Source organism: Castor canadensis, unplaced genomic scaffold (genome assembly GCF_047511655.1).
Source record: "Castor canadensis unplaced genomic scaffold, mCasCan1.hap1v2 HAP1_SCAFFOLD_102, whole genome shotgun sequence".
Classification (NCBI taxonomy): domain Eukaryota; kingdom Metazoa; phylum Chordata; class Mammalia; order Rodentia; family Castoridae; genus Castor; species Castor canadensis.
This window is the reverse complement of record NW_027395337.1, coordinates 131,223-203,311: the sequence shown is the minus strand read 5'-3', so window position 1 is coordinate 203,311 and position 72,089 is coordinate 131,223. Positions and strand designations below refer to the sequence as shown.

The window sequence follows — 72,089 nt, the reverse complement described above, 5'->3', positions numbered from 1 at the left end:
ACAGTGGCTCCTAACCTGCCTGGGAGATGCAGAACAACAGTACAGGGATAGTAACTGTACCAAGTGGAATGATGGTAAGACAGAAAAAGGATGGAAGCCCTTCTCCCCCTAATAATAAATTAGTATAGGAACCAGAAAGAAATGAAGAAAATGGAAACCCAGATTCAGACTCCATCAAAACAAGACAAACTATACCAAGGAACCCAACGAAGCCCACAAGAACACTCCGAAAGAAGAAATCCTGCAAGTAATCAATGAGAATTTCATAGAGATCATACTAGACATGGTCAACCAAAATGTACAGGAGGCACTCAAGAAATTCCAAGACAACAAAAATAAAGACTATGAGAAAACACAAAAACAAATAAAAGAAACCACAGAAGCCCTGAATAAACGCCAAAGTGAAACAAAGAACACCATAAATAGAGAGATAAATGAATTAAGGGCAAAAATTGACAATATTAAAGAGTAAGTGACCCATAATATGGAAAACTTCAGAAAAGAAAACAAAACAGAAATACAAAACACAATGGAAGGCCACTCTAGCAGACTACAACAAGCAGAAGACAGAATTTCAGAACTTGAAGATGAAATGGAAATTAAAAGAAAAACTGAAGAACTACTAGTCAGACAACTTAAGACCTATGAAAGGAATACATAAGAACTCACCAACTCCATCAAAAGACCAAACCTGAGAATTATGGGCATTGAAGAAGGAGAAGAAGTGCAAGCAAAAAAAAATGCATAATATATTCAATAAAATAATAACACAAAATTTCCCAAATCTAGAGAAAACTATGCCCATTCAGTTACAGGAAGCATCCAGGACACCAAACAGACTTGACCAAAATAGAACTACCCCATGACATACTATCATTAAAACAACAAGCACAGAGTATAGAGAAAGAATACTGAAGGCTTTAAGAGAGAAAAAACAAATAACATACAAAGGTAAACCCATCAAAATCACAACAGCTTTCTCAACAGAATCCTTAAAAGCAAGAAAAGCATGGAGTGAGGTCTTCTGGGCACTGAATGAAAATAACTTCAACCCTAGGATATTCTACTCAGCAAAACTATCATTCAAAATAGATGGAACAATAAATCTTTCATGATAAGCAGAAACTAAAACAATATGTGACCACAAAGCCACCACTACAAAAGATTCTTCAAGGGATTCTGCACACAGAAAATGAAAGCAAACAAAACCATGAAAGGGCAGGCAGTACCAAACCACAGAAAAAAAGGCAAAAATGTAGAGAGTAACATTGATTTAGCTGCATACAATCAAACTTTTAAACAACTAAGACAATAAAAGACAGGAATCACCACATACTTATCAATACTAACACTGAATGTTAATGGACTTAATTCCCCCATCAAAAGACACCGATTAGCAAATTGGATCAAAAAGGAAGATTCAACAAGCTGTTGCTTACAGGATATCCATCTCATTGACAGAAATAAGCACTGGCTTAGGGTAAAAGGCTGGAAGAAGATTTACCAAGCCAATGGTCCCCAAAAACAGGCAGGAGTAGCAATACTTATCTCGGACAAAGTAGACTTCAAATTTATATTGGTCAAATGAGATAAAGAAGGACATTCCATACTAATAAAATAGGAAATACACCAAAAGGAAATAACAATTATCAACCTATATGCACCCAATGTCAACGTATCCAATTTCATCAAACATATTCTGAAGGACCTAAAAACATATATAAACTCCAACACAGTCATAGTGGGAGACTTTAATACCCTCCCATCACCAATAGATAGATCATCCAAACAAAAAAATCAATAAAGAAATCCTAGATTTAAATCACACCACAGATCAAATGGACCTAGCCAATGTCTACAGAATATTTCATCCAACTTCTGTGCAATATACATTCTTCTCAGCAGCCCATGGAGCCTTCTTCAAAACAAATCATATCTTAGGGCACAAAGCAAGCCTCAGCAAATATAAGAAAACAGAAATAATCCCATACATTTTATCTGATCACAATGCATTAAAACTAGAAATCAACAACAAAAACAACAGCAGAAAATATGCAAACGGAAGCTCAACAACACATTGCTCAACGATCAATAGGTCATTGATGAAATAAAAGAGGAAATTAAAACATTTCTGGAAATTAATGAAAATGAAAACATGACCTACCAGAACCTATGGGACACAGCAAAGGCAGTCCTAAGAGGAAAGTTTATAGCCATGAGTGCATATATTAAAAGGACAGAAAGATCTCAAATCAATGACCTAACACTACAGCTCAAACTCCTAGAAAAACAAGAACAAGCAAATCCAAAATAAACAGAAGGAAAGAAATAATAAAAATAAGAGCCAAAATCAATGAAACAGAAGCAAATAAAACCATACAAAGAATTAATGAAACAAAAAGTTGGTTCTAAGAAAAAAATAAACAAAATTGACAGACCCCTGGCAAACCTGACTAAAATGAGGACAGAAAAAACCCATACCAGAAAAATCAGAAATGCAAAAGGGAAGATAACAACAAACACCACAGAAATCCAGGAAATCATCAGAGACTACTTTGAGAACCTATAGTCTAATAAATTTGAAAATCTTGAAGAAATAGACAAATTTCAAGATACATATGACCATCCAAAATTGAACCAAGAGTATATTAATCACCAAAATAGAGCTATAACACAAAATGAAATTGAAGCAGCAATCAAGAGTCTCCCCAAAAAGAAAAGTCCAGGACCTGACAGATTCTCTGCTGAATTCTATCAGACCTTTAAAGAAGAATTGATACCAACCCTCCTTAGACTCTTCCACAAAATAGAATGGGAAGGAAAACTGCCTAACGCATTTTATGAAGCCAGTATTACACTTATCCCAAAACCAGGCAAAGACACCTCCAAAAAGGAGAACTATAGGCCAATCTCCTTAATGAACATTGATGCAAAAATCCTCAACAAAATAATGGCAAACCGAATTTAACAACACATCAGAAAGATCATTCACCACGAACAAGTCCTCTTCATCCCAGGAATGCAGGGGGGGTTCAACATACGAAAATCAATAAATGTAATAAACCACATTAACAGAAGCAAAGACAAAAACCACTTGATCATCTCAATAGATGTAGAAAAAAACCTTTGATAAGATCCAACACCACTTCATAATAAGAGCTCTTTTTTTTCTTCTTCTTATTATTCATATGTGCATACAAGGCTTGGGTCATTTCTCCCCCCCTGCCCCCACCCCCTCCCTTACCACCCACTCTGCCCACTCCCTCTCCCCCCTACCCCCTCAATACCCAGCAGAAACTATTTTGCCCTTATTTCTAATTTTGCTGTAGAGAGAGTATAAGCAATAATAGGAAGGAACAAGGGTTTTTGCTGGTTGAGATAAGGATAGCTATACAGGGAGTTAACCCACATTAATTTCCTGTGCGTGTGTGTTACCTTCTAGGTTAATTCTTTTTGGTCTCACCTTTTCTCTAGTTCCCGGTCCCCTTTTCCTATTGGCCTCAGTTGCTTTTAAGGTATCTGCTTCAGTTTCTCTGCGTTAAGGGCAACAAATGTTAACTAATTTTTTAGGTGTCTTACCTATCCTCACCCCTCCTTTCTGTGCTCTTGCTTTTACATGATAAAAGCTCTAAGAAAACTAGGAATAGAAGGAAAGTACTTCAATATTATAAAAGCTATATATGACAAACCTACAGCCAACATCATACTTAATGGTGAAAAACTGAAAACATTTCCCCTAAAAACAGGAATGAGACAAGGATGCCCACTATCCCCACTCCTATTCAACATAGTACTGGAATTCCTAGCCAGAGCAATTAGGCAAGAAGAAGGAATAAAAGGAATACAAATAGGTAAAGAAACTGTTCAAATATCCCTATTTGCAGATGATATGATCCTATACCTTAAAGACCCAAAAAGTTCTACCCAAAAACTCCTAGACAACATCAACAGCTACAGCAAGGTGGCAGGATATAAAATCAACTTACAAAAATCATTAGCTTTTCTATACACTAATAACAAAAAAACTGAGAAAGAATATATAACAACAATTCCATTTACAATAGCCTCAAAAAAAATCAAATACATAGGAGTAAACTTAACAAAGGATGTGAATGACCTCTACAAGGAGAACTACAAACCCCTGAAGAAAAAGATTGAGGAAGACTACAGGAAGGTGGAGCAATCTCCCATGCTCATGGATTGGTAGAATGAACATAGTAAAAATGGCTATACTACCAAAAGTATTCTATATTTTTAATGCAATTCACATCAAAATCTCAATAACATTCAACACAGAGATTGAAAAATCTAACCTAAAATTCATTTGGAAACACAAGAGACTGCGAATAGCCAAGGCAATACTCAGAAAAAGAGCAATGCTGATGGTATCACAATACCCGACTTCAAACTATATTACAAAGCAATAGCAATAAAAACAGCATGGTACTGGCACAAAAACAGACATGAAGACCAGTGGAACAGAATAGAGGACCCGGATATGAATCCACACAACTATGCCCACCTTATTTTTGACAAAGGTGCTAAAAATATACGATGGAGAAAAGACGGCCTCTTCAACAATTGTTGTTGGGAAAAGTGGTTATCCGTCTGCAAAAAACTGAAACTAGATCCATGTTTATCACCCTGTACTATTATCAACTCAAAATGGATCAAAGACCTTAATATCAGACCCCAAACTCTAAAGTTGGTACAGGAAGGAGTAGGAAACACTTTGGAAGTAACAGGTACAGGCAAGGACTTCCTCAATAGAGCCCCAGCAGCTCAGCAACTAAGAGAAAGTATAGACAAATGGGACTTCATAAAACTAAAAAGCTTCTGCACAACAAAAGAAATGGTCTCTAAACCGAAGAGAACATCCACGGAGTGGGAGAAAATATTTGCCAGCTATACATCAGACAAAGGACTGATAACCAGAATACACATGGAACTCAAAAACTAAACTCTCCCAAAATTAATGAACCAATAAAGAAATGGGCAACTGAACTAAACAGAACTTTCTCAAAAGAAGAAATTCAAATGGCCAAAAAACACATGAAAAAATGCTCACCATCTCTGGCAGTAAAGAAAATGCAAATCAAAACCACACTAAGATTCCACCTCATCCCTGTTAGAATAGCCATCATTAGAAACACCACCACCAACAGGTGTTGGTGAGGATGTCGGGGAAAAGGAACCCTCGTAAACTGCTAGCGGGAATGCAAACTAGTGTAACCACTCTGGAAAAAAATTTGGAGGCTTCTTAAAAATCTAAACAAAGCTCTGCCATATGATCCAGCAATCCCACTCCTGGGGATATACCTAAAGGAATGTGACACAGGTTACTCCAAAGGCACCTGCACACCCACGTTTATTGCAGCACTATTCACAATAGCCAAGTTATGGAAACAGCCAAGATGTCCCACTACTGATGAATAGATTAAGGAAATGTGGTATTTATACACAATGGAATTTTATGTAGCCATGAAGAAAAATGAAATCTTATCATTCTCAAGTAAATGGATGGAACTGGAGGACATCATTCTGAGCGAGGTTAGCCAGGATCAGAAGACCAAAAATCATATGTTCTCCCTCATATACGGACTTTAGATCAAGGGCAAATGCAGCAATGTGATTGGACTTTGGTCACACGATAATGCAAGAGCACACACGGGAGGTATGGGAATAGGTAAGAAACCCAAACAACATGATAGTATTTGATGTCCTCAAAGCAGAGGAACTAATGCAGAAACTTTAAAGTGACAGAGGTCAATATGGGAAGGTGATCAGGAACTAGTGAAAAGGTCAGTTAGAGATGAATCAACTTAGAATGTAACACATTTGTACATGGAAGCAATGCTAGGAATCTCTCTCTATAGCTATCCTTACCTCAACTAGCAAAAACGCTTTGTCTTCTTATTATTGTTTATACTCTCTCTTCAACAAAATTAGAGATAAGGGCAGAACACTTTCTGCCTGGAAGGAGGGGGGTGGGGGGAGAAATGGCCCAAACATTATATGCACATATGAATAAATGAAAAAAATTGGACACAGGTTATTTCCATATCTTGGTTATTTTGAATAATGTTGCATGCGGGTGTGGATATCCCTTTAAGTTATTGACTTCATTTATTTTAGATATAAACCTATAAGCCAGGCTTCTGCATCATATAGTATATTGTTTTGAGGAACAGACATACATTTTTCCATAATGGCTATACCAATTTAAATTTCTAACAATAGTGTGAATTCTCCATGTCCTTGCCAATCTTTTGACTTTTTTTTTTTTTAGCAGTACTGGGGTTTGAACTGAGAGTTCTAACACTTGAGCCACTCTGCTAGCCCCTTTGGCTGCTTGATAATAGCCATCTTAACAGGTATGAAGTGATGATGTGTCAGATGTATCATTGATTTGCATTTCTCTAATGATTGATGTTGTTGAACATTCTTTTATATGCCTTTCAGGCATTTGTATGTCTTCTTGGAAAAATGTTTAATCCCTTTACCCAGTTTTTATTTGGCTTTCTAATTTTTCTATTGAGGACCATACAAGTTCTATGGCCATTTTGCAAGTGAATTACTTGTTTCCTTACTATTCAATTATTTGAATCCTTATGTATTTTGAGTGTTAATCCCTTATCAAATATTTTCTTCCATTTCTTTTCATTTTCTTGACTATTTCCTTTGCTCTGTAAAACCTTTCTAGTTTTAGTTTGATGTAAGTCAAACTTGTTTAGTTTTGCTTTCATTTTTGTTACCTTTATCAATCTTGTTTGATTTTTGAATGCTAAGACCACCTTGTATATTTTGCATAAATATCGATTGGTCATGGTGGATAATTATTTTTAAATATTGCTAAATGCCATTTACAAATATTTTAATAATTTCTGTGACTATTCATGAAGACTATTGATCCATAGCTTCCTTTGATTTTTTTTTTTTTTTTGGTACTGGGTTTGAACTCAGGGCCTACACTTTGAGTCACTCCACCAGCCCTTTTATTATGATGGGTTTTTTTCGAGATACGGTCTTGCAAACTATTTTCCCAGCCTGGCTTTGAACCACAAGCTTCCTGATCTCTGCCTCCTGAGTAGTTAGGATTACAGGCATGGGTCACTGGGGCCCGGCTCACATTATTTTCTTCTCACATTGCTTTAACTGATTTTTTAAAGCCTTTTCTGGAAGAGGGTAAATCTAACTAAGATAAGCACATATGTAAATATTACAATGTATCTCCCTGTACAGCTATTATATGCTAATGGGGTAAAATGAGTTTCATAAAATTAGTTGGGAAGTGTTATGTTATGTCTTTTTTTTTATGAGAATAAGGTTTTGAACTCAGGACTTTGTGCTTGCAAAGCAGGCGCTATACCTCTTCAGTCACACCTCCAGTCCATTTTGGTTTGGTTATTTTGGAGATGAGGTCTTGAGAACTATATGCCCAGGCTAGTCTCGAATGGTGATCCTCCCAATCTCAGCCTCCCAAGTAGGTAGAATTATAGGTGTGAGCCAAGACTCTAGACTCTTTTTTATTTTCTTGACAAGTTTGGTGGTAATGATTTTTTAAATGTTTGGTAGAATTCTGCAGTGAAAATATCTGGACCTGGAGATATTCTTGGAAACTTTAAAATATGAATTAAGTTCTTTAATAATTACAGAGACATTCAAATTATCTCTTACTGGGTTAGTTGTGGCAGATTTACACTTCTTGAGGTGTTGACCCTTTTCATCTAATTTGTTAAATTTATGTTATTGTGTTGTCCATGGTATTCCCTTGCTGTGTGTGTGTGTGTGTGTGTGTGTGTGTGTGTGTGTGTGTATTTGGGTTGAAGAATTAAACTAGGACATCATGCATGCTTGGCAAGCACCTTACCAATGAGCTGCATTCCCAGCCCTTATCATTTTCTGATATCTTCAGTCCCAGCATTCACTATTTAAGCTTACTCTCTTTTTTATTTGTTAATCATACATGAAATTTATTGGTTTTATTGATCTTTTTTAAGGAACCAATGCTTTATTTCATAGATCTCTTTCCAATGTTTGCTCTTCAATTCATTGATTCCTGCTCTTTATTATTTATTGCTTTGGTTTGCTTTGAATACTTTTGTCTTTTTGTAAGTTCTTAAGGGGGTAGATTAGATTATTGATTTGAAACTTTTTTGTACTGTTAAGATTTTCTTCCATGCGCTTAATTACATCCCTCAAATTTTTGTGTGTTGTATTTCATTTTAATATAGCAAAATATATTTCCTCTGAGACTTCCTTTTTTCACCCATAGATTTTTTTCCTATGTTTTGTAATTTCCAATATTTGTAGGTTTTCTGTTATTGTCTGCTACTGATTTCTAGTTTGATTTCATTTTAATCAAAGAAAATACTGTATGATTTCATTTTTTAAAAGATGTGTTGAGGTTGGCCAGACACCAGTGGCTCACACCTGTAATTCTAGCTACTTGGGAGGCTGAGATCAGGAAGATTGTGGTTCAAGGCTAGTCGAGCAAAAAATTTCACAAAATCCCCATCTTAGTGGAAAAAAAGCTGAGCATGGTGTCACATGTTTGTCATCCTAGCTACAGTGGGAAGTGTAAAATAGGAGGATCATGGTCTAGGTCAGCCTGGCTAAAAAGCAAGACCCTATCTCCAAAATAATCAGAGCAAAATGGGCTGGAGGTATAGCTCAAGTGGTAGAGCATCTGCTTTGCAAGTGTGAAGCCCTAAGTTCAAACCCCAGTCCCCTACAATTCATATGGAATTGCTGAGGACCCCAAACAGCCAAGCAATGTTGAAAACTAAGTATATAATTGAAGGACTCTCAATTCTTGATTTTAAAACTTAGTATACAGCTACAGTAATCAAATCAGTATAATACCAACATTATGGTAGACATATATTTCAATGTGATAAAATTAAGAATCCAAAAACAAACTCATAGATCTGTAGTCAATTGATTTTTATAGGGTGTCAAAACCATTAAATGATCAACAAATAGTTTTGGAATAACTAGATATGTACAAGAATGTAATGAAATTGGTCTCATGCCTCATACTTTATTCAAAGAATCACCCAAATTGGATCAAAGACCTAAATGTAAAAGGTAAAAGTATTTTTTTAATAAAACTTGGGTAAAGAGATAAGTTGTATTTCATCAAAATTAAGAGCCAGGCACCACTACTCAAGAGGCAGAGATCAGGAAGATCACAGTTTGAAGCCACTCTGGGCAAATAGTTTGCAAGACCCTATCTCAAAAAAAACTCAACACAAAACAGGACTGGTGGAGAGGCTCACATGGCAGAGGGCCTGCCTACCAAGGTTGAGACCCTGAGTTCAAACCCCAGTACCACCAAAAAGAAAAAAAAATTAACAATATTGTCAGGCACCAGTGGTTCATACCTGTAATCCTTACTATTTAGGAGGCTGAGATCAGGAGGATCGAGGCTTGAGGCCAGTCCCATAATTCACGCCTGTAATCTTAGCTATTTGTGAGGCTGAGATAAGGAGGACTGAAGTTTGAGGCCAGTCCAGGCAAATAGTTTGTGAAACCCCATCTCTAAGTATAATCAAAGCAAAATGGACTGAAGGCATGGCTCAGTGTGAAGCCCTGAGTTCAAATCCCATACCCACCCAAAAAAAGTAAGAATAAAAAGGCAACACACATAGTGGGAGAAATATTTGCAAATCCCATATCTGATAAAAGTCTAATATCTAGTAAGTATAATAAATTGTTACAATTCAAAAACTCAACAGGCAACTCAAAAGAGAACCAAATTTAAAAATTTATAAAGGACTTGAATAGCATTTCTCCAAAAAGGATATACTAATGGCCAAAACGCACATGAAAATGTGTTCAACACCATTAGTCACTAGGGAAATGGAAATCACAACTACAAAGACAACCACTTCCATGACATTTAGATGGCTATAATAAAAAGAAAAAAAGGAAAATAAGATGTTGGTAAGAATGTGGAAGGATTTGCATTCATGTGCATTACTGGTGGGTACATAAAATTTGCCTGTTATAGCAAACTTTTTAGCTGTTCCTCGATATGTTAACATAGTATTGTCATACGACTTAGCAATGCTATTCTGAGGTATTTACTTAGAATTGAAAACTGGGTGGGGCTGGGGGCATGGCTCAAGCTGAAGAGTGCTTACCTAGCTTGCATGAGGCTCTGGGTTCAATCCCCAGCAGTGAAAAAAGAAAGAAAGATGGATGTTCAAGTACATAGTTGTACACAAATGTTTATAGCAGTACTATTCACATATACAAGTAAAAAATCCTGTATATACATCAACTTATGAATGGAATATATATATATATATATATATATATATATATGCAATGGGACATTATTTGACAATTAAAAGGAATGATATAGTGATAGATATTGCAAGATGAATGAACTTCTACTATGTTATGCTAAGTACAAGAAGCCAGACACATGAAATATTCAGGATAGATCAAATCCACAGAGACAGAAAGTAAAGGAATGGTTGTCTGGAGATAGAGGCAAGGGGAAATGAAGACTGACTGCTTAATGGTTAAGAAAAATGCTCTAAAATTAGACAGTTGTGACAGCTCCACCACAATGTGAATGTTAAAGAAAACAACTAACTTGCAGACTTTAAAATGGTGAATTTTACCTGCACAAATACACTAAGCAATCCTGCAATTAGAAGAAATCTAGCTTGATCTTATTTAACTGACAGATCAAAAATTAAAATAAAGCACATAGGACATTTACAAAAATGGTGAAAGGCTTGAATAGACACTAATGGTCTTTCCAGAAACAAGGAAAGATAGAAAGTTTCACCAAAGAGTTACAAGATATAAAAGAAGAACAAAGTGGAAATTTTAGAACTGAAAAATTGGTAACTGGAAAAAACCCTCAGTGGGTGAAGTCAAAGCAGTATGGAGTAGACATGTTAAAGAATCAATGACCCTAAAGATTTAAAAATATCCAATCTGAACAACTGAGAAAAAAAGTAGATTTAAAAAAAAGAAAAGCACTGGGGGGGAGTTGGGGGGAGTGGCTCAAGTGGTGGAGTGCCTGCCAAGCACAAGGCCCTAAGTTCAAACCCCAGTACTGCCAAGTGCCAAGAAAGAAAGGAGGGAGAGAGAGAGAGGGAGAGAGGGAGAGGAGAGGAGAGGGGAGAGAGAGAGAGAGAGAAAGAGAGAGAGAGAGAGAGAGAGAGAGAGAGAGAGAAACAGGGTCTGAGGAATCTGTCAACATATATACCATTGGTGTCATAGAAAGGAAAATTGTGAACAGTTAAATAAGTATCTGAAGGAATAATGGATGAGATATCCCCAAACTTGGTAAATGAAAAAAAGCTTCACATTTAAAAAGCCAAATGAAGCCTAAATAAGATAAAACAAACAATAATTCATGCTGACTGCTGTGGTTTGAATATGCCTTCCAACGTTCATATCTAGGAAACTTAAATCTCAATGCAGCAGTGTTGAGAGGTGGCCAGTTCAAGGCCAACCCAGGCAAATAGTTTGAAAGGTCCCATCTCCAAAATAACCAGAGCAAAATGGGCTGGAGGTGTGGCTCAAACAGTAGAGTACCTGCTTTGCAAGTGCGAAGCCCTGAGTTCAAACTCCAGTTCCACCAAAAAACAAAACAAAACAAAAAACGCTTGTGCATAGTAAAGGAAACAATCAACAGAGTGAAAACATAGCCTTCAATAGGAGAAAATCTTTGTCAGCTAATTTGCCCAACAGGGCAATAATATCCAGAACATATAAAGAACTAAAAAAAAAAAAACCCAAAAGAACAAAGGACCCTATCAATAAATAGGCAAATGAACTGAACAGGTAATTTTCAAATGAAGAAGTATACATGGTCAATAAGTACATGAGGAAATGGTCAACATCTTTAGCCATTTGGTAAATGCAGGTCAAAATTACATTGAGATTCCATCTCACACCAGTCACAATATCATCAAGAAAATGAACAACAACAGATGCTGGCAAGGATGCAGGGGAAAAGGAACCCTTACACACTGTTGGTGGGAGTGTAGATTAGCACAGGCACTATGGAAATCAGTATGGAGGTTTCTCAAAAAACTAAAAATAGAAGTACTACCATCTGATCCTACTGTACCACTCCTGGTATACCCAAGAGAAAAAAAGTCGGCTTACTACAGAGATACCCAAATACCCATATTTTCAAGGTACTATTCACAAAGGCCAAGTTGTGGAATCAGCCTCAGTATCCATCGATGGATAAAGAAAATGTAGCATATATACACAAAGGAGTATATTCAGCCATAAAGAAGAATGAAGTCATTCTGGGCTTTTTTTTTTTTTTTTTTGCAGCTTTCAGGTAAAGTCCAACACTTCATTTATACAAAGCCTATTGGAAAAGGTCAGTAACCTTAAATTGTGACATCATCTGCTCAAATCCATGGCATAATCCTTCTCCAGTAAGAAAACAGCATGCTTGAAAATGCCACTGGAAATCTTCAGTACAAGTTAATGTTAAAACTGGAAGATTTTTGCTACAATCTTGTTTTTTTTTTTTTGAAGATACTGGGTTTTGAACTCAGTGCTTCACATTTGCAAGGCAGGCTCTCTACCACTTGAGCTACTTCACTAGCCCATTTTTGTGTTGAGTATTTTCAAGATAGAGTCTCGCTGGTTTTGGTCCTTGCTCCTCCTGAGTAGCCAGGATTGCAGGCGTGAGCCACAGGCACCTAGCAGTCTTGCATTCTTTAACATCTTGTTTATTAACAGAAATCAGTAATGCAGCTTTCCTTAGGTCCTCGTACACTAACGTTTTGTAGAGTCCTTCTTTAGTCACAGTCCGTATATGTACTATCCACAACAGATATTACAGCTTCTGTGTTAGTACTGTAAGTGCTCCAGGAAGAACAAAAGACTCTTGACCACCAACATCCCACATTAGGAAATGTGCATTATTAATCACTATCTCTTCTACATTGCTTCCTGTTGTAGGGGAAGTGTGTACAACTACATTCATGGAAAATTGGTAAAGGATGGGAGTTTTCTCTCCATTATCCAACCCACCAATGATAACTTTGAGTTCCTGGTGATTGAACAGCCTTCGTTCTCCTGCTGAAGAGAATTCTCCTTCTTGGGCAATGGACTCCCTCCAGCCCCCCCTTGGCTCCCTGGCCTCCCCTTGCCCAGGGTAAGGGGGAGAGACACGCTGGAGCCTCGGCCTCTTCTGTTGCTGTTCCTGTGCGGGCTTCCAGCTGCTTCCAGGGAAACAGAAGGAGGCCAACTTCCATGGTGCCATGCTCCCTTGCCGCACAAGGCCGGCTGGTACTACAGAACTCCTCTGGCTCCCAGCTAGGGGACTTTCTTGCTGTGCAGACTCAGATTCCTCCAGCTTCTCTCCAGTGACTGCAGTGATGGGGAAGGGGGTGCAGGGGCACCTTTTATCCAATTTGATTTTTTTCTTTTGGTGCTACTGGGATTTGAACTTAGGCCTTGCATTTGCTAGGCAAGAGCTCTATTGCTGGAGCCCTAGAATAGGGTTTCACTTTTATGCCTGGCCCACATCCTCCAATTTATGCTTCCTTCCTAGCTGGGATGACAGAAGAGCATCATTGCTCAGGGTTTCGTTTAGTTTTTTGGCAGTACTGGGGTTTGAACTCAGGGCCTCACACTTGCTAGGTAGACACTGCCCAGCATTTTATTGGTTGAGATGGGGTCTCCTGGACTTTCTACATGGGCTGGCTTCCACTGGTGATCCTCCAGATCTCCACCATCCCACCAGGAGCTAGGATTGCATTCTTGAGTCACCAAGCCTGGTTCGATTTAATGTTTGTATATTGTGTAAGGTAAGATTCAAATGTCATTCTTCTGCATATGAATGTCCAGTTTTCCCACAACTATTTGTTGGAAGATTGTCCCGTCCTCTCTGAATAGTCTTCTCACCCTTTTCAAAATCACTTAACCATATATTGGAGGGATTATTTCTCAGCTCTATTCTATTCCATCTGTTAGTATGTCTGTATTTATGCCAATACTACATATTTGATTACTGTATCTTTGTAGTAAGTTTGAAATCAGGAAGTGTATACACAGTTGCTTTTATCTTTTTTTTGTCAGTACTGGGATTTGAACTCAGGGCCTCAGGTTTGCTTAGGCAAGTGTTTTACCACTAGAGCCATGCCTCCAGTCCCTACACTGTTGCTTTTAAGTGTCTCAATTTCTCTACAAATGTCACTTGTTTATTCTCAGGGCCTTAGCTGTTCTATACAGGGCTCCTAATCAGTTATCTCTTGCTTCTAGGCAACTGGGTATGTGCAGTCTACTTGTGGTTTCCACAAGCCATGTCCACTCCTCCCCATGGCTTCCTCTAGCTTGACATCCAAACCACTTTTGACCATTTGAGCTCTGATTTAGGCTTCATAGAGACTTTCCCTTCAGGCAGGACGCAGACAAGTAAGAACATAATTAATTTCGACTGCATGAGTTCTCTGGCTCCCAAAAGGTAAGGCATAAACTTCTTCCTCCAATTGCATTACACTACAGACAGAGGTGGAGCAAGAGCCAGTAAAAATAGAACAAAATTTTCCTATTTTATATGATGTTTTGGGGCTGGGGGCCTATACTTATTATTATTATTAAGGAATCCACTTCTATGACTGTCATGAAACCCAGGCTGAGTTAACAACAAGTTTTACCAATAACTATACCCCACTCTAGATTTTCTGGTTACAATTATTGTGTTTTTATTTCATTTTTAATTAACACATAATAGTTGTTCAGGGGATGCATTGTTATATCTACATATGTGCTTATGATATACCTTAGGTAGATTTACCCCTCCATCATTTTCCCTCCTCTCTTCTCCTCCCCTTCTTAGAACAATTTCCACAGGTTTCATTCTTCTATTTTCATATATGGATACATCCACCATATTCACCCTCATTCACCCTTTCCTTATGCCCACCCTCTCCCACTGGTAGCCACCCCTGGAAAAGACCTATTTTACCCTCCTGCCCTTCATTTTTGAAGTGTATATTGACAATCTAAGGAGGTTTCGCCTTGGCATTTCAGACGTGTGTATGTCGTACTTTAATTGGATTACTCCCATTGCTTACTCTTTTTCTATCACCATGTTCCCCTATTATTCAACAGCTTACAGTGCATTATATTATATTCATATAGACATAGGATGTTTCAATAGTTTTCATTCTCTAAACAATTATTAAAACAACCTCAGTTGCCTCAATCCCTGTCCTTCTAGTCCTGAAAAATGTCAAAGTAGGAGGATTTTTCAGAGGTAAAGACAACTTTGTCTTCTCAAAAGACAAACCCTCCATTTTGCTTCATGAGACAAATTAACAACTCCAAGTTGCAGAAATTATGTGGGCCTGGATTTCTATTGTGCTTTCTAAATGCACTATTTTAATGTGCTTTTTGTTTGAGTGAGCCATTCTATCAATCCTGTTTTGTGTTGGATATTTTCAAGATTTATTCACCTTGGCTGGTCTCCAACCACCAGCCTCCTGATTTCTGCCTCCTGAGTAGCTAGGATTACAGGTGTGAGCCACTGGCACCTAGGTAAGAATCTGCTTTTTTTGTGCTTATTTTTTTTTCCTGTACTCCAGCAATGGTGCATTTTATTTCTTTGTAATTTTTTTCATAATTTTTCCGTTTCTCTGCTGTTCATACCATATCCCAGCAAAGTTTTGCCTATTGAAAATTCACGTTGAGACAGGCTGCTCAGCACGCGTTGGTACTGGTTATATCCCTCTTCTTGGGAGTTGGAAGTGCATCATTTAATGAAACTTTTCACTAGCAGATTAATTCTACTATAATCTCCAGCACCATCTCCATCAATTAGGAAACGCTTCCATACGACTTTGTCGTTGTCGTTAATCACCACTTCCAAGGTGTGCACAACAACGATGCACGCGATGGTACAGCAAGCTAAGGCGGTGGTTGGCTGTGGAGGTCAAATTCCCACAATGCAGCCTGGTAAGCAGCCATAGAAGAGTAGGCGGCCGGTGAAGTCGCACCTCACCTCACTAGGGAATCCGCACTCCCTGTGCTCGCCGTACTCCCAGCGGGACCCGCACTCGCAGCGCTGTCCGTGGGACATGCTCTTGCCATGAGACAGTGCGCTCGCTGCACTGCTCCAGGGACCGCGTTCTCCGTGCTCGCAGCGAAGACAAAGCGCCCCATTCCTGGTGCTCGCCATACCTTCCCGGGGACCCGCACTTGCCATGGAGCCCAAGTTCGCTAGGAGACCTGCGCTCGCCAAGCTGCCAGCGGGACATGCGATCGCCCCCATTTTAAACGCTTGCCTTGCCGTCCACGGGACCCGCACTCACCACGGAGCCCGCGCTTGCCATGAAACACGAGCTCGCCCAGGGACCCGCATTCGCCGTGAAGCCCCGCGATCGCCACTGGACACGTGCTCCCGCGGGACACGCTCACATCGCATTCCCAGTGCTCGCTGTACTGTCAGCGGGATCCGTACTCACCTCGCTCCCCATGGGACTCTCTTTCGCCATGGAGCCGGCGCTCCGCTCGGTCGCCGCGCTACTCCGCTCGGTCGCCGCGCTGCTCTGCGGATCCGCGCTCGCCGGGAAGACAAGGGCTTCCCGCGCTCCCCACGCGACATGAGGTAATCGCATTGCCCGCTCTCGCAGCACTTCCGCGGGACCGGCATTCGCAGCACTCCCCGCTCTGGCTGCACTCACGCGGTCGTCTTGGGACGCCGACTGGCGCAGGACCTGCGTGAGCCGCGTTCACTCAGCTCCGCGTGGGACCCGCGCTCTGGCATTCACAGCACTCTCCGTCCGTGGCTTGGGCCGCAGCCCCGGCTCCCTGTCCTCCATGCCACCCACGATCAGCCCACACCCAGAGGCCACCTGGGAGGCCGCCGCCACCCACCAGGTGAGCTATTTATATTCATAATGATATACTTTAAGGAGCAGTATTTTAATTTTGGCGAGGTCCAATTCTGCAGTAAAATCTCTTACTGAAAGTTTCTTTTGTTTTAAAAAAAGCCTCATTCCTCTTAGATTATGAATATATTGTACCTTTTTTTTACCAATAATTTTACTGTCTTGGTATTTTACTAGAAAACAATGTGGTTTTGCCTCCACCCAATAAGCCTTTCTAATTGAACGCCTTTTGATTAAAATTTACTAGCGAGTTTTAATCCCACTAAAATAGGATTAAAAAATTGAGGAATTGGGGTGAGGATAGGTGTGCACTCTTTGTGTGTGTGTTACTGGAGTCCTGACCTCGTGCTTGCTAGTGAGTAACTTAACCAAGACAAACATCAGATTAGCTAAAGCTGAAAATCACTAGCAGCATGTCAAACAGCTAATACCCTATTACCTAAGAGAGGCCCTTGGGGTCCAGACCTACAATTTTGATTCTGAGTTGTGTTTATTTCTGAGGGGCTTGACGAATCCAGGTATGGTATAAACGAAATTCACAAATACTCCAATTGCTTTTTTAAACCATTGGCACCAAATCTTTCCTATCTTGTATAGAAAGCCCAAGACAAAAATTTTTCATTAGGCTAATATCTTCAAATTAATAGTCCATAATGCCATGGGCACTCCATGTCTGCTATACTCAGTATGTCTGGGTGAGCCAAAAGTCATCAGTAATAGAGTTAACTCAGGAATGAGTCCAGTTTAAAAAGGAGGAAAATTAATGTTCAGTTTTAAAATTCGGAAGAGAAGATTTAGATATTATCAATTTTGTAATACCTATAGAATTCTTACTTTTTAAAAAATAAATTATATTGGCAGTACCGTGGCTTGAACTCAGCACCTCATGCGTGCTAGGGAGGCATTTTACCACTTGAGCCACTCCATCAGCCCTTTTTTATGTTGGATATTTTCAAGATAAGATCTCAAAAAACTATTTGACCAAGCTGGCCTCCTGATCTCTGCCTCCTGAGTAGCTATGAATTTACAGGCAAGAGCCAGCAGTGCCCAGCTCAAACCTGTATTAATGAACAGATAAATACACTAATTGCCTACAAATAGGCTCACAGTGTATTTCCTCCTGTGAATATACTACATCATACTATATTACAAGAGAGAGTATACCTTGAGGTAAAAAGATTCTCCTGTATTGTATGGGTGCTCTCAGTGTAATCACAAGGGTCCTTAGAAGTGAAAGACAGCAGAAGATTCCTTGTCAGAGTACTACAATGTAAGAAGAAAGATTCCAACAGCCATTAATGGCTTTGAAGACAGGGAGGGGATCTCCTGCCAAGGAATGAGTGACCTCTAGAAGCCAAAAAGGGCAAGGAAATAAGTCTCTAGAACCTCCAGAAAGAATGCACCCTGCCGAAGTCTTGATTTTAACCTACTGAGATACACATTTAACTTCTGACATCCAAAATTATAAAAGCTCAGTAGTTTAAGTCCTCAAGTTTGTGAAATTTGTTAACAGCAGCAGTAAGAAACCTTATACTATTCTTGTGATTCTAGTGCTATGTGTTATATATCTTCTTACAAGAAGTTAAGGAGGTTGTGTACAACCAGAAGAGGAAACATGGCATAGCTAGCATAATGAATAGGAGAGTATGTCTTTTACAAATCTCTGCAAAACACCGTCACCTACTATAAAGCCTGCTCATATTGCCATAACAAAATGCCACACTGAGTGACTAAATAACAGTTATTTTCTCATAGATCTGGAGGCTGAAAGTCTAAAATGAAGGTGCCAGCAGGTTTGGGTTCTGATAATGTCTTTTTTCCTGACTTCCTGGCTTGTGATGGCTGCCTTCTTGCTGTGTCTTCACATAGTCTTTCCTTTAAGCATGTGAAGAGAGAGAGGGAGGTTTCATACCTCTTCTTGTAAGAATAACCTGTCTATTCAATTAGGCTTCCACCCTTATGACCTCATTTAACTTTAATTATTTCCTTTAATTTTTAGTTATTTTATTTATTTATTTAACTTACGAATTTTAGGGAGGATACAATTAAGTCTGTAACACCTAGGAAGAGGCCAATTACGATCTTATTTTATACCCAGAAGTTAACATGGAGACTTTTGACAGCAGAATAGCTACAGAAAATAATTCTTATAATTCTATTCTTAGGTTCTTCCCTAAGCCAGAGTCCTTTTTTTTTTCAGACTTACACAAGCAATTCATACAACTTTGGAACAGAGCTTAATACAGATTTTAATCCGCTCGTGGATAAGGAATCAAAGGCACCATGCAACATGTAACTAGAGTAGGTAGCTGCTGGGGAATATTTTTAAATATACAGGAAATGTACTATAAATAGTAGAATGCTAAGAATAGAAAGAATACACGTCACCTGGTCAAAGCTCTGGCTTCTAGGCAGAAAACTGTCTAAACGCCCCATGATAAACCTGGAAAATGTGCAAACCTCTTTAGGTAGTTTTGTAGTAACATTATCTCACTTCTCTTCATAACTGTAAGTTCTTTTTCATTGCTAATATTTATCCCTCTTATTATATAGTATAAGCAAATGTTTCTATGATTTTATCATAACTTCTGTGCTTAAAATACATTAATGTGGAAAGACAGTGGTAAATTCTCCAAGTAAAAACCCAGGAAGAAAATTCATAAAGGATAACCAGGAAGGCAGAAGGTAAAGCAGTGGAAAGAGATGTCACAGCAATGAAGGGAGAGGGGCAGGAGTTTAAAAACTACATCAACAGAAACTAGTAGGCCAATTTAGATGAGTATAGGGACTCCTTTATGTGATGACTTTTCAACAAAACACTTTTAATGAAGTTGTGGGAGTGGTATGCTAATTATAATAAATTGAGGAATAAAATAGTGACAAAGAAGTAAAGACAAGAAGTCTCCAAAGAACTTCCTTTTGAGCATCTCTTCTATGGGATGTAAGTAAGAGAAAGAAAAGGATGATTTTGTTGTTGTTGATGGTGCTAGGGTCTGAACTCTGGGCCTCACACTTGCTAGGCAAGTGCTCTACCACTTGAGCCATCCCATCAGCCCTGTTACATGATGGATTTTTCAAGATAGAGTCTTACAAACTGTTTGCCTGGGCTGGCTTCAAACCATGATCCTCCTGATTGCTGCCTCCTGAGTCGCTAGGATTACAGGTGTGAGCCACCGGCACTGGGCAGTAAAGGATTTTTGTAGCCTGGTGATGGAACAGTGTAGAGGGAGAACAATGTGGGTGTGAATAGTGATTAATTAAACCAAGAACCTGGACATCACATTAGGCTCAATTGATAACTAATTCATTCATTGAGGTAATATTTGTTGAGAGCCTGAATGTGTCAGGTAATGGAGGCACAAAGTTAGTTCTTGTCTTCTGGAAGTTTCCAGTCTAGAGGGAGAGAAAGGCAGAAATTAATCAATAATCTCACAAAATTGCATTGCTCTTTTTGCTCAGGATTGCTTTGGCTATTTGGGGTCTTTTGTGCTTCCATATGAATTTTAGGACTGATTTTTCTATATCTGTGAAAAATGACAGGAGAATTTTTATGGAGATTTCATTAAATCTGTAGATTGCTTTCAGTAGTATAGGCATTTTTACACTATTAACTCTGCCCATCTATGAATAGGAGGTCTTTCCTTCTTCTAGTGTTTACTTCAATTTCTTTCTTCAGTGTTTTATAGCTTTTACTGTAGAGGTCTTTCTCTTCGTTAGGTTTATCCCTAGGCTTTAACATTTTTTGAGGCTATTGTGAATGTGACTGTTTTCTAAATAATTTGACATCTTGTTCACTATTTGTATATAGAAAGGCTACTGATTTTTATGCAGTGATTTTGTATCATTCTACTTTGCCAAAAGTGTATCAGATCTTAGCGGTTTTTGGTCTTTAGGGGTTTTTTTTATATAGGATCATGTCATCAGCAAATAGGGATATTTTGACTTCTTCCTTTTCTATTTGTATCCCTTTTATTTCCTTCTCTTGCCTTATTGCTCTGCCTAAGAATGCAAGGACTATATTGAATAAGATTGGAAAGAGTGAACACCCTTGTTATAGAAAATGGTTTCAGTTTTTCCCCATTTAGTATGATGCCAGCATCATAGGTTTATCATGCATAATCGTTATTATGTTGAGTGACATTCCTTCTATACCTACTTTCTTCAGAACTTTTATCATAAACGTTGAATTTTGCCAAAGGTTTTTTCTGCAACTATTGTGCTAAATTACATTTATTGATTTGTGTATAATAAATCATCTTTGCATCCCTGGAATGAAAGCTGGATCATGGTGTACTGTCTTTGCAATGTGTTGTTAAATTCAGTTTGCAAATATTTTTTGAGTTTTTGCATCTATTTTCATCAAGGAAATTGGCCTGTAATTTTCTCTTTGGCATGTCCTTATCTGGTTTTGGTATCAGGGTAATAGTGGCTTCATAGAATGAGTTAGATAGCATTGTTTCCCTTTCTGTTTTATGGAGCAGTTTGAAGTGCATTGGTGTTAGTTCTTTAAAGGTCAGTAGAAATTCAACAGTGAATTCATCTGTTCTTGTGCTTTTCTTTGCTGGGAGGCTCTTTATTACTGCTTCAATCTCATTTGCTTGTGCCATCCTTTCACTCTAAGCCTATGTTTTGCCTTTGCCAGTGAGGTGCATTTCTTATAGGCAACAAATGGTTGGGTCTTGTTTTTTAATCCAATCTGCCAGTCTGTGTCTTTTGTTTTATTTTATTTTTTGGTGGGACTAGAGTTTGAACTCACAAAGCAGGCATTCTGCCACTCGAGCCACACCTCCAGTCCAGTCTGTCTTTTAATAGAAAAATTAAAAACATTCAGATTCAAAGTTATTGAAAGATATGTAGTAATCCCTGCCATTTTATTGGTATTTTTTGGTGCTTGATTATTCCTTACTTCTCATTTGCTTATCTACTCATCTAGTAAGATTTATTCTTTTCTGTATTTTCATGATTGTATTTATCTTTATCTTTAGTTTAGTGGTACTGAATTGCTTTAGTTTCTGCTTATCATGAGAAGTTTTTATTTTTCCTTTGATTACAAAGGCTAGCTTTGCTGGGTATAGTAATCTAGATTGGCAGCTATTTTCTTTCAAGGCTTGGAACACATCATTCCATGATCTCCTATCTTTTAGAGTTTCTGTTCAGAAATCTTCGGTTAGCCTGATGGATTTGTTTTTATATATAACTTGGCATTTCTCTCTCAAAGCTTTCAATATTATTTCCTTGTTATGTATGCCTTAATGTTTTAACCATCATATAACATGGGGAGGGATCTTTTGTGGTATTCTGTATTTGGAGTCCTAAAAGCCTCCTGTGCCTGGGTGACTCATCTCTTTCGCAAGATCTGGGAAGTTTTCTGTTATTTCATTGAATATATTTTAAATGCCTTTAGTTTGCATCTCTTCTCCTTGTGTACTCATGAATCATGGGTTTGGTTTTTTAATGGTTTCCCAAAGGTCTCACGTGTTCCATTATGTGCTTAGGGTCTTTTTTCCTCTAGCTTCCTCTGCATGTTATAACACATCTACCTTGTCATGAAGCCTTGATACTCTGTCTTCAATTTGATCCTGTCTCTTGGAGAGACTTTCAACTGTTTTTCTTTTGACTTACCAAACTTGTCATTTCCAGAATTTCACTTTGATTTTTTTTAAATTTCAGTACCTTTATTGAATTCCTCTTTCATGTCCTGCTTTGTCTTCTAAATTTATGTTTCTCGGTTCTTCCTTAGAGTGTCTTTGAAATTCATTTAGTGATTTATTCATGTCCTGTTTAATTTAGTTGATCATTCTCATAATCACTTTTTTGAATTCTTTGTCTAAGATTTCATCCACTTCACTGTCATTAGTGTTTGTTAATGTGGAGTTGCTAAATTTTGAAGGGGTCGTGTTGTCTTGTTTTTTTCATAATTCTTATGTGTTTACTGTGCATCTAAGGCCAAGTTGTTGATTGGACGTTTTAATACCTGTTATATTTGAAATATCAGTGTTCAGACTGGACAGTGTAGTGGTCAGGTTCAGGTGCCATTTCTCACCATGAGACTGGGGGTATGATTCAGTAGCTAAGCATTCATCCACATTCTCAGAACACCAGGCCTGGTCCCTAGTACTGCTCAGATTGAGGTAAACCAGCTGGAGTCTCTTGTAGAATGGTTGGTTGTCTGCTTCTGGGCTGTTTTACTATACAGGTTTCCCTTCTTTATGTAGTTGAAGCCACTGCTGGCTGCACAGCCTGTGCACTGGGCAGGTTCTCACTTGCCTCACTAGCCCCACAGTTCTTGTCCACCAAGAGTCCAAGTGTGGGGGCCCCGTGTAAGAGTAGGTGGAACAAACAGAGCACTGAATTCTCCTAGGTCCCTCAGTTTTCCCCAGCCAAGGCACTCTGCCAGCTGGTCTCAATGCTTACTGACCCCACAGCAGTTTATCTCCCTGTGAAGGTGAGTAGGCTGTGGAAGTGCCCTGATTCACAGGATCTGCATTCAGTCTTGCCTGCCAGCACCCACATGCTGGGGTACAGTTCCCAGAGGCAGACCCCACCTAGAAGTTCACCTCCTTTTGTAGGGTAGGAGGTTGTGGAAGTCACATGATTCAGTGGGCCTGTGCTGGGAGCCATTATATCCTGGGCAGCAAATACACAGCAGAGTGCAGTGTCCAGTAGCTGAGGCCCCAGTTTTAAACCAAGTACATGCAGACAGTCTGACCTCTTATCTGAGCTCTCCTAGATAGAATACAATTAAGTTCTTTTAAGTAACATATACCCATTAGTCAGTATATTGGTACAGGTGTGTCTCCTAACATAGCTATAAACTGAGTGATTTGTTTTTAGACTAGGGGTTGGAAAACTTTTTCTGTAAAGAATAAATAGACTAGGGAGAGTATATAGATTAGGCCAGAGTTTCTTAATCTCATCAGTATTCACATTTTGAACTATATAATTCTTTGTTGGGGGAAGAAGGATTTCCTGTCCACTGTAGGATGTTTAGCAATATCCCGGACTTCTGTTCCCTGGGTGCCAGGCACATTTCTCTCCCAGTTGTGACAACCAAATAATTTCCCAGGCATTACCAAATGTCTTGTAGGGGACAAAATTGCCCCTAGTTGAGAATGGCTAGCATAGGCTTTGCAGTCCATGTGCTTTCTGTCACAATTATCTAGAAGTGCCATTGTAGCACAAAAACAGCCATAGACAATACATAAACTTATAAGCATGGCTGTTTCTCAATAAATTTCACTTATAGAAACTGAAATTTAAATTTCATATAACTCTCACACGTAATGAGCTATACTAAAATTTTTTTTCAAGCATTTAGAAATAGAGAGACCATTGTTAGTTTGTGGATTATATAAAAAAAGAAACACAGGTGGGAAGCCATAGTTTTCCAACTCCTGTTTTGTTTACTTTTTAACATTTTCATATTTATTATCTCAACTATTATAACCAAATAATATTAGCGTGTGACACTTGCAAAAAAAATGAATGAGATTTTTACATTTTCATAAGTTCACTATGTCTGTTACACTTACAATGCATCTCAATTTAAACTAGCTACATTTTAAGTACTCAGTAGACATATTTGTTTATTGGCCACAAAATTGTACCATAATATTCTGTGATATTTGGTTTTAAATATTAGGCAGGGCTAGGGAAGTAGTTCAGTGGTAGAACACTTGCTTAGCATGCATGAGGTCATAGGTTTGATCCCTGGCACTAAAAAAAAAAAGGCATGCGGCCTTTCAAGAGGCCTTAGCTAATGGAAGCCTGAGAATCATTTTCTCTTTGAAAGTAGACTCCTCTAACTATTGTTGTTAGTCTGTGTCCACCAAATAATCAATTAAAAGTAAGGCGGAAGCTTCTGTCTGGGAAGGAATATAACTCATCATGACAATTCACATCCAATATGATTTTGCTTCTGATTGGCAATTCAGAATTTGATTTAGCAATTTCTTTCTTGCTATCTTGAATTAAATTAATTCCAGAAGGTCTGATAAACAATGAACATTTTGGTATAACTGGGTTTCTAGAAATATAAAACTTTAGACTTCTTGGAACACACTGGCATTGGCATTCTTGAACTAGCCAGATAGCTTTTTTCTGTTCATTCAATAGTTGTCTACTACATTGACTTAAAATATTAAGTAAAGTACAACTTTCACTGCTAGACCTTCAGTACATAAATTTCTACACAAATAAAGATGTGCATCATGGTCCATGAGTGATCACTTCTTTAAGTGATTGGTCACTATTCATCTATTAAGTACACATGCAGATAGCTTATCGTGTTTGTATTGCCTCTTTATTGTCCATTGATAAACAAAAATGTATAATGTAAAGGAAAATTGATCAATAAATATGAAAGTTCAAGGAAGAAAATAAAAATGATAATGCCATAAGTGAAAATCAAGGGTAATGGAGTGAGAGAAGATAATAGCTAGGGAATCTTGACTTTGTCACTGGTTGGAGAGGCTGCAGATATGAAGCCAGAGGAACTTAGCTAAGGCAGACACTGGCGTAAATGAGGGTTTGGTTGCAATGACCAACTGACTTTAGACTGTAGCTGAATTAAGTCTAACAAAATTATAATACATCCTTATGCTGACTTTTAGTTTCCAAGACTACCTATGACTGTAATTGCTATTTTAAGTATTAGATATCACTGCCAATGGTAAAATGGTCTGGGTAGAAAGTATGAATTTACATTCCTCCTTAACCATATTTCCCAATGGAGACCCCGACCCTAACAATGTTTACTATTTCCTACTTTCCATTTTCACAGATAGAGGGTACATGATGATATACCTTTAACCCATATGTTTTCTAGATAATTTGAGTACCATAGTGGTACTCAAATTATTGTCAGCCTATGTAACGTCCACTCTGAATCACTGTGAAAACCAAATGGAAAATGGCTAAGCAAGACAGAGTGTATTATATTGCATTTCTTTGGATCATTAAGTACCCTCATTGACTTTATGTAGACTTGCCTCTGGAGTGCATGAGTTAATGCCGGTTCTTATTTTCCAAAGATGTCAAAAGATTAACAAAGCATACCCCTACTTGTTTGCAATACCTGTTTATCCCTTCTTCCTAACTTGATTCTACATGAAGTTTTTGTTTTTTCATTTTTCTTCTCTCTCCCCAGCACTGGTACCCAGGGAACTAATTGTGGGTATGACATTCTTTTCCCTCTGCTGCACTGTTGGTTGAACTGGAGGCCTTATTTTATCTGAGCACATACTTGCATTACAGGTTAGCTTTTATAGAGAACAATTTATCTATAAACTACTCAAAATCTAAACTTTCCCGTACAAACTTACCTTTTCTCATAGGCTATGTATACTGACAAAATAACAAGTTTAGAAATCACAGGATTTTGCTCTAGGTTCACCTCAGCTATTTTAGGGCTGTAACCTTGAGCAAGTGATTTCCTCCTGACTTTAGGTACCTCATCTCTATTATGTGAATTTACACACAATTCTAATTATTCTAATGGAAATTATGTGGCTAACACTCTCTCCTGCATTAAAACAAAATAAAATCCAATGGAATTTAACTGAAGTGAGTAAAACCACTATGCTGATAGAATTATCTACATAATAACGGAAGACTTTCTTGCCTTCCAGCAATACTGTCTAAGTTTCCTTGGGAGGAAAGGAAAAGGCAAATTAGCCCATTGCTAACAGATCCCACTTCTGTTCCCCCATTCTCATTATAATGTACTTGGCCTCCCTGGCATACTTTCAGAATCATTCATTTGAAAGAAAAAACATCTGCAAAGGAAAGGCTAGGGGTGGGGTCTTCATAGGCCTTGAGGATATGTGTTTCTTTGAAGAATATTATGAAAATGGGGTCTACCCAGAGGTCATTCCTAACCCACTTGACCCCATGACATTCTTCTTCCAAGCACTATTATTTCAGAAAAAACAAGTTTTTTCATCTTATCTACAATCTTCTTAGGACTTTTCTGCTTTACTACTGAATCCCCCAAAATGTGACCGGTCCTGCCTGAGTGGTTAGCCATTAGCAATACTGCCCAAATCCATCTTTCTTTTCCATTCTACTTTGCATTACCCTCTCCCTTCTTTCCCTTTTGTAAGTTCAGTTTGTCTGTTACACTAAAAATGCATCTTAACTTGAACTACCCACATTTTAAGTACTCAGTGTACATATATGGCTAAGCAGTTAGACCACTAGAGGAATCAGAGCCACCCACTTCCCACCTGTTTTCCCCATGTACTTAGCTTTGCAAGGAAATGGAAGTAACCAGTAAAGAACACCCAAGGATACCAATTTTATCACCTCAAACACTGCTTATTTATAATGACAAGATTTGATTCTAATGTGTAAGGGAAGAGTTCTTCAAGTGTCAGTTTTAAAGGCACATGTACTGACATATTACTTGGCTCATAACAGTTTAAGACTTTGCTCCAAAAACAATAGTTGCCTGTGCATACAAAATTGCCAGTCTAACTTTGGGGTATTTAATCATTCAGAATTCTAGAAACATCAACGATCCGTTCACTTACTCAGGGACTGGGCCTGTTAACATCTTTAATTCAGTAGTCCCTCCGACATGCTTCTTTCTTCATTCCCACAGCCATACAGCTTATTTAGGCTTACTCCCATCCCACTCTTGATCTCATTAAGCAAAATATGTCTTCTTTGTATCCTTGACCAAAGCAACTGAAGGAAGCTATAAGAAATGAGACCTCAAATCATCTACCCAAATAGGGTGATTAAAGTATTTAAAAGAAAAACCTGAAATAACTAGTGTAGTGAGGAAGGGACAGTGGGTTAGAAATTACCACACGGAAATACAAACTTTCCAAAACAAAGCATTTTATTTTACAATGAAAAACAAACTCCCCAATTTGCCTCATTGTAACATGTAGATTGCTTTAGATTGCCCCTTTGTGATCTTCCATCATGAGCAGGATTTTTCAGTCTTCAAAACACTTTTAAGATTCAACATATATTCTGCATTTCACATCAGTTAACAAGTCCATCAGCTCACAAGTGTCTTCTATTTATTTTAGCATTTTGGCAGAGATTGCCTTTGAGGTACACGGGTAGAGATGAAGCCATTGCCTTTAAAAACAGATGTGTTCTCAGCTCATTTATGTGACCAAAGCAGTTGATGATAAGATGTTCTCTTATTCTTGTTTAATCAGTAGTGGTGATGGCAGAAACTGTGAAAGGAAGGCTTTTAGTTACTTTCTGTCCTCCGCTGTCTGGTAATGTATCCCCCATCCCTACCTGAATAAAGGGGTATTACTGAGTCCAGCTGTTACCACACATTAAAAAGCAAACATCATTAATATATCAGCTGTGGCTTATGCCTAATTAAAAATATACATAATGACAACTAGAAAATTGCACCCCAAATGCTATTCAACCTTATTCCTTCCACCAATAATACTTTGCCATTTATGTCTTTCTCCATTTATGGAATTCATCATTGATTTGCCATGTAAGCTATAGCTTAGATGCTTTCAAAGTACGTATGAAATACAATGAACAATAAAGTCCTCTTCCATTGCAGCAAATTGTGATTTCAGGTTTAAGACAACTTATCATACAGAAGTCACATTAGTTCAATTAACAAACTCCATTCCCACCTAATCCAAGGTTTAGTTGATAGTCATTCAGACAAAAATATTTCTCAGAAACTATAATAAATTAGTACCTCATTTCAACAATGATCAGTTATTGGAACTGCATCACAGTTAAAAAAAGTAACTCCAAGTAAGGCCTGGAGCTAGTCATGCTCTTAAGATCAATCTAGAACAAAGAAAAGCTGCCCTTAGACACAGGTTTGGCCTTTTCATTCACTCGCCTCCTGTCCCACCCTCTGTGAGTGAATTAAAAACAGAAAAGGTCAAAGCCCAGTCAGTCCTACATTTAGAGGGCACTTTTGTTTGTTTGCTTTTGGTATTTTTTTCTCCAATTTTGCCAATTATTTCCAATTTTATTATTCTTAAATTTTAAGCAAGCATGGTAAAATTTTAACTATTGTCATCCATTGCCATTATTCTACCATCACAGGCCCTTCTTGAGTAGATTTTGATGGAAAGGAGAACATTTCTATAAGGTATAAATTGAGAAGCTATTACAAGTGAAATCATGTCTCCATCTCCATTTTACTATGTACTATTTGAGGATTGTTTCTGAAAGAAATCTATTCAGGCAGTGTACATGCACTGGTATGTAAAGGGTAAAGAATTGAAAATAGACAAAGCTTTTTGTTTACAGTTCAAGCACAGGTAGTTCCCAAGGCTGATACTAATGAGACTGGGGTTTGGGAATTGGCAATCATTCTTCCTTCCCAACAGTGGTCACAGTCATATGTAAAATGAGGCATGGGCTAGGAAAACAAAGTGTCTATTATATAGAAAGTTCCAGCAACTTAAGGAACAAGGTTGCTATAAAACCAAGCTACCTGCTCATGGTAGTGGCCAGAATGGTAAGAGAGATAAGGAGTAGAAATTAAACTACACAATGTTATTTAGGGACTAAGCCATTCCCCTAACCAGAAAACATACCAAAAGGAAAGTTTCTGAAAAGGTATGCATGTTTTCATGTCTCTGGGGCCAACTGAGGACATAGGACCTTATATCTAATAGGTTTCCAAATACACTTGCAAAATGGATAAATAAATGAAAAATGAATGAATAGTAACTTTCTTCTTATCTTATAGACTCTGAGCAAGTTAATAAGCAAGTGTCTTACGGTCAAGAATAGATACTTCTGGGTATTGCTTTTTCACTGTACCTCCAAGTCAGATTAAGTGTCTTGGAATAGATACATTTCATTTAGCATTTAGTATCATCTCCAGCAATATTTGTATAAATGAAAAACTAGAAAGTTCTCTCAAATTCCCACTCTATCAAGCATGTCAAAGAGAAGGGGATCTATTTATTTAATTGCTCCTTCTCAGTGTCTTACATATGGCAGCTGCTTGATAAAAAGTTTTTTCAACTAAAGAAAGAACTATATATATAGTCTCTTATGGTATGCATTCCTGTGTTTCTGCCATAAGCTATTGAGACAAAGTGCATTTAAAGTTAGATCTTTTAATTTTCTTTATTCTCATTAGCACTTAAGAACAACACTTTATTCAGATTTAATAAATACAGTCAGTCTAAAAATGTTTTCTTATTGCTCAAGTGCCTTCCTGTGTAAGCCAGGCAATGAGCAAATACCTTTAGAATCCATTATTTCATCTTGATTGTCCTCAGAAACCATTTAACTATAAGAAAACCATATGTTTAATTAATGAATGAAAGGACAAACTTTGAACCCTTTTATCAGTCTTTGGCTTCAAACTAGGCCAATAACCAAGTTTTCGGAGCAAGAAAAAGGTCTTCATTTTATGTTGCATAAATCTTGCCTTTTTACTTTGGTTTTGTAAATCCCCAAGGCAAGTCAATATATATTCTGGACCAGACCTACTAAATTACTTTATCAAGTGTAGTACCTTGTGGTGAACAAATACTCAAATATTCTTCACTCAGTAATCAAATCAAAGATGATTTGTAAGATAGGTGTGGTGGCAGACATGGCTGAGGCAGGAGGATCATGAAATCAAGGCCAATCTGGGCTACATAACATACCCTTGTCTCAAAAAAAACCGAAAATCAACAACAAAAAATGTTTTCTGTCTTCAGCTATGATCAGTAATAATCTGTCCTGTAAACTAGGTCCATGTGATGACTCTTAACATTAGGACCTAAAATGACATACTCTACATAAAAGATGCTTTGTTTATCAGGTATTGTGGTTTGAATATTAAATGTCCTCCATAGGCTCATGTGTTGAAGGCTTGGCCCCCAGCTGTGGCAATATTTTGGAAGGTGCTGGAAAGTTTAGTTGGTGGGACCTAGCTGGAAGAAGTAGGTCACAGAGGCCATCTCCTTTGGTGCCCTGGACCCTTTCTATCTCTCTGCTTCCTGGCCACCATGAGGTGAGTAAATTTATTCCATAATGCTTTTCTGCCATGATGTTCTGCCTCACCACAGCTCAGAAACTATGGAGCCACCTGGCCAGGGACTAAAAGTACTACAAATCTTTTTCTTTTTTTGGTGGTAGTACTGAGGATTGAACTCAGGGCCCCAGAAAATAAGCCTGAGCTCTTCATTTTCACTACTTTACTGTCTCTAAGCCAGGCCAGGATGGTTGTAATTCACCTCCATCATCAGCATTCAACATTTAAGAAACTGGATGGAAAACCACATCCTTTTTTCCCCTTAATTTCCATCTCTTCAATCAAGCCCAGGGGGCAAGTATCCTTTCAGACAGGATACTCTGTTTAGCTCAGCATTTTGCACATTGCCTTACCAAGTCCACTTTCATACTGTTTCCATCATTGAATAAGCTTAGTAGTGGCTAAGTGGACTTTTGGTGTGAATCTCACACCTCTTACTTCATTTTCTCCTGTGAGTACTTCATAATGATAGAAATAATTTGATATCCTAGGACATTCAGTTTTAAACCTCATAGAAAGTAATCAGTGTTCACTGATTAAGCCAACCAATAATAATTATCTATATAGAACTGTAGGCTTTATAAACTTATACACAGATCTCATTGTGGGTTCAATAATTATGATAATGAATTTTCATGGCCCCAGTTGCTATCTCTGGGGATAAAAGGAAATAATCATTGTTTATTCAGCAGATACTGCTTATACATGTATGGCAGTTATTGATTCTGCACTTAATTTCTTCTGCTACCCAAGACACACTAAAGACAGTTTGCCTTTGCAATCCCAATGCTAACCAAGGACACTGGCACATTATAGATGATTGCCATCCACTCTTGTATTCATTGGACATTGAATGCCTTACATAATATATTCAGAGTTTTCAACAGTTAACAATACTTAATTTTTTTACTTTACTTGCATGGTATAAGTGTGATACAATTTTATAAACCTTAGCACTTAGCACCAAATGAGAAAATCAATAGTTACATTTATATGGTACTTCAGAGTTCACAAAATGCTAACATATATGTTGTCTTAATTCTAAACTGTGGGCACAATAAAATATGATAAATCTGTTTTATCTCAAGTGCCCATAAGAGTGGGTCCACATGGTAGGCAATCAATGTTGATTCACTCAGGAGGTACTTAATCTCTCAGTTTGTAACTTTTATTTAAAAGCATTTTAAAGATGAGGTCTCACTGTTACCCAGGCTGGCCTCAAATTTCTGGGCTCAAGTGATGCTCCTGCTTCAACCTCCTAAGTGCCGGGGACACGGACATGCACCACCTTACCCATCTGGTATAACTATTTATACTATCCTCATTGTGGGTCAAAGATACAATGAGAATTTTGTAGAGACAATGACTGATTTACAGTAAGTTTTATTTATACAGGTATGCTTTACAGTTTAGAGAGCATACTCATTCATTACCCTTTCCTCTGTTACCTGGGTACATGTAGTGGTATTAATTTGACTTGACCTCAACAGGAAAGTCTTTACTGATTAAGCGTTATCTCATTCCTTACACCTAAATTCTATTGGGAGAATTTATTTTGAATTTTATATATCCAAAACAATACTTGGTATGAAGAGATGGTTAACATTCATTCATTCATAAACATGTAACCCATTGAGATCTGCATAGTGCTTTAGTTTGTAAAGCAATTTACTATGAACCTTCTTTCTGAATTTTTAGTTCTATGAGTTTTTTTTTTTTTAGGACTGGAGTTTGAACTCAGGCCTCTCACTTGCTAGGCAAGCACTCTACCACTTGAGCCATGCTCCCAGACCTTTTGCTTTAGTGATTTTTTTTTTTCAGATATAGTCTCACTTTTACCAGGGACCAGCCTTAGACCTCGAGCCTCCTACCTCTGTTTCTTGTATAGCTGTTGATTACAGAAATGCCCCACATGCTTGACTTATTCATTAACACGGGGTCTTATAACTATTTGCCATGGCTAGCCTTGAACCTTGATCCTCCCAGTTACCTCCAGAGTAGCTAAGATTGTAGTTGTGTACCACCATAGAAAATGCTTTTTTTTCCTGCCTCCCTTTTAGTATTTCTAGTACCTACCATGGTATTTGCTGCATTATAGGTGATCACAATAGCTTAATTATTTTGTAGTTTAAAAGTAGTTTCCATGTGTTTTCTTTGCTGCTACCTAGAATTGTATACTTTTACTCAAAATCACCAGAGCAGCAGAAACACACTGGTCTCAAATATACAAATTATTTTTTTAATACTGAAAATGATAGCGAAGTTTATTAGGAAGGGAATATACTTTCAATAGACTGAAAGCAGGTCATCTCTATGGTGAAAACAAGGACGACCTAAATTATTCTTTATTGAACCCTCATTATAGTATTATATTTTTGACAAAGCACTTTATTATTCTTGTTTCTTTTAATCTTCTCTACAGTGCATAGCACAGAGTGCATATAATAGGTAATAAACATTCATTCACCAACACTGAAACTCAAAAGTTTTCATGTGCTTTATGATTAACAAAGCACATTCATATATATTTCATGTCACTAAGGACCACAAGAACAAGCACAGAGAAGGAAATTAATATTATTTAGACATATTCTCTGGCATATTTATCATGGGTTGGTAAACTATGAGAAGATCCATTTGGCACACAAATTAAAAATGGCTCTCACCTTCTGAAAAGGTTGTTTTAACAAAAGAATATACAACAGAGACCATAAACCCTGCAAAGTGTGAAGCATTTCTAATCTGACCCCTTTCAGAAAAAAAAAAATGTAATAATCCCTGATTTACATACTGCATCACAACTTTGTACTTTCAAATGTTAGCTATGCTTGGTTGTCAGTACACTAATAAGTATACCTTACTTTTTTCTCTTGTGATTTACAGTGTTCATATATATTGTCATTTAAATCAACTTCCCTCATAAGGGAAGTAGGGGGAATCAAGGAAAAGATTAAAACTGTTCAGTAGTCCCAAATTCTCTCAACTTTAATCCTAAAGGTAGGTGTTAAACCCAGGAGTAGGTTTGGTGCAGTCCACCAAATTATTTGGCCACTACTATGAGCAGGGAGTTCAGAGCTCACGCTGTCCCAGGCCCAATCACTCTTTCTGTAACCATTACTAGAAATTCCAAACCCCAGGAATCCTGCTCACCCAAACTCAAAGAAGGAAGGTAATGCTGGCTGGTACTTCTCAGAAGACTGGCACATCTGTGTATTTCTTGTCTAATTCTTCTCTTGGCCTGGAGCATCTCTTCACATTTTCTCTAGATAACCTGGTACTTTTTTCTCCCAACCAGCCTGATGCTTTTCTCTTCTCATCAGCCTAGAAATAGGCTATCTATATGGATGCTTGCTTCTGAAGGGAATAACAAAAGTCAGACTACATACTGGCTGGATTTTGATGTCTCTCTCAAGTGGACCAGATGTGATGTGAAGAGAAATGGAAATTTTTAAAACTAAAATCTTAACAAGTGGCTAAAAACTGTGATTGGCCCATGCATAATATTGTCAGTCTAAAGATATGTTCCTTTAAGGTAATGGCAACATCAAAAAAGTACATCTCAAAAGAAGCAGTCTTAAATAGAAATAAGAGAACTAGAAGGGAAGAACTGAAAATGTCCAAGAGTAGGAAGTGTGAAAACTGGAAAGAGCTAGGGTTTAGGATTCTCATCTTGGGATTTCCCCTGGTCTTAAGTTCAGGCTTCCAGCTTAAACCCTTTAATCTTGAGATATTTGTTTCTCTCGGGCCTTCTGTTCATGTAGGAAGGATTGAGTCCTGGGTCTTATTTGCATCTCTGGTGTTCCATTCTTGGGTCTTAGGTGTTCAAACTACAACCTTTGGCTTTTCTCAGTTCTTGGGCCTTATGTCATATGTCTCGGTTCTTAAGACTTTCCACATGTCCCCTAGAAGCAGCACCTATCCTAGGTCTTCAATCTTCTGTCTACCTCAAGATTTAAGCTTTCCATCCAATTCAGCCAGGCCTTCTGTGTATCTTGTTTCTTGAGACTTCTGTTGGTCTCAGGCCTCAGGCTTCCATCTATCTGTCTAGGGACAATGGGCTTTTCATCTTAGTCTTCAAGTCTCGGGTCTCAAATCATCTGTCTTTCAGGCTTTTTTAAGCCTTCCACCGTCTGTTCATCTTAGGTCTTTGGTCTTGGATCATCTCAGCAATACAGCCTGGCATGAGGAATAGCTCTGCAATGCTTTTTTTGATAGCTGATCTTCTGTACCTATCAGGAAGGGGTTAGGAAACCCCTTTGTCACACACAGAGACACACACACACCCACACACACTCACACAAATAAATATCCAAGTGAGGATTACATGAAATCAGAGAAGAGAGAGAAAGAGAGAGAGAGAGAGAGACACAGACTCACGAAGACACTGAAATACACGAAGGTGAGACACAGACTTAGGAAAACACTGAAATACTGAAAGGTGAGACAGAGACCCATGAAGACACTGAAATACTGAAAGGTGAATAGAAAAGGAAAAAGTAGGCAAGAAAGAAACACAAGCAAAGAGTAAGTTGAAACAGGAAATCACAAACAGCAAAGAGACATTGAGGTATACAAAAGAGGAAAAGAGAGAGAAAATAGCCCAAGAGAGGCAGAAAGGAAATGTAGAAAAGAGAAATGTGGGCTAAGGAGTAGAAACACAGAGAGGAAGCCAAAATCAGAGAAAGGTGAAATGTTGAACCAATAAGAAGAGGAAGGAGTGACAATCAGAGTTCACAAAGAGAAAAAGAACAAGTGAGGCAGGCACAATAAGAAAGAGGCAGAAAAAGCACACAGCATGTAACCCAAAGTGGAGACATAAAAGGAAGAAACAGTGAAAAGAGCCAGATCTAGGAGAGGGAAGAGAAGAAGCAACAAAATGAAACAATTAGAGATACATTTAAGACAAAGTATAGACCACACTTAGGAACAAAAAGAGAAAATGAGATAAAAGCATGCATAGAAGAAAGCAAGGAAACATGAACATGGCTAAGACACACTTTAGATAGAAAAAAAAAGAGCAAAGGCACTCAAGAAAGAAATAGACAAGCAAAGAAATACACACTTATGAATAAAAGAGATAAGAAAAGGCCAACCATCAGAGGAAGGGAGTAAGAAGTAGGAGAAACAAGATACAGTAAGGGACATGAGAGTCACAAAAAGACAAAAGAAAACCCAAAAGTTCCATTAGTAATTACAATAAGAGATTATGTGTACCAACACTACTTATACTACTATCAATACTATGATAATATAATTACAGCCATCAACACTTACATACAAAGTTCTACTTACATATAAACTTTTAGGGAAATTTTTACATGCCAGCTCTACTGGCCACCAGAAAGTACAAGTATTACATCAAATGAACTTACAAAACACTCTGGGTTACCTTTATTTACCAGGTGCCAGGCACTGTACTATGCACTTTACATTCATGATTTCATTTAACTCTCACAGATAGCCAAATCTAATCAGAGACCCTAAATTACCAGAGGTCATAAATCTAATGAGTAGCAGAAAGGATTTAAACACAGAATGTATGCTCTTAACATTCTGCTACAACTATTTACTAGGATTTCCATAAGACTCAAATATCACAGGTGAGTGAATATTTTAAAAAAGTTCCTTAGATAGCCCTTATCTTTACCTGTCCTTTTAGAAAACAGATGGTTTTTATACTGTCAAAAGTTACAATGGCTGCTTTAGGGTCTAGGTTTCTTTTTATACTAAACATTAACTGTAGATATATTCTCTAACAAATGGAGATAAAGATGGTCTATGCCTTCAGCAGAAAGCAAAACTATATTTTAGGAGTCTCAGTATCTAAAGAATGGAGAGCACCTAATGAAGTAGAAATATAGAATAAGACAAAGTAGAGGCTAAATTCCTCTGGTACAACTGACAAGCAGACTATAATGTCTTTGAATTGCTTCATTGGATCCAGTTGGTACTATGGGAGCCTGGTCATCCTCCCATCTCACATTTAGCCCTCCCTTCATATCAGACCACCGTATTCCATTCAACTTCTAACTTACTCCATTCTGCTATTTTAAAATGCTAGAGTGCCAGGCACATTGATCTTCTGGTAGGAAAACTGGTTTCCGTTAATGTGTCCACTTTCTTGATCCTGCTGAATATCCATTCATCTTTTTTGCACAGCTTTTGGAAAGGATAATGATTTGGCAGATAGACCTACAGAAAAACAAGATAAATGCCATGAAAGAATATTGAATATTGTGTTAAAAGTAATGGAAGATTCAAGTTAGTCAGCTATAAAAAATGTTTCCATAGTTTAAAAACCTATAAAGTTGAAGCTTTTAGGACCTTAGAAATAAAATGAATACAACTTCTTATTCTACTCATCAGAATAGGACACAATGGCATAAATGGGGAAATGTCCACCATCACCAGTCATAGCCTATACCTTTAGCTGAAGACTGGAATCCTGTTTAAAATGCCAGTCAGCTAGGAAGGAGTCCCTTTACATGATTAATAACTGAAATCACAAAGACAGAAGCCAAAAGAGAATATTGTCTAAGAACACAACCACAAAGTTAGTTTTATTTAAGTGTCTTGGCTTAGGACTACCAAAACACAGGCATTGAGCAGCATTTCCAAAACTCATAATAATTGCTCTTCGATATAAAGGTGTGTCACTGTGGGAGGCATTCATTCCTCCAACAAGAAAATCTACATAGGGTACTTACCTTCCTAGACAACTCTCACCTTAGCTTTCTAGTTTCTAGGCTTTCTAAAAACTTGTTAGTAACTTTATTTCAAAATCATGGATCTTTCTAGTCAATTATAACATTTCAAGGGTTACTCCTATAAAAACAACTCTTGGAATTGATAGGGTACTAACTCTTCATGAATACTAGATAAAACCTACAAGATTAGGTTTTACTGCACTGAATGTTACCCTTCTCTGTCTCTCAACTCTCACCTCCCTAATCAGCCTCGCTTATCACTGATCTAGAGAGTATAGGGTCCTAAGCTCTTTAGATCCTGTCTTATGATATCTAACTTTGTACCGTTTTTGACCAGGTTTCCGCTTGTAGTTAGAGGCTTCCATCACTCAGCAAGTATATCTCATAAGTGAGATAAACTCTCATGCGTCTTCTCAAACAAGTTATTGTATGTTATATCCCGTGAACGTCCCAAGACCTCTTGATATATGTAAGTGACTAGCACAGTTCTATAAAACTTCAAGGGAGACTTTGGGGATCTGATGAAACAGAATTATTTGCTCATGAGATCAGTGCCTTTAATGCGCAGTTTTTTGTTCATGTTCTCCTAAAAGAACAATTTGAACAATTTAGTTGTAGGTCTCTACTACATCCTGCAGTTCTACCCTAAACACCCTACTAACTCACACAGCTGCTACCTTCTCCACATCATCACTTTCACCAATCTCACACTCAGCTGCTTCCCAGGTTAGTTAGGAAGCTGTTTTTACTAAAGCAGACACAGGAGAATGATGAATACAACCTCAGTGGAAGGCTAACTCCAATGTTTAATGGAAAACAAGATTAGTTTTAAGTCTATTTATTATACTTTTAGGGACAGCTTACCCATCTTGATGTGTGGTGGTTGTCCTTGAGGCTTCATCTTCTTATCTGGGCCCAGGAAAGTATCTTAGTAAAACCTCCTGACCTAGGGTTGTTGCCCAGTGGTAGTGAGCTTTTCCCCTGGAGGATCCTCATGCCCCATCTCCACCCAAGGATCATCAAAGGGAATAGGTCACCAACACTACAAAGCAACAAGCTTATTCTGGGGAAGATCTGGAGAAGAGACAAAAGAAAAATTGTTAAAACTAAATACACTGGGAAAGTCTGTCCCAATGGGTAACTAGTGTTTGAGTCAAATCATATATACCCTTTTCTTCATATGGATTGATGGATGGAAATTACAGCTGTATAGAGCTCTATATTCTGGCTATCTGCATAGCATCATGAGGATTCTTCTATTTATCCCAACTCCATTATGTGTACTTCTCATTTCAGAGAGTAATTTAGAACTGAATAATTATCAAAATTCCCAGACTATTCTTTATTCTCTAGTCTCTACTAATGAGAATATGGTTAATGCCCTCTGTCTTGTCATAAAATATACTGATGGGGGAGGGGTGTCAAGAAAGTAAAGGTTTGAAACCACTGGAAAAAGCCAACCTTTCTCAGCCAAGAGAGCCATGAAGCCACTTGGCAAAGATCCAGTGTGATCTGATTCTAGAAGTTCTATAAGATTTCCCCTTTACATTGCCTCTAGCTTCTTTTATAAAGCACTATTTTAAAAGCTAACCAATCCACACTAACCAAAGTGCCTGGTCTGACACCTGGTTTTGCAGCATTTCCCTCTTTTAATTTGGATTTTAAATAGTGCCATGATGGAATACTGTCAAAGTAAATAGAACAATTTTCTACTCAATCCACATGGTACATTTCTTGAACAACTTGTATAATAGGGCACTACCAGAGTTCTATGATATTCAGAGAAACCCAAGAATGGTCTCAGGCATGTAGAACCTCAGTTATGAGGATAGCTAACAACTCTAGCAAAACAAAAAACTAGGAATAAAAGGCTCCAGGTACAGGAAATAGCTTATACAGGCCCTCAGGCCTTTCCTCTTCAATCTTTTAGCAATTTCATTGTTCTTCAAATTAAGAAACTCTCAATCTCTTAGAAAGAGGAAGAGGGAACAAATTAGGCCTTCCAAAGCAGAGCCAAAACAGACCAAATTGGTTTTACTTATAATCAAATCTTGAGATCTTAATGCCTGTTGGCCAAAATAAGGTGGAAATAATTTCCTTCCGGTTTACTAATCAGAAGGTAACTATCTCACTGATTAACTAGCTTTGTGATGATAAAGTAAGTAACTTACTGCTTTCCATCTCTCTTCATTTATGAGATTAGGATGGAGTATGCTTGCCCTTACAGACCTCACTAGAGCCCAGTGAAATAGTACAAATATTGTAGAAGGTTATAATGTATGTGCAAAAAGAAAATTGTGTAGGAGTTGATGAAGATTGCTCATATTCTGCTTTATAAAAGAGCTGCAGAAAGCTAAAGCCCTTAAAGTCAAAGACAGCAGGCTAACAGTAAGTTTTCCAAACTACCTCTTTTTTCTGGTGGCCTGCAAGCTCTTCGCTGAGATTAGCTGGAGCTTGTCCATATCCTCAAAAGGATCTGTTGAATCTGGAGGCTCTTAACAGGTTCTTGCAGTCCTCAAGTCTCTCGAAATGTCCTTGAGAAGAAAGATTGGGCTCAATAGAATACAAAAACTATTGAGAAAACCCTAACGAAAAAAAAAAAAATCCAGAGACCTAAGAAGTACAACTGAAGCATTAAACATAGATATCCCATGTCTCTACTTGCTAGCCCGTTTGATCTCCTGAAGGTCCTATAATGACCTGCATTAGGCAGGTGAAGAAAAAGAACGCCATGAAAACATGGGTCAAACCATAAGGACTGACTAAATTTGTGGCTAAAGGTCATCCTGTTTCTAAAAATACAAATTAACAGAGCAGTTGTTACTACAACCTAGAGGTGCATGGTCTTGACTATTTTTTAATAATTGGTTCTCTGCCTTTACTATAAGATAGGAGTTTAGTGAAGTAGATCTAAGCCAAGTTTGCACCTTTGAAAACATTTTGTATGGTATGATGTGGTGTGGAAAGCACCAGAGACGGTAGAACACAGGCTTCTAGATTCCTGATTAGGGATCACCAGATTTCTAAAGACCTTTATGTTAATACCAAATAAATTCTCAGAGGAGTATATAGAAGATGAGCTACTTAACTCTGTTTCCTAGATAAGATCTTTAGTAAAGCCAAACAATGTTCTATGATGTTCTGAATATGAGCAGAACAAGCTTTAAAATCTCTTGGCAACATCCTTCCCCATCCTTACTTAAACTAAGGTTAGATATTTCACCCCCAAATACAGGCTTCCAGGTAAACATGGCAGTTCATACATATGCTATGTATTTACTCTGTTCCTTCCTGAAACCCCATTAAAGAGAGTAAATGAATATTCAATATGCAAGCAAATTTACCCAAAGGAAATGAAAATTAATAAATCTAAATTCAAACTTCATTTATACACTATCTATTTATGGTATCTAAAAAGAAACAAATACTGTATTTCCCCCCAGTATTCTGGCTCCTTCTATATTATATAACTAATAGGTTATTTTGGTTATTATGTCTAAAATAACTTGTTATTTTATTGGGCTGCCAATAGAGTATGGCTGCTTTAGCATCAAAGCCCTCTTAGTTTTGTTACTATGGTCATGACATGCTCAAGGAATATTCCTTTCCTTTAAGGGGACCCTAAGGACAGAGAAAGTGATTACATTCTGGAACTGGCACAGAACTTTACATTTCACCTGAGTTCAATGTCATTGACAAGAATTTTGAGACTCCTCTGCCATTTTCCTCTCTGCCCACAGAACTTCCTAATGTGTTTCCAGTATTCATCAAATTCTGTCAAATAGCATAATGATTTGTACATTTCTGCATCCTCCATAAGAAAGCAAATTTCTTGACAGAAATTGTGTCTTTAGCTTTGCTACATATTCCAGTGCTTGACACAATAAATATTTGTCAAATTAAAATAACTATTATCTTAACTTTGAAGATACCCACATTTTAGAGCACACTATTTATACCTGATAGAGATTTTTCTTAAGGGCAGAGAATATCTTAAGCAATAAATTGAAACACAATTCCAAGATTCACCTTTAGATGCTATCCAGCAGTCATCAATCCACTTAAAATGAAGCCATCTTCCTCTTGAGTTGATGTATAGAACCAGTTCCAAATTCATTCCTTTAAAACAAATTCCAGTGACAGTTGTATATTAATATTAAATGATAATTTGATTATTAGTAATAAAACTTTTGTAAGCACAGACTAGTGTTTCTTAAATTGAGTTGACAAGAACACTGGGGGCTTGTTCTCATGGATCCCGAAGCTCTATATGATTTGTATAAAACATGTCTTTGGACATGATAACTTAAAATTGGAAAACTCATTTACATTTCAAGTCACTTTCTTTTCCTTTTTTTAATTTTTAAATGAGTTTTTTCTTTCACTGTTTCGCTTTTTAAACCTAAGTAAGCAGGTTCCCCAGTGACAACATGAGCAGTAGCACCTTCTCTGGAGGCCAGACAGTGGATCAATGACTGGGGGGCAAAAGCCACAAATGTTCCTGGGGTGGGGGGGGACAGGACAGGAGGAGCTGGCCTCTTCTAGACTGAGAGGGCAGGGCACAGACTCTATGAAAGTGGACAGATTATTCAGCAATGCACTAGTGTCCTGGGCTGCTTCAGCCCCCGGGTTTTGTATAACTAGGCAACAAAATCCACGTCTTCTACTTCCTACTGCTTGATGAAATCATGATTCATAAGCATCTTCAGATTTGCATGTTCTGCTGGGTTCTTAAGGAGGCATTTATTTACAAAATTCTGGAGTCTGGGCTAACATTCTATTGGGCAGCTTGAGAGGTGGTTCATTCACAATGTAGTCCAGTAGCTTGAAGATGGCCATAACTGGCCAGCTGTCTATCTGGGACTGTTGATGGAGCATGGGAGGGAGGGGATCTGAGCCTGTGGAGATACTATGGCACTCTCCTAGGTCCCATCTACCATGGGCCAGCCAAAGATGACATCCAGCTCTTTGGTAATGTGGAGTCGGGGGGTACCTCTCAAAGGACAGCTCTACCAAGGAAAGAGCCATGCTCCAGATGTCTGAATGTATGCAGTGGTTACTGACTTGCTCTGGGGACATGTAGGACCAGGTTCCAATGGAGTTGGCCATGGAGTCAGTGAGCTGCCCTCTTGCCCAGAAGTCACACAGCTTGATCTCTCTCTGGAGTCAACTAGAATACTGCAGGGCTTCAAGTCTTGGTGCATGATCTGGTGCTTCTCTTGCAGGTATGCTGGCTTCCAGCACTGATATTCTTTTGAAGTCATCGTTCTTGAGCTTGCCTATCTTTGCCTTCTGGGTGAGGAAAGCCTCGACCGCTTCTTCTGTTGCACGTCCAATTCCAGAGCCTCCAGACTCTTCTTCAGGTCCGCTAGGTTTGCTTCTGAGGTGTCCTTACTGGTGTGGGGGGTGGACCCTTGGTGATGGTGGATTTGATGAGTGCAGGCAGCACTGTCTTTCTCCAGGCCAACATCCAGGCTCCATGAGCCAACAGCTCTAGCCAGGGCCCACAGAGGGTGGGCTGCAAGCTAATGGTACCATCGCCGGTCCAGGCTGTAGCTGCAGTCTAGGAGAGTGCTAGGGTGGCCAGGGGCACCAGGGCTGAGATAAAGGTGCTGCCACTGCCTTGGCCAAAGCTTCAGGTAACATTTTATTTGTTTTTTGGGATAGAGTCTCATTATGTAGCCCAAAACTTCAAGTAACATTTTTAAATTGCATTTTGAGGTAGGGTCTCACTATGTAGCCCAAGCTAGCCTGAAACTCATGATCCTCCTGCCTCAGTCTCCCAAGGGCTAGGATTATAGGTATATACCACCATATCAGGATTTAAGTAACTTTAAGTTAGTGTTCCACAAAACACATATTCTTTAGGATCGCAAAAAATTGTGCTCCTTTAAAAAGTTTTATTCTGAAACGCTGTTTTCAGAATAACTTGAGTTTAAGAAACAATGGCACAGACCAGATTTCCAAGGATATTCAAAACCATTTTATGTAGCATCCCCAGTTAGGTGATCCTTTCTGAGACAAGAGACTACAAACATTCTGAGGGGTTTGCCAACTGTCCTGCAGTTCAGTTGACAGGATGGGCACAGCTGGCCCTTTCTGGTCTGGGAGGTGGAGCACTGGCACTGAGGGGACAGTAGACAGGTTACACTGTGGTGTACCACCATGCTGAGCTGGTTCACCCATTGGGTTTTGCACAGCCAGCCACAAAATCCACAGACAATGAATGTTAAAGGGTTTTTTGTTTTGTTTTCAGGGGAAGGACAAGCTGTGAGGAAATATGAGCACGAACTAAAATGGGTAGTAAGAGAAGTATAGCTCATTTATAAGGTTCTTGTTGCTTCTGCTAGGATGCATAAGTATGCACCTAAAACAAAAGAAAGGTTCAAATTTTATGTGAAAGAGTATTTTTTTAGCCAGACCTCTCTTTTTAACCTTACCAAGAGATACTTTTTGAAAAAAATGAAGAAGAAGAGGACATAAACGACAGCATAAAGTACACAAGATCAAGGTGTTCTTATAAAACTTATAGCCCTCTTAACAAAGAAAAAAATGTATCTCTGATCTGTATTACCCATGGTCATATTATTTCTTGGGCAAAAATACAGTAAGATGATAGAAAGAGTCCAAGTATAAAATTTATATGCCCTGTTCCTACACTTTGATACTCTGAATCTTCTGAGATTTAATAATCACAATTTGCCATCCTTGGCATAGAAGTAAACACATATAGGCCCTTTACATGCCTTCAAAAGAGGTAAAAAACAAATGATACTAAAATAAACCAACTGGGCTACCCAGGTGGCTACAATATTAATCATGGCTTGACTCAAAGACAAAACATAAAACCATGTCCTTCTTCAAACTTAAACAACTTTAAACCCTTGTGGACTCCTTTTTTAAAACTCTTATAATAATTCACACAGCACTTGATGTAATTTCTTAAAGTTATTTCAAGTGTGCTTATATTAGATCCTCAATAATACAACCATTTCAGAGATGAAATTATTTAAGACTATATTATTTTTACCCCTCAGTGTACCCTAACATAGGGCTGGGTACACAATATTAATTGTACAATTTTGATGGTTAACAACAGACACACACAAATACACATTGCAGATGAGTTGAAAAACGGCAAAGAGACTTACTAGACCCTCTGATTTCTTTTATTTTATTGTTGTTCTGGGTAGGGGCACATTGTTAGACCCTCTGATTTTTCTATGAGTGGCATATAAGATAAAGTGAAAAAAAAAAAGATTACTTTATAGTTATAAAGTAGTACTTACTACATTCTGACGAGCCAGAGATTCTTCTTACAGCTGTCTGAGGAGCCAGTAATGCAAACTGGACCTTGAGCTGGCTGGATCTTTTGATATCCTTCTCAGAAGAATACTATAATTTTTCAGTGACTACAAAGAACTGCTGTTGTGATAGCTAGTTATTGCTTCAGCAGTTTCATATTAAATACTCAGTAGCCACAAAACACTGTGCGCTAGACTGATATGCTATTATTTTTATTAGGCAGCTATTTCATTGCTGAGGTTTATGTTCAAGAATGATTAGATCTGGGCTTATTTTTATTATATATAAAATGGGGAAACATGGCCCATCATTCTAAAATAAGTCCTTGCTCTCTAGGGTGGTTCTTCAAGCTATTTCAAATTATTAGCCGAATTAAATGGTATAGAATAGGTTATATACCATTTGTGCCATTTTATATAGTAGGTTAATTAAATAAGGTGGCCTATGGTTTGCAAAAGCACCTCAGCATATGTTCTCTCATATAATCTTTTTATAGCAATCTTGAAATAAGTATGGGCTGGTGCTCAATGTGAAGAAATTTAAGAATCAGAACGTTTATTAGTTTTCCTAAATTGAGTGGTAGTAAAGCCCAAAGAAAGAGACTGGTCTTAGGAGTTCTACACAAACTCCTTTGGTATTACTGAAATAGCAAGAGTCACAGTGATCTATTCACAGATCCACTACCCTTAGTAATGAGAGACACTGGTCATAGTATAAATGAATTTTTTCACTTCAAAAAAAGTAATGACCAGGTGATGAATTCCACTTTTCAATCCAATGTCTTTCTTAAAAAACAAAAAAACTAACAGCAACTTTCCTAATTGTATTCTGACAACTGGCACAGTACAGTAGCAATATACAAAGGAGAAAAGGAGAGATTCTTAATCAGGTAATCTGCTCTGGAAGGAAGAATATAGAGAAAATGCTAACCTTCCTTCCCTGGGAGACATATTTTCAACTGATACTTCATAGAAAACCCCAAATAAAGGGGCTTCTGATCCTGACTTGCCTTGAATATTTTGCACAATAAAACAGTAATAGAGGTGGGCAAGGATGGTTCCTCCTCCCAGAATGTATCAATAATTGGATCTGGGATAATTAATAAACACAAGAAAAAGAGTGAAGGCTTACCCACTTAGTTCAGGCCTGCTTTTAATATACTGCACAAACACATAAAAGTGGTAGAGAGGTCTTGGACTGATGGGCTGAAGAAAAAATGGGGCAGTCAGTACTGTGTTCATTAACGACACAGAAGGAGATTTGGATAACTGGCACTACTCAGAAGTAATGCAAAGGAAGTGAAGGGATCTATGTCTAACAAATGGGACCAAGGAAACATGACAGTCATACAAAATGGATAAACCAATAATGCCTGGGATTGTTAACTTTTTAAGTTCAAGAGAAAGGGCCTTGCCCAGTCAACATTTCCCAGCAAAGAAGCAAAAGGAGCAGGGCAAGGGGAAGAGAGGGTACAATCTTACCTAATGGCTCGATTGTGGGCATTAATAAGTGCATAGAAAGGGTCCAAGGGCAAACAAGGGGCAGGGGAGAGAGGGAAGACTTTATGTAAAGAGTGAGAGCATGGCCACTTGGGATTTTATACACTGGAACAGTGCAAAAGGAACGGGAATACAGGTCATTGTTTGAAATCCATGGCATGCTGCAACGTTTGTACTTTTCCGTGCCATGGAAATGTGGGGGGGGAGGGGGCTGGGGAATACTTGCTTAACAAGGTCTGGGAAGAAAAACCACCATTGATGATTTCCATGGTATAGATAACAGTCCCAAGATAAGCTTCCATAAAGAAAGAAAACCATTTATAATTGCCATTGTGCCCATTAACAGTCCCAGGAGATGTTCTGGATGGGTCTGCAGTCCCTGCAGTAATGAAAAGGGGATTGAGGACATAGTATCCTAGCCATGAGCAATTGCAAATATTCACATTAACAATCCAGGGGGCCTTAGTTGGTCAGCACCTCTGATGTATGCAAAGAGGGTGCAGTATACTTGATAGTCATCATTGTTGCACATTAACTGTCCAAGAGCTGAGGTTATAAATAGTTAGCAGTCTTCAGCAGCAATCAAAAGGTAGTGGTAGGAACATAAGGTCTTTTTCTATTACACAGGTCAACAGACAGGCATAATTATGCACATTAATATTCACAAGAGAAGGACTCATTCATAGTTAAAATGCCTCCGATACAAGGGAATATAAGGAGATGAACTCCTAGTCCAAAAGTAGGAATGAGTAATTGTATTAATGCACATTAAAATTTAAAAGAAGCACTGGTTAAAAACATTTCTTTGCTTAAAGCAAAGAGGGTCCAAGGGTTTTAATATAAGATATGCTTAGAAAACTTTATGCATGTAAACTTTCCAAGTGAAAGAGTCTTGAGTAGTGGGCACTTCCTGCTAAAAATGCCAAGTAGGTGGGATCCTCTTCTAGTGCACAGAACAGGAGCAAATGTAATTGGGCATATTATCAGTCCAAAAGAATAAAGCCTTTGTTGATCAGCACACCCTGCTAAACTGGAAAGGTGATGGGGTATGACCTTAGTCTGCTGACAAAGACAAAAGAAAATTTCAGTTATTTTCATGGTCAACTAGCAGGGGTCATGGAGGAAAACAGTATCCCCTGCAGTAGTGCAAAGGAGGTACAATGGTCTTAGAAGTAGTAAGGTTGTGGACAACTGTAATTGTGCATATTAACTGTCCAAATATAAAGTCTTAAGCAGTGGACACTGCTTTTTGAAAGACAGAGAAGTCAGAGATGGGACGTGCTTGTCTAGTGCACAAACCCACACAAATGCAATTTGCACATTAATGGGCCAGGAAAAGGGGACTTAGAGGTCAGCAATCTTGGTTAAATAGGATAAACCATGTTCCAATTATATGCATTAATGTCCAAGGGACACAATTGTGGTCAATTAAAACCACAAACTTTGTACAAATATAAGGATATTAAAATAGTGGACATTCCCTCCTGAAAAAGAAAGGGAGTGGAGCAGAGAGGGTATCCATATCTTGGATCCAGGAACATGGAGAAGCCAAGACTTTAGTGGCCCTTACCGTACTGCATAATTGTGTGAGAGTAAGCTCTTATTCAAATGGAATGAGCCACATGCAGTTATGTACACTAATATTCAAGGTGCATGGCTGTACTCATTACGGTTGTACACCTTGACTGTAGGGGTCTTTGAAGTGAGCATTCCCTACTAAAAGGGAAAGCTGAAGGGTGAGAGATGGCTTCCTTCTCCTGTGCATAGAAACACAGACAAATACAATCAGGTATATTAGCAGGCCACAAAATGGGGCCTTAGGGATCAACTGAATGTTGAACTTAAAAGGAAGTGTGAAATGGATCATAATGTAATTGGCACTATGCACATTAAAGTTTGAGAAAGGATCCTTAAGTAAAGGGCACCTCTTTCAATAAAGTAACGAAGGCATGAACAGTCGGAGACAGAAGTCTTAACTTGAAGGACCATTGACAATGGCAATTAGGTATGTCTACAGTCCAGTCTCAAGGAAAGGGCTTTGTTAGTTAGCCCCCTCTGTTTTGATAAGTGTAGGAATCCTGATCTAAAAGGCACAGCTGTGGACACTGAGAATGTGTACAAGATAACTAAGATTGTGCACATTTACTAGATTAAGGATCTTAAGTAGTAGGCACCTCCTACTGGAATAAATATAGTGGATGGGGTCTTTACTACTGGAGAAAAATTAAGTATACACATTAACAGAGAGACTGCAGGGCACCACAGGACTGTGGTACAACTTTTAATCTCAGCACTGCAGAGGCTGAGGCAGGAGGATAATGAGTTCAAGGCCAGCGTTGGCTATGCAGTGAGGCCATGTCCCAACAGAAAACCCTGAGAGAGTGAATCTGGATTAGTTAGAAGCCCTTGCAGTAATGCAAATGGAGAAAGGAAATAGGATCTTAAGACTACTGTTGATGATGTGCATTTAATCAGTATAGACACACCCCCTGTAGTTACGCAAAGGAGGTGTGAGTGGGTAGGATCCCTAGGGCATTTTTGATCGGTTATGATCCAACAGAAAGACTTAATGTGGTAGTACCTCCTCTTATATTCAGAGAAGTCAAGATATTAGCTTATTGTGGGTAGGGAGGACCATAAACAATTAGAAATAAACACATTATGAGTCCCAATTTGGGTCAGGCATGGTGGTGTGGGTCTGTAATCCCAGGCCAGTCTGATCCTGCTTTTAAAACAGGGCTGGGTATATAGCCCAGTGGTAGAGGGCTTGCCCAAGACCTTGGATTCAACTCCCAGCATTGCAGAAAAGTCCCAGTTTAGGTTGCTGTAACATAAAAGGGGTGGAATGTTACTTTAAAGGGAAAGACTATGAATTAGAATTTTGCACATTCATAGTTCCAGGAAAAGGGAACAATGTAGGCAATTACCACCCCTTGCTATAAAGTAAAGATCAATAGAGTCTTCATCAGAAAGACATAGTTGTTGTCAATTGCCATCATTCACATTAATTCTTTTAATGCCAAGATCTTGGGTGGAGGTCATTCACTGCTGAATACAAGAGAAATGACGGAGGTCAGGGTTTTGTTTTTTTTTTAAACCCAGTGCTCAGCAAGAGGGACAAATGCAACTATGCACATTAACAAAACAAAAGACAGCCAGGAGTGGTGGTACATGCCTATAATTCCTGAACTTGGAGGCAGTAGGGAGGCGGATGCAGGAAGGTAGTAAGTTCCAGGCCTGTGTGGGCTACATAATGGAGACTCTCTCAAAAAACATAAGAGCTGGGGATGTAGCTCAGTGGTAGAGCACTTGTCTAGCATACACAAGGCTCTAGATTTAATTCCCAGCGTATCAGAGAGAGAAACAGAACAAAAGAGGTGACTTTAATGATTGGCACCCCTCTACTATCACCCTAATAGGGTGTGAGATCTTAGGTACTGACAGAAGACGACTTGGACAGCTGCGATTTTGCCCAACAATTTTAGGAGAATAGATAATCGGCTTTAGGTGCTGTGACCCCTCATATAAAAGATTCATTTCTTATCAATTAAGATTGTTCACATAAACTGGCTTTATGCAGAGGTCATGAGTAGTTAAGGGGCCTCTGCTGAAATAAAGGGAGTGGATGGAGCTATAAAACACAAGGTCATAGACAATGTAATTATGGGCATAATCAATTCAGGAAGTGGTCTAGGGTAATCGGCCTCCATTACAGCATTCAAGCAGGATGTTGTGACCCTTTAATGGGCAAGGCTAGGACAATTTAGACTAAGCACGTTAACTGTCCAATTAAAGACTTGGGTCGGCCCCCTCTGCTGAATGCAAATGGGGCACATTATGGACAATTAGAATATCACTCTATGCAAAGTTTCAGGTGATCAACAGAGTGCTGAAAAAGACCACTGAGAACTGCTCAGAAAATTGGGACTGAGACTGGGACTGGGACTACTGCAGCAATGACAGAAGAATGGCTTCTCCATCGTTAAAGATGGGACTGAGAAGATGGTGAGTAACTTGAATTATGGGCATTAATTCTCTGATATGAAGCTCTTCTTTAACATTTTCTAACATTAACAGGGTGAAGGAATTTTTTTTTTTTATGTGGGATCATGGACAAATGGGACTGTATGCATTAACTGAAAATGGTAACTCAGGCAGTTTTGGCATGGTGAGGATAGACAGGATACATCAGTTGAACAGGATGTGCAATTTAACCTTAATTTGAGCACTGACTCAACGAAGATTAGTGTGGCTCTAGGGAGAAGCCCAGCTAGGGCTGAGCCTGGGGGACCAGGACAAGGGCTGGGACTTAGGCTGGGGCAAGGGCAGGGGCTAGGGCTGGGGCTGGGGCTAGGGCAGGAGCCTAACTGGGGCTTGGGCTGGGGCTGGGGCTGGGGCTGGGGCTGGGGCTAGGGCTGGGGCTTGGGCTAAGACTGGGGCATGTGGGCCGGACTGAGTGATTGCTGGAAGCAGGGCTGGGGAGAAACTGGGTGCTAGGAAGGCAGGAAACCATAGAAAATTGAAATATGAGTATTAATACTCCAATAATATAAGTCTGGTAGAGCACACCAGACTTCAGTAATTCAAGTTTCCTACCTGAGGAGTAGATCGTTAGTCAATTAGTGCAGCATGGAGGATTTGAGAACGAAGCAAGGCCTGGAGTGGTATAGACCTTCAAACACTTCTTTGTGCATTTGGCCATATATTTAAGTTTTTTATTAACTGCTTCTGTGCTACAAGACTCTTCAAAAATTTAATAAGAAGCAGTTTGTTAAGCTAATTTCAAAGAAAATAATGATGAAAAACATTTTCAATGACAAATAATTTGACTTTGAATATCTATCTACTGCCAAAAAAAGGAATTTATGAAGAGAAACTGAAAACTTTACTCTGAAATGAAAATTCATTATAGGTAATTAAAACCAACTCTACAAATAAATGAAGTTCCTAAATATATTTCTAGAATAGTCACTTTTGCCTTAAATTCAAACACTAGCAAACCACACTATCAGACTTATGGCTGACATCCAAAAGAACTAACATAAATTTAAATCCAACCCCAGCAGCAGGCACTAGGTGGGTGTTCCTCTCAAGGAAAGCAGAGGTTCAAACCTCTTCTGCACCTCTTGGCCAGTGATTGTCTATGCTCCATAATGGTCCTGGCCACAATCAACCAGCATGTTCGTTCACACGAGGCCTGCAGAGCTACTGGTGGCCACAGTGCAGGTTAGACCAGAGGCCATAGAGGAGTAGAGTAGCCATAGTCCATGGCACCAATGCAGAGGAATGGGGTGAGACTCAGCCTGCACAGGCAGATATCCAGCAGTGCAAGAGGCCATGCTGGACAAGCATGAGGTGAGGTAGATGGAAAGGTCAAATGTCCTTGATATGACCTTGGGTACTATCCACTGAGACTAATGTAGACTCTCCATTTCTTCTTTTCTCTTTTCTTTTTTTTGCCTTTTTGAGACAGGGTCTATGCAACCTAGGCAGGCCTCGACCTGGCGACACTCCAGCCTCAGCCTCCCAGGTGCTAGGAGGAATACAGGCATGTGCCAACATGCTGGGATCTCCATTTGTGGCTGGGTGAATAAAGAATGACAGATGGAAGGTGCTAAGCTACCTCACCCAAGTCCTCGCTGGACACTGTTTCATCACAGACTAATTCTACCCTCTGCTCCAGTTGGCAGTGCCCATTTCTGACTAGTTAAGTCATGCAGCAACCACCACTGCCAACCCACCTTTTCCCCAGCTTCGAATGGCACAAGGCGGAAACGGCCGCCATCTTAGACAATGCATCAAGTTCACCTTGTGCAAAGCCCGCCAAGATTGCACCAAGCAAGAACCCTCAAGTCATACACGTGACCAACCGCCATATTAGGCACTTGGTAACACGTGCCATATTATACCTGTGACAAAATCCGCCATGAAATTGACATGGAAAACAACAAAGAAACAGCAATCTTCATAATGAACCATGAGCTCCAGCCACCATCTTTTCTTATGTGACCAAACCTTCCACTGTCAGGCTACATGTTAGAACAAATGTGACCTTCCTGCCTCTGGAACACTGCAGTAACGATCCGCCATTTTGTGCAATTCCACAGTACATAGGCAGCCATGCTGAGCAACGCAGCAGTATCAGATATTTTCCATTTTGAGCCCTGCTCGTTAAGTTCCTTCCCGCCACTTCACTTAACGCCACGTACTGATACAGAACGACCTTGAGCATCAGCCTTTGGTACCACGATTCCTACAAAGCTCCCAAGGAACTCCAAAAGCAGCTCATTTCAAACCTTCAGCTCGTGCAGTGCACATGATTGCCCCTGCCTGGCTCTCTAGGCTTCTGGATTCCCTGCTTTCCACTGAGCACAACTGGCTTGCCTCGGCCAAGTCACTCGGCAAAGATAAGATGGCGGACACTTTTTCTCCACACCCTCAACACCCGCGGATCTAAATTGCGAAGTCATTTCTCTATCAAGCCGGACGTTCACTCACACATGATCAGCAGCCAGAAATGTACAGATATTTCACACAACGCCACAACTCACAAAACCAACACATTTTCATCCAGAAAAAGCCCCGATGGGCAATGGAAAAACTAAAGCAGGTATCCGCAGCCCCGATGGGCCAAAAAAAAAAAAAATTAAAGCAGGTATCCGAGGCCCCGATGGGCAAGAAAAAAAAGAATAAATGCAGGTATCCGAGGCCCCGATGGACCAACAAATACATACTTAAAAAAAATAGCAGGTATCCATTGCCCCGATGGACTAAAGAAAAAAAAAAAAATAAAAGCAGGTATCCACAGCCCGGATGGGCAATTTAAAAAAAAAAAATAAAAAGCAGGTATCCACAGCCCCGTTGGGCAGAGGAGGAAAAAAAAAAAAAAAATCAGGTATCCGTGGCCCCGATGGGCAAAACACAGAAATGGACTAAAAGGATACTTAAATAACAAAAAGAAGGTGTCAACCAAAGATCATTGCAAAGAAAAAAATCCTTAAAAATGAAAAATTGTCTAAAAATATGCCAAACCCCTGAGAAAATATGGCGGACGCTATGAAGAAAATACTATAAAAAACTGTGGAAATTTTAAAATATTTTATGGAATTTTCATGGTTTATTCCTTAAGAACACCATAAGGGGTGGTGGGGGGACCAAAAAAAGGTTCCCAAAAGAACCGTTAAGTAGAGACCTTCAGTTAGAGACCTTCCATCGGCAGGAGTCTAACAAATATGGCCGGCGCTGACAATTTCGGGGCTTTAACTGAGCGGGAGCAGAAGGCGGAGAGAACAGAAGAGGAGTGGCCTAGAAGATTGAAAATCTGACATCTTATTGGAGGCTCAGCTGAATATTTACCCAGTAGCAAAGAAAAGCATAATTTGAAAAAAGTGGCAAAAACCAGAACTGAACATCATGAACAACCCAACAAGCAACAAAAGTTCCTTTCATTATTTACTATGATAGTCAAGGATTAGTCCTCTGTCAGTTTTATAGATTATGAAACAGGTCCATAAAGGTTAGATGATGTGGAAAAAAGTCATACATCATGTTCCTAAGTCAAATGTTTTCAACTCCAACATTCTACCTTCCATGGCACCTCATCATGAAGACAAGATGTCCATGAGTTAATTGGTGATCAAGAGAGAAGGAACAGAGGGGGATCTCAGAGAGTGACTACTTGGTCCCTAAATGATCAAGGAGTACTGGTTGTAACCTGTTTAGACCTCTTGAACTGTGAGTCCTTGATCTTCACTACTTTCCTACTTCCTGCCTGAATCTGATGATCCCAAAGTTGGACCAACCATAAGAGCACAGTAGGGAAGTTTACTCAACTGGGAGTAACTAGTAGCTGGTAAGGAAAAAAAACTAATACAAAAACCAAAGCTGAGAGAGATAGTGTTGCTAAGTGGTAGAGTACATGCCCCAAGAACCTGGGTTGTTTCAATGAAAAGCACTTAACTTCAAGAATTGGACTGTCCTATGTTGTTTATCTTAGAAAAAGAGAGACCTCCTCATGCCTGAGGCAGTTAGATACCAAGTAATACAAACTTAGGTGATGCTTTGCCCTCCTGCTGGCTCAACTTGAAAGGGTAATTAACAATTCTAATACTATTTTAACCACTTTAGGACCCCAGATGAATAACAAAGTATGCAAACTTGTCTTCCCTAGGGAATACTCTCTACTTTCTAAGTCCCCTTGGTTCACTAATCTGGCCATCTTGGTGGTTCAGGTCCCGCACTGGGAAAGGGGATCACTACTTAATGAAACCCAGTAGCAGACAAAAACAGTCGATACAGATGCTGCCTTATATAACCACCAGATGGCAGCATAAAACAATCAAAGGCATACAGAGCTAGACTTCTACAAAAGTCCAGCAAGACTGTGATCTCAGCTGAAGGAGAAAAAGTATTCATCATGCAAGTTCAGTATCAGAAGAAAAGGTGAAAGAAAAGTACTCAATTTACTTTAATTTAAGAGCCTTGTTTCAAGGCAGTGCCATTTAAAGAAAATTCTGATGAATCATTCGGGGTCAAAGCAGCAGGTTGCTGAGGACTCTCCAAATCATTACAAGTGAAAAGCAGCAGAAGAAACTAGGATAGTATGGAGAAAAGAAGGGAAGACATGAGGGACAGCTTGTTACAACTGAGATCTGTCCACAGTGGGAGAAAGATGACTGATCTGGTGTATGTAGTTGTATAAAAACAAGAGTGTCTGAATACTCTGAGCTTGTTCAAAGATAGAACAGATGACTTCCAGAACTACTGTTATGCCAATATGTAAGCCAATAGTGGATTTCGTGGGAATGCTACAGAGAGACTCATCAAATAGGAAAGTTGAGCCACATGCTCTGTTTACTAAATAACACAAATTCTGTGAACCTCATCAGAGAATTTGGGGGAATTCCTCTAGCATCATTCTCACACACACCATTTATGGTGTTTTTGAAGGTACAATTTTGGAAGAAGTTTTCTAGTTTATCAAAAGAGAACATGAGGTTACATGAGTCAAAGCTCAGTTACTGTACACTTAGCAATTAGGCAATTCATTTTATATAAGCCATACACCAAAATTTAAAATACTATAGATAGGCATTTGGGATAAGATGGTGGATTAAAAATTGCCTCCATGTGACTTCCATAAATGAGAAGAGTCAGAGTTAACAAAGGAGACACTATATTGCTAGGCCAAATAAATAAATAAAAATGGAAATCTTGGAAATTAAAAGCTCAACAGATCAAATTAAAAACTCAGTGGATTTTCTGGGGTAAGATGGCAGATTAGAAGTTTTCTCCCTGTGACTACATGAATGAGAAGAGTCAGGGTAACAAAGAAGAGACTATATTCAGAAGAGAGAAGAGGAAGAGGATAGAGAATCACTACAGGACATCTAAAAAGCACGGAAAAACAGGAAGACAATGCAGAGAAAAGTAGGAAATAGCCTACAACTCCAACCCCATCTAACGAGGTGGAGAACATGCAGCCACAACTAAAAGCCAGGCATCCCTTGTGACAACAGATTGGCAGCCGTAACTGCAGGAGAAACCCACAGGTTTTGCAAGCTTTAAATCCTGCGTTGGGAATTGGTCTGACCATGACTACTATGGGGCAGGCCAGCAATAGAGATGAAATTCTTTAAGTGTTTCCCATATCATGGAGTGCTATGGTCAGGCACCATCTTGAGGGGGGCCTATTGTTTTGAGACTGAGTTACTCTGAGAAAGTGAAGACATAGAACAATCACAAGTCATGAACCCAGAGGACAGCCTATTACATTGCATGAGTGGGACACTGCCACAAGAGGCAGTCTTGGAGAGAGGGAGAGTCAGACAGAGTCAGAAGGTAAGAGGATCATGAATTCAAGGCCACCATGAGCCATATAGTGAGATAGTGGCTTCTGGGCCAACCTGAACTACATAATGAGACCCTGTGTAAAAGAAAAACAAAAAATAAGCAGACAACAGCAACAAAAAACTATTCAATGAAACTACCACACAAAATTTCCCAAATTTAGGGAAAGATAAGGAAAAGAACCTTTCCATATCATATTATAGTTACAATGCCAGAAATACAAAACAGAAAGATTACTGAAAGCTTCAAGAGAGAAGTGCCAAGTTACTTATGAAAGCACACCTATCACAATAACCACAGATTTCTCAGAAGAAATCCTAAAATGCAGGAGAGCATGGATGTTGGCACACTCAATTTCATAAAACTAACACTACTGGGAACAAAGAAGCAGATAGGTACAGATAAAATAATAGAGGGTGATAATACCTACCACAATTACCAATAGATACATATCTGCATTAAAAAAAAAACTCAACAAAAAAACTTGAGTTAAATTGCACCATAGAACATATGTACTTGACACCTACAAAATATTTCATCCAACAGCTGCAGAATACACATTCTTCAAAACTTCCAAAATTTTATTTAGATAGTATCTGTGAACTCAGACTGGATTGAGCCCCAACCTCATTCCTTGTCATCTGGATAACTTTGGATAAGTGTTTTAATTTCTTCAAATCCTAGTTTCTTTCTCTATAATTTGATAACAATGCTCACAAAAAAGTAGCTATTGTTACTATGGCTATTTTATTAACTAATCTTTTGCCCTATTAATTTCATGACCTCTTTTAAAAATAAGTATCAGAAAATCTTATAATGTCAATGTGTGTCCTATAAAAATTAATCAAAACCCTAAGATGTCTTCTTCATAGGCCCATTCAATATGTCTGTTCTCTCTCCTTTCCTCCCAAAAGAAACATCTCATTTCTGAGCTCAAGGTGAAGACCCTGAGACTGTCCCTTCTCAATGAGCTTTTTCACATGCCATGTATTGCTGGGCTGAGAATCAGCTTGAACATTTTAAAATACATAGTGGTAAGCTTACCATCCACCGTCTCCTGAGTTTGAATGTGGAATCTGTTCAGTGTGATTTCATAAAATCCACACTCCTTGTTTCAGGTAGAAGAAAACATCTGTGTTGAGCACAAACATTTCTCCACTTCTCTCAGACTTGGGTACTAACATCCTGATTTTTGCCAGTTACCACTTTTCTGTAGACTCCTTTCAAGGCTGTGTCTATTCCACTTTTTCCCCTCACTGATAAAATTCCTGTTTCTTTCTAAAAGACAAGTTGATTTCGATAGCAAAGATTCATTGAGCCTGTTAGTAGCCAGAAATGATCCTTTCACGTGGATTCTTCCACTGGGTTCCAGAGAACTACAGTTTAACATTGGAATTTTCTTTTTCAGATCCATTACTAGTCTTTCCAGTATAGTTTGACTCTGAAACACAGAAAGATCAAGGAGAGCTTTTACAAAGCTGAAAACGTTTTCAATCAAATGAGAGGCTGAATCAAGCATATCCAGTCTTCTTTGCCACACAGTGTGTCTTTTCTCTGACAACATTCTCTGCAGCTTTTTTTCTTTGAATGTTAAACAATTCCCTTGGTTCTTATTGGATATATCACATCTTCAACATCTCCACCCTTATTCTTAAAATCTTGGAAGTGACTCTTCACTTCACAAATGTGGCCAATAATTGGTCATTTTAAAAGGCTAACTGGAAATGTCAGAATGTGCCCCCAGTACAATAATGATGATATTTTTTAAAAGTCTGAAAGACCAGCAACTACAATCATTCTTTCAGAAGCTGTGAATTCCTTGACATACAAACTGATGCCTGTCCAGCAGAGCACAAACACCATCACAGTCCTCCATCAAGAGTGCAGAGCACAGGATGAAAGTCATGGTCACTTCCAGCAGAGAACTCACCAATTTGCCCAGGCAGCACTGGACCCCTGAGTCTGGGATCTGAAACACAGGAATCTACATACAAGCCAGAAAGTCAGTGCAGCTATCTAGCATTCAATGAAAAAATTCAGATAAGAATGTGAAAATGATAGTAAAGTTCATTAGGAAATGAATTTAGTATAATGGGGTAAAAGTAGGGAGAAATTGGGGTGTGGGGGAGAAATTTCCTGCTTCCACAGAGCAAATGGAAGTAAAGTCTCCAATGATACACTTTTGAATGAAAGAAGTCAGAGGAGAGAATAAAAAATTCCTAGAATCAAATGAAAATGAAAACACAACATATGAGAACTTTGGGATACAGTTAAAAGATGGAAATTTATAGCTATATATAGCTAAATTTAAAAATCAGAAGCAAGGCATGCTTATAATCCCAACTACTCAAGAGATAGACGCAGGAGGATTACAAGTTACCAAGACTGTCTCAAGAACAAGATAAAAACAAGAGGATGGAGGATGTAGTTTCAGTGGTAGATCACTAGCCTACTGAGTGTGAAGCCCTGAGTTCATTTCCCCAGTACTGTTAAAAAGAAAAAATCAGAGCTTTGAAATAACCAAAGGATGCATCGCAAGCTCTTAGAAAAACAAAAATGAACCAAACTCAAAATCTGTGGAAATAAATATCAAGTCAGAAATTAATGAAATGGAGACTAAAAGAACAATTACAAAGAATTGAGGAAACAAATAGTTACAAAGATCCAAGGAAACAAAAAGTTGGTTCTTGCAAATATAAACAAGACTGACAAATTCTTAGACAGATGAGTCAAAATACAGAAGACCCAGATTAATAAAATGAGAGGAGCAGAATAAGCACATACCACTGAAAGCCAGATGATCATCAGTGAATAAGTTGAAAACTTATATTCCAATACATTGGAAAATCTAGAAGACATCAATAAATTTCTATACACATATGATCACCAAATTAAACCAAGATGATATAAACAGATCAATAACAAACAAGGGGATTGAACCAGTAACAAAACATCTCCCAAAAAGAATAGCCTAGAAGCATATTCACTGCTGCATTCTCTCAGACCTTTATTTTTTTTTGTTTGCTTGCTTATTTATTTATTTATTGGCAGCTCTGTGGATTGAACCCAGGGCCTTTGCTTGCCTATTTCATAAAGTAAATGAAAGGAACACTTCTATGAAGCCAATTATCACACTGATACCAGGACCAGATAAGGGTACAATAATAAAAACTGTAGCCAAATTGCTGTGATGAATATAGACACAAAAGTCCTCGAGAAAATACCTGCAAACCAAATTCAGTGACAAATTAAAAAGATCATAAAACATCACTTGGTTTCATTTCAGGGATGCAAGGATGGCTTGTTATATGTAAATCATTAAATGCAATACAGCTCATAAACAGGATCAAGAACAAAAATCACATGATCACCTCAATAGATGTAGAGAAAGCCTTTGACATAATTCAGCATGCCTTCCTAATAAAAGCCACGGAGAAACTAGGAATCGAAGGATCATACCTCAACATAATAAAGGGTATCTATAATAAACCTATAGTCAACAATATACTGAATGGAGAAAAACTGACATTTCCAGTAATGTCAAGAATGAGTCAGAGTGTCCACTGTCTCCACTCTTATTCAATATAGTGACTCAATTTATTAGCCAGAGAAAAAAGGCAAGAAAAAAGAAATAAAAGGGATGCAAATAAGAAAGAAGTCAAAATATTCCTATTTGCAGATGATATGACCCTGTATTTTAAAAGATCCCAAATCCTCCACCAAAAAACTCATAGATCTGATAAACACTTTCATCGAAGTAGCAGAATACAAAACACACAAGAAGGTGGGGGGGGAGAGGAAGGGGGTGGGGGGGGAGAAATGGCCCAAACAATGTATGCATATATGAATAAATGAATTTTAAAAAACACAAGAATCAGTAACTTTTCTATATGCTAAACATGCTGGAAAAAAAAACAGGAAAATAATATGATTCATAATAGTAAATAAATAAACTAGGAATAAACCTAACCAAGGAAGTGAATGGCCTCTATAATGAAAACTGTAAAACACTGAAGTAAAAATTCAAGAAGACACTTGAAGATGGAAAGACTTCTATGTTCATCTGTTGGCAGAATTAATATTGTAAAAAACAGCTGTATTACTGAAAGCAAGCTACAGATTCAATTCAATCCTCATCAAAATTCCAGTGATATTCTTCACAGAAATACAAAAAAAAAAAAAATCCCAAAATTTATATGGAAGCTTAAAAGACAGAAAAGTCAAAACAATCCTGAACAAAAAAAGCAATGCTGAAGGTATCACAATACCTGGCTTCAAATTATACTACAGTACAAGAGTAACTAAAGCACCTTGGTACTGGCACAGAATCAAACATGTACACCAATACAATACAATGCAATAAAATAGAGAGAACCCAGAAATAAGCCCACACAGTTATAGCCAACTGATTTTTGACAGAGGAGCCAAAAACATACATTGGGGAACAGACAGCTTTTTTAACAAATGGCACTGGGAAAACTGTTTATCTATAATACAACACAGACACTAGATCCCTAAATCTCTCTGTGTACTCAAGTGGTAGAGCGCCTGCTTTGCAAGTGCAAAGCCCTGGGTTTAAACTTGAGTCCCACGAAAATACAAAAATCAACCTACCTTATGACCCTGCTATATAGCATTCTTGGGCATATATCAAAGGTGTGTAAATCAACCTACAATTGAGATACCTGCACACCCATGTTTTTCAGATCAATATTCACAATTCCTAACCTATGGAATCAAACTTGGTGTGTGTGTCCATCAACTAATGAATGGATAAAGAAAATGTGATATATATATATATATGTACGATGGTGTATTATTCAGCCATAAAGAAGAATGAAATTAATGTCATTTGCAGGAAAATAGTTGGAACTAGAAATCATCGTGTTAATTGAAATAAGCCAGAGTGAGAAAGACAAATATCACATGTTGTCTCTCATATGTGGAATCTACACCGTTTTTAAAAAAATGACCTGAGTGTAAAAATGGGGAACTGCTTTGGGGTTGATAACCAGCAGGAGGCAAGAGGACAAAGGAGAGGGTAAAGAAGGGGTGAATATGATGAAAGTATTTCATATGCATGTATAAAAATAGAATAACAAAACTTTTAAAATTGGTTTTAAAGTTGGGACAAGGAAGAGTAACAATGAATTCAAAGTACATTATATGCATGTATGGAAATATCACAATGAATCCCTTGTGATATAAATAGTGATATCACTATATGTATATATATAACAACATATATATATATACACCATTCTAACCTTTTGGATGAATTTTATTCATATAATTTTGCCCTTATATTTTCCTCTAATGAAAGGGATCACTTACATCAATGAAGCCAAACATCACTATCATGTCACTCAAACCAAACTTCCATCTCCTTTACCAGTTCCCCACCTATAGTCATCTTCTTGATGAGTTTCTCTGGAATTGATTTCTTCTTCATTAAAGTCCATTATAAATTCCATTTCTTTATAAATTTGGCCTGTGAGATTTTTAATTGCCCTGTCACAGTTTTCTTTAATCAGTGGTAACAGATTGCTTGCCAAATCAGGATGATTAGTCTTTTTTATTATTATTATTCTTTTATTCACATGTGCATACATTGTTTGGGTCATTTCTCCCCCCTGCTCCCCTCCCCCACCACTCTTGCCCCTTCCCCGCTCAGTTCCAGGCAGGTCCTGTTCTACCTTTATCACTAGTTTTGTTGAAGAAAAGAAAAGACTAATAAGGAAGACAAAGCATTTTTGGTAGTTGAGTTGAGGATAGCTATACAGAAATATTCCTAGCATTGCTTACATTTGAGTGATATAGAAATAGGCAGAAAATCCAAAACATGAAAGCGTTTGATGTCCCCACTCCCGAGGAGCTAATATAGAAACCTTAAAGCAACAGAGGTTATCATGAGAAGGGGATCAGTAACCAGGGTAAAGATCAGTTAGAGATGAATCAACGTGGGTCAGGATGATTAGTCTTGATTTCATATTTCAGATTGTATTGAATGTAATCCAGATCAGACTCAGCTTTCTAGAGCATTAGTTCCAGCTTCTCAACCTCTGCCTCCATTTTGAATAGCTAACATTCCTCAGACATGTCAGCACTTAAACTTCAGTGGATCTTTTTGTTGTTTTTCTTTGGCATTTCAGCCATTTCAACATCTTTGGCTTCAATTATTCAAGGGTTATGAACTTTTGGAGATGCCATATTACCTTGTTTTGACATTTCCTGTGTTTTTGTTTTACAATAGGCAATCTGTTGGGATGGGTATCTCTTCTGGTTTTATATATGGATCTTCATACTGAGTAGCCTTCTCTTCAGAGCTCAATCCTCAGTATAGAAACCAGAGCAAGCCAGGTGCCAATAGCTGACACTGGTAATTCTAGCTACTTGAGAGGCTGAAATTGGGAGGATTGTGATTCCAGGCAAGCTCTGGCAAAATAAGTTAGCAAGACTCTCGTATCAACTAATACTGAGCATGGTGGTGCACACCTGTCATTGTAGCAACAGCAGGAAGAGTAAAAAACAAGAGGAGCATAGTTCAGGCTGGCCTGGGTAAAAAGGGATAGAGGTACGACTCAAGTGGTAGAGCGCCTGTCTAGCAAGCAGCAAAGCCCTGATTTAAAACCCTCCACAAAAAGAAAAAAGTCATAGCAAAACAAGCCAGATATAGAAATACAATAAAAATCAACTAAAAAAACTAATATACCACCAATAATCACAAAAAAGAAAGTGGCAGAAATAATGTAGAGCAAACTGTTAAGTTAGAATTTAACAGTTAAAAGTATTAATAATAAAAGAATGAAATGGGAAACAGAGAGGAAGTGAGATTAAATAAAAGAAAAAATTGAAGAGGCTTTATAGACACTGACAACAATGGTCAACCTCACCATGTTCTTTGACATCGCTGTTTGTTGCCAGCAAGCCTTTGGGTTGTGTCTCCTTCAAGCTGTTTGCAGACAAAGTTCAAAAGTCAACAAAATTTTGTTCTCTGAGCACTGGAGAGAAAGGATTTATTTATAAGGGTTTTTGCTTTCCCAGTATTCCAGGATTCATGTGCCAGGATAGTGACCGCACACGATAATGCCACTGATGTCAAGTCCTTCTATAGGCAGAAATTTGATGATAAGAACTTCATCCTAAAGCATACAGGTCCTGGTATGTTCATGGCAAATAATGGACCAAACGCAAACGATTGCCAATTTTCCATGTACTGCGAAGAATAAGAGGTGGGGTGGCAATCCTGTGGTCTTTGAGAAGGTGAAAGATGGCATGAGCATCATAGAAGCCATGGCATGCTTTGGGTCTAGGAATGGTAAGACCAGCAAGAAGATCACCGTTCAGGCGGCATTGGAAGGCACTGGAAGTGGTCAATTTGTGGAAAGGTGGAGGAGGGGTGGCCAAAGTAGTTCATGTAGTGTAGCTGTGCACCTGGGCAAGGCACACTTTTCTTTCTGACTGCCTGGTCCCGTCTCTCCTCCTCCGCTAAACACGGACTTCAGGGAAATTCTCCTGAGAGCTTCCAAAGAACAAGGTGTCAACAATGTATGGAAAAGGTATAGTTTGGCAGTGGGGTCTCCCAATAAAGACCCAAAAGTTAAAGATATCCAATCAGCAGCCATATAAGCTTTTCTTAGAAGGAAAGAAGAGCTTAGACGAAAAGTTCTAAAGAGAAAAGGAGAAAGGAAGAACTAGTGAAGAAGAGAATAGAGCTCAAATATAAAAAGAAAGCAAGAGCTATGACCAAGAGGACTAAGGACAATTTCCACAGTTACAGGATTTCTATTGAGAAAAAGTCAAAGAGGCAGACAGTGGAAAGCCACACTACCCGGGGAACAGACCCAGACTATGAAGTGGAAGAAGATAATGAATTCTTTGAATATAATCAAGCAGTCAGAACAGGAGTATGAAAAAGAGCAAGAACCTCCCAAAGTTGAAAGCAAAACCAAAGGTCCCTCTTAAAATTGCCCCACCACCCACAAACTTCATGGATTTACTGAGGCTGGCTGAGAAAAAGCAGTTTGAACCAGTAGAGATCAAGATAGTGAAGAAATCAGAGCAGCCTATGACTACAGAAGAACTTAGTGGGCATGAATTCCTGGAAGGAAAGCGTAGGAAAAACAAATCTGAGACAGATGCAAAACTACCTCCAACTGTCCAAAAAGGTAACCTCTCACAAAAAAAGTGTGGGCACAAAACTTAGCAAAGGTTCTGGGGACAGGCATCCTTCCAAGGGAATACCTTTTCCTTATGCTGAGAAGAAATCCAAACCCAGTCCAGCCAGTGAGAACACTCAGCTTTGTCTTCATCCAAATTCCTGCCAGGAGAGAGGACCAAGATAGAATCTGGCAATAGCTTACAACCCTCAGTTCCAAAGGGTCATGATAAACCTGTTTTCAATGAGGCTAGAAAGCCCCACTCCAGAACCTATTCACCAAGTGTCCCAAAGACTTCTGTTAGTGGGACTCAAATCTGTTCCTGAGCACCAAGCCAAAAAAATCTTCCCACCTTAGCCATTCCAAGCCTGAGCTGATGGTTACCCCACACAATAAAGCTAAGAGTTCAGGTGTCAAGCAGCCAGGCAGCAACTCAAGCTTAGCTTCCTGTGGCCCAACACAGGAGCTACTCAGCCCTCACATAGTTCTGACCCTGTGCCCAGGTGCCAGAACAGTAGCTCCAGCTCAGGATATGAGCGGTCAGTCAATGGAATCAACAAGCTAGCCAGTGACACAAATCCCTCTGGGCAGACAGTCTGTGGTATAAGAGGCCCTGGACAACACGCAAGCAGCTCAAGTGGCTCTGGACAACCTATCAGTGACTCAGTAGTTCTGGGAGAGCTACAGGCAGCTCTGGAGGCCCTGGGCAGCCTGTAAGCAGTCCACATGACCGTTGTCAACCAGTGACTTGCTCAAGCCCCAGGATATGGCTTAAATGAAGCCAAGTCTCAAAGGATAGTCAGCAACAAAAAAATGAGCATTTGTCCTTGGACTCTAAATGTAGAAGGTTGGAGGCAGTCAGAACTAACCTTGTAGGACAATTCTACAATAAGTGTTCTGGCTATCTTAAGACACTGGAATAATAAGAAGTAGGAGGGGGTGATCTACAAAGAATCCTTACTCTTCAGCAGGTCCAGACATTTTGTATATTTTTATTCATGAACTTTATTCTTCAAGTTTGAGTATTACAGATTATCATTATTAGCCTTCCATAATAGGACCATGTGACCCAGTTTTCAAAATAAAATCATTTTGAATTGAGTTTGAAAGTGCAAAGACTTAATTTTAAAGTTGAAAACCATGACAAGTGTCTTAATTACTAGGCATAGACTCCCTAACTCTCCACAAAGATCTTTTACACTGGTTGTAAAAAATCCTAACTTCCTCCCACCCATCTCAAATATCTTCAATAAAACTGATTTAAGGGTATTATGATATTCTACTTAATAAAATGGGTTTAAAACATTATTTTGTTACCACTTAAGTGCTTTTCCTTCCTTCAAATGGTTTTCTTAGATATATTTTTGAGAATTATTGAATATTTTTTCAATATTCAGACTCTGAAATCTATAATTACAATCAAGTGCTTGTCATAGCCAAAAGATTTCTGGTGATTTAAAGTTTACTAGCATTTAATGATACTGTACAGTTATTTGTACAGAAAGGAACCACTGTGCTAGATTCAAGTTCTAGAACATGGTAGAAGAGTCAGGTTGTAATGTCTGTCACTTTCTGTGTATGTGTCTTCTATAGTAGATGCTTATTTGCATCAACATTATAAAAGTGTGCTTCTGTGGCTTTTTTTTAAAAAAGAAAAGTTATCAGCCTTCTAAACTAATGCTGGCCTTGTTTCCAAATCCCATCTTCCATTTTGTCCTTCTTTACTTCCTGACCACTCTAAAAGTTCACAAGCCTTTGAAGAAACTGGAATAAGCTGTTATTTTATCAAGGTTTACACGTTAAGCGCTTGATTTTTAATGTATTCTCTACTGTTTTGATTTTCAAGATTTTCTTAATTCAATATTTGAAGATGGGCCTTTTATTGGATAATATTAATTCATGAATGTAGTAATGTTATTCCACAATTGTCATGCTACATGATCATGGATGTGGCATTCTCTAACACAAATTATGTGTATGGAAAGTAGTTTTCATAAAACTCATGGCTCTGATTGTACAGTCCCACTTGCTTCTGAAGTTGCTTTATCAAAGCAAAGGGCACTTTCTTTTAAGGCTACTTTCAGAACTTGTCTTTGTATTTTCCCTGAACTATAAATGCAAGTATGTCCATTTGGAGGCCAGGGTACCCCATGTCACAGGCAGCCTTACATGTGTGCCATGAGAAAGTTCAAAGACTATTAACAATAATTTTCTCCAAGAAATAAATTGTTATTTTGTATTTTATAACTTAAAAAGCAGCTGTTGGTACATTTTTGAGATATAGCAGAAGACCAAAACATTTTTGGAAACAGAATAAATATATGAGGAGAGACTGGTTGGTTTACTTTGAGTGTGCTGATTAGACTACTATTTATTTTGTAAGTGGATGTGATGAAACAAATATTCAGGTGTTTAGTGTATGATTAATAATGGAATATAGATTTCTTTGGCATTATTAAACCCATCATGTTTTTTTACATACTGGACAAATCAAGTTTAACAAAAATCTTTTACATAGCTTAGTTTGTTTTGTGGTGCTGTTGACCTGCAAAAGAATATACTTTTGCATATACAGGTGAATGTTTGCAATTTATGTATACAAGAAATTGTAGGCATTAAAAGTATTTTATTGATATTCTTTTTAAAAAAAAGATCACCATTGCTGGCTGTGGAGAACTTTCAATATATTTCACTTGTATTTATCTTAACTACCAGAACATTCCTTCTGTAGCTCAAAAGAGCACTCCTCGGTCTATCTGCTTACAATATCCTATAATCTTTGTGTTGTTGCTGCAGTTCTTTGAGTTCCAAATTTTTCTTATTCCCTTTCAAGCTTAACTGGATTGCAGAGTTAAGTCTATGATTATGAATAAAAAATAATAAAAAAGAAGAAACTAAAAGAATGTGAGGAAGAGAAAAGAGCAAGAGATTTTAAAAACTGAATTACAAAATAAAATAAAATTAGATACAGGTAAAAAAAGAGGAATAAAAAATAAAAACAAAAGATTTCTTTTTAAATAAATTGGGGATAAAGGAGAATGATGGAGGGGGTGCATTCTTCTATAATATAGTGTAAGAACTTTTGTAAATGTCACAATGTGCCCCCGGTACAATAATATTATGACAATAAAAAAATATAAAAAATAAAATAAGGCAAAAACAACACTAACAATACACTTTAAAAAGTTTCAGAAAAGAAAGAATTGGAGAAATTTCTTTCCAGGTCTTTTTTTGGGGGCTGGGGGAGACAGGACTGGAGTTTGAACTCAAGGCCTCATACTTGCCAGACAGGAGCACTTGGAGTTTGAGCTTTTTCTTCATGATATTCATTCTGACTGGAGTCAGCTTTGCATATTTGATTTGCATTTCCCTGATAACTAAAAATGTTGACCACTTCTTCATGTAGTTATTGGCCATTTGTACTTCTTTTGAAAACCATCTATTCGGTGCATTTACCCATTTATTAATTGAATTGTTTTTCTTTTGATGTTACTTTTTTACTCTTTATGTATTCTGAATATTAATCACCTATCAGATGAATAAATGGCAAAGATTTTCTCCCATTTCGTACACTGTTGCATCACTATGGAAATTGTTTCCTTTAGTGTGTAGAGCTTTTTAACTTAATGCAATTTCATTTCTCAAGTCTTGCTATTATTTCCTGAGCTGTTGGAATTCTATTGGGAAATCTTTACCTGTACCAAAATCTTGAAGTGTTTTCCTCTAGTATTTTCAAAGGTTCAGGTCTTATATTAAGGTCTTTTGTCTATTTAGAGTTAATTTTTATGCACGGTGAGAGGTAAGGATCTAATTTTATTCTTCTACATGTGGCCTAAAACAATCCTGAGCATAAAGAATAAAACTGGCAGTAATCAAAACAGCATAATAATATAAAAATAGACCAAGGGAAGATAATAGAGATAGTAATAACAAATCTATGTTTTTATGGTTGGCTAATTTTCCATAAAACTGCCACAAGCACAGTGTAGGAAAGGACAATCTCTTCAACAAATGGTGCTGAGACAACTGGATATACACATTCAGAGGAATGAAATTAGACTCTTACAGCAAATACAAAAATCACCTCAAAATGGATTAGATATTTAAACAACAAAATTACTGGAAGAAAACAGGGAAATTTCCATGATACTGATCTGGGCAGTAATTTTTTATTTTTTTAAAAATATTTTATTTTATTTTTTTATTGTTTTATTATTCATATGTGCATACAAGGCTTGGGTCATTTCTCCCTCCTGCCCCCACTCCATCCCTTACCACCCACACCACCCCCTCCCTCTCCTCCCCACCCCCTCAATACCCAGCAGAAACTATTTTGCCCTTATCTCTAATTTTGTTGAAGAGAGAATATAAGCAATAATAGGAAGGAACAAGTGTTTTTGCTGGTTGAGATAAGGATAGCCAAACAGGAAGTTGACTCACATTAATTTCCTGTGTGTGTGTGTTACCTTCTAGGTTAATTCTTTTTGATCTAACCTTTTCTCTAGTTGCTAGTCCCCTTTTCCTATTGGCCTCAGTTGCTTTTATGGGCAGTAATTTTTTAGATGTGTACCCAATAACTGAGGTTACAAAAACAAAAGTAGGCAAATGAGATTGCATCAAACTAAATAGCTTCTGCAAGGAAAGGAAACATTTGACAACATGAAGAGACAACCTACACAATGGGAGAATATATTTGCAAACCATGTACCTGACAAGGGGCTAATACCCTTTTTATATAAGGAATTCAAGAAACTCAGTAGTAAACAACATGGGCAAATGATTTAAATGGACATTTCTCTAGAGAAAACCCACAAATAAGCAACAGCTACATGAAAAATGCTCAAATAGCTAATCATCAGAAAAGTACAAACTAAAACCACATTCATATATCATCTCACAGCTAATGTAATGGATATTATCAAAAAGACAAAAAACGAATAGTGGCAATGTTGTGGAGAAAAGTGATCCTTTGCACACCATTGGTGGAACTGTAAATTAATTCAGTCATGGCAAAGAGTAAGAGGTTCACTACAATATTAAAAATAGGGGACTTGGGGCCATGGTTAAAATGGTAGAGCACTTGCCTAGCAAGCATAAGGCCCTGAGTTCAAGCCCCAATACTGGAAAAAAAAAATACCAGTACCACAAAACAACAAAAAATTAAAAATAGAACCACCATATGATCTAGCAATCCTACTACTGGGTATATACCAATGAAATGAAAATAAATAAGCATATTGAACAGATAGCCACACTCATCGCAGCATTGTGCACAATAGTAAGCTATGAAATCAACTTAGGTGTCCATTGTCAGATGAATGGATAAAGAAAATGTGGTGTATATATACACAATGAGATGCTATTCAGCCTTAAAAAGATCGAAATCCTATCATTTGCAACAGCATGAATGAAAGTGGAGAACATTATTTTAAGTGAAATAAGACAGACATGTTCAGAATAGACAAATAAATAGTAGATTAATGATTGCCTAGGACTGGGGACAGAGGGGAAATGAAAGGTTAGGGTGGGAGAAAAAAATGGAAAATGACTACTAATGTTTTTGGAGTTTCTTTTTAAGATGATAAAAATGTTCAATTTGATTGTGGTGATGGCTATACAACTCTTATGAGCAAATTAAAAACCACTGGATTGTACACTTTAAATGAGTGGATCGAGGACTGGGGGGTGGCTGAAGTGGTAGAGCACCTGCCCAGCAAGCTCAAGGCCTTAAATTCAAACTACACTACCCCATAAGTAATGAACAAATAAATAAATTGGTGAATTATATGATATGTGAATTATTCCTCAATAAAGGTGTTTAATAAAAAACATTATTGCAATTCAAAGAAGCCATACACAAAAGGGTATACACTATGACTCTATTTATATGAAATATCCCAGATTAAGCAAATCTCTAGAATCCGAAAGATTAGTTGCTGTCAGGTACTGGGGGAGGGGAGAATGTGGAATGGCTCCTTAATGGGAGGAATTTCCTGATAGCTGTGCAAGACATTAGTGTATTAAATGTTACTGAATGGTGCACTTCAAAATGGTTAAAATGATAGGTTTTATATTATTTCTATTTTATCAGAATTTTAAATAACAAAATACTGAGAAAAGGAGGGAGTCATGGAGATTTTGGAGCCTTTAGCCTCTGTAAAATAGATCTGACTTCCATCATAGAAAGGCCCAGAAGCTTCCAGGCATTTCAGCTATCCAAATCAAGGTGCTAAACTGGTGATTAAAGCTATCTTGCATTGTTCAGCCCAAGGCAAGCTCCAAAATGAAAGAAGTTGCATGAGCAACTCCAAGGAATGCCTGTAATTCATGATTTCCTAGTTAAGCCTACACAAACCACAGAATTATGAGAAATGACAGATTGTTAATGTTTTAAGCCAAAAGTTGAAAACATAAGTCTAAGTCCAGGCAATTCTTCAGCATACCAAAGTTTATTCCTTAAAAAGCTAAAAGTTTTAAGCCAAAAGTTGAAAACATAAGTCTAAGTCCAGGCAATTCTTCAGCATACCAAAGTTTATTCCTTCAGAAAGGATTAGATTGGATAAGAAAAGATAAAAAGCAATTGTAGCTTGACTTCTTAGGAAGGAATTAACCATGAATATGGTAATTTTCCAGAAATGTACTTGGTGCCAATTCTGAGTACCATAGGCAACCTGGGGAAAATAAGTGTAGCCATGCCTGCCACCCAGAACGTCGTACAGTTTCTTTTTTCATCATTTCTCAGCATAATCCTACTCAAGTTGGGGTATTCAACTCTTTCACATAGATCGTTTCTAGTTGATATCTACAAATCAAGTAGACTTTCTTAGGTAAATGGTTTTCAAAATGTGGTCAGGCCAGCAGATCAATAGCATAAACATAACTGAATCAATAGAAATGCACATTTCTGTGCCCTTTCCTTAACCTACTGAATAAAAAACATGAGGATGGAGTCCAGCAATCTGTATAATTCTGATGTAAACTGAGTTACCACTTCTTAAGAAACCAGGGGTACAAAGTGTATGTTCAAGAAACACTCCCATTATCCTTAGCAACACCACCACCAACAGGTGTTGGCGAGGATGTGGGGGAAAAAGGAACCCTCTTACACTGTTGGTGGGAATGTAAACTAGTACAACCACTCTGGAAAAAAATTTGGAGGCTACTTAAAAAGCTAAACATTGATCTACCATTTGATCCAGCAATACCACTCTTGGGGATATACTCAAAAGAATGTGACTCAGGTTACTCCAGAGGCACCTGCACACCCATGTTTATTGCGGCACTATTCACAATAGCCAAGTTATGGAAATAGCCAAGATGCCCCACCACTGATGAATGGATCAAGAAAATGTGGTATCTATACACAATGGAATTTTATGCAGCCATGAAGAAGAATGAAATGTTATCATTCACTGGTAAATGGATGGAATTGGAGAACATCATTCTGAGTGAGGTTAGCCTGGCCCAAAAGACCAAAAATCATATGTTCTCCCTTGTATGCGGACACTAGATCAAGGGCAAACACAACAAGGGGATTGGACTTTGAGCACATGATAAAAGTGAGAGTACACAAGAGAGGGGTGAGGATAGGTAAGACACCTAAAAAACTAGCTAGCATTTGTTGCCCTTAATGCAGAGAAACTAAAGCAGATACCTTAAAGCAACTGAGGCCAATAGGAAAAGGGGAA

The 72,089-nt window shown here is 38.3% G+C and overlaps 1 protein-coding gene, 2 long non-coding RNA genes and 5 pseudogenes across 4 annotated transcripts in view; 3 read left to right on the top strand and 5 right to left on the bottom strand.

Annotated features, from left to right (window-relative positions):
- The window catches only part of LOC109680950 (testis-specific protein TSX-like), a gene marked incomplete at its 3' end in the record, with an annotated part of 78,704 nt that extends 61,870 nt beyond the window's left edge, over nt 1-16,834 (bottom strand). The window contains exon 1 of the mRNA XM_074064571.1: nt 16,467-16,834. Coding sequence (XP_073920672.1) covers nt 16,467-16,619 — 153 coding nt within the window. The remainder of the gene's footprint in view (nt 1-16,466) is intronic.
- On the bottom strand, nt 12,356-13,065 carry LOC141420299 (ADP-ribosylation factor-like protein 5A pseudogene; annotated as a pseudogene).
- Nucleotides 16,835-27,720: 10,886 nt separating the features above from the next.
- Nucleotides 27,721-48,294, bottom strand: LOC141420301 (uncharacterized). 2 transcript variants are annotated; one of them, XR_012444921.1, is made up of 6 exons: nt 44,879-48,294; nt 41,619-41,708; nt 39,996-40,123; nt 38,454-38,663; nt 36,918-37,074; nt 27,721-35,943 (listed from the first exon to the last, which is right to left on the bottom strand). It is a non-coding gene; the product is annotated as an uncharacterized lncRNA (long non-coding RNA). The 2 variants fall into 2 exon arrangements; XR_012444922.1 differs by having other exon boundaries at nt 27,721-35,878; nt 44,879-48,263.
- LOC141420300 (dual specificity mitogen-activated protein kinase kinase 2 pseudogene) lies at nt 41,719-44,872 on the bottom strand (annotated as a pseudogene).
- A 1,972-nt stretch (nt 48,295-50,266) lies between the features above and the next one.
- LOC141420302 (uncharacterized) lies at nt 50,267-53,298 on the top strand. Its single transcript, XR_012444923.1, has 2 exons — nt 50,267-50,398; nt 51,867-53,298. It is a non-coding gene; the product is annotated as an uncharacterized lncRNA (long non-coding RNA).
- A 3,694-nt stretch (nt 53,299-56,992) lies between these two features.
- Nucleotides 56,993-61,704, bottom strand: LOC141420295 (RNA-binding protein 43 pseudogene; annotated as a pseudogene).
- Nucleotides 61,705-63,121: 1,417 nt separating this feature from the next.
- On the top strand, nt 63,122-63,720 carry LOC109675824 (peptidyl-prolyl cis-trans isomerase A pseudogene; annotated as a pseudogene).
- Nucleotides 63,719-65,180, top strand: LOC141420294 (protein SPT2 homolog pseudogene; annotated as a pseudogene).
- Nucleotides 65,181-72,089: the final 6,909 nt, after the last annotated feature.